We start from the raw sequence: 72089 nt of genomic DNA, 5'->3' as shown, positions 1-72089 counted from the left end.
TAAGCTCGTACCTTGCTCCCGCCCTAGTATTGTCTCAGACACAGCAGTCCACGCCCAGGGGCTCTAATGTCAGTGGAAGACACGCACTCGAGCGTTCCTGTTAAGCGTGCTAACGATAGTATGTTTCTGATTATCACTTGGATATTGACCTCCCATTCGTCACATTCGCATAGACTTCCACACGCTACGACACAGCAGGTTTCTCTCCTTTTTGTCTTGTGTGTGGCCGCGATCCTTTGCTCCCCTTCGACAGTGTACTGCGCACCACAGCATCCAGTAATACTTATACGCCATCGCCCACGCCGACGCCGCCCGTCCTGTCGCCTGCCAATCGTTGTCGGCGTTTCAATTAACTCAGATACGCCGTCACGACTGTCGCCATTGCGATGTCACCTACTCTCCTTGCGCCCATATGCTGGTCTTCTGTCTTCTGTCGCGATATACAGGCCCGCTGCATCCCGCTGCATCCACTGCCCCGCGCGCTGCACACCGCATCGACATCGTATACATGTGTCACGGGTCAAGCTTTGCAACTTGCATCTCCCTTGCATGTGTAGCGCTTTTGCCGCGGTGAGAGGGCGTAGTGCTACGGGCGTTGGGATGACGCCAAATTGTGCTGAACGACAACGACACTGTGTCGCGCGCTTTCGTGCTGTTCGACTGTCCCTAGCCTTCGATCAACCTAGCAGATTACGTCTGCTGCATATAGCCATCGCGTAACATTATTTTCGAACGAAGGCAACATGTAATTTTGATTCATGGTTTGCATTATTACTAGCGATACAGATATACTTCTTACCGGCAAATTTCGTGTTGTCCGTTCGGTCGACTGGTATTCGGCAACCCCGTCGTTGTGCCCATCTGTGGGGTTGAAAATATTCCAAAAACATTTAGGTCTGTGCAGTACACGAGTTTCAGTGGTTCTAGGAAAGTACAATTATGAACGCAGCGCATAACTCCTTGTTCATCTGTAACCGGCATATGTTTTGCAACGCATTGCTCTTTGTTTACCTGTAACCAGCATATGTTTTGCAACGCCCAGTGGCTTGCCCGGCCGAGAGGCGCTAACGTGAACAAGCCCACCATCTGCACCGCATTGCTTACAGGGCCCTCCAAGAGAAATGTATATATACATTTATTTTGTAACGAAAATTTGTTTATACTATAGCCTTTCGCTTTCCATTCCGCATAATTCTGTCCTTTTTTTACATCCAGCTGTTTTTATTGATTTACCTCGAGTTCACTACAGCTGCTCCAATTTTCCATGCACAGGCAGGAATTGCTTTCTGTAGTGCGAAAAATGAGAGCGAAAAGGAGAGAGCAGGACTTAATTTCTTTGGCGACAATAACCGTATTTTATGCACAGCGCAGCGCACATGTCCTCCTGGCACGCGCTCCCGCTCAAAAATGTTGGCTTGATAATGCATGCACATTTTTGCTTGACCACCATTAGAATATGCTTCCTTCCTGCGTGATGTCTGAACTTTGCACATGTTGTATTTGAATGCTTGCAGGCGAACAACGCTCACCAGCATAGCGGTGCGATCACGTTAGCTCAGGTCTCGAAGAGATTTCTAGTCTACCATAACAGATAAAAGACGTTAAACACTTTCTCGGGGGTGTTTCATTCGATTTAAGATGCGTGTTATGTGGTTAAAATGTTTTTTTTTTTCATTTAGAACCAGTATGTATTGAGAAAAATGCTGCACGCGCGTTCTATATACGCGCTTTGCACCAGCCACATCGAACAGATGTTTCGGACCAATCCGAACTGTCTTAAACAAGCGTCACTTCTGGTGGGTGGTTGTGTAGCCCGTTTTTTCAGATTCGTTATTGACGACGCTGATTTCTGCGCACTGTTGAAGTCTTAACTGCTTGAGACTGGAACGTAATGATTTGTGGGTAATATACTCCGTGGGTGTTCTATCAAAAAACTTTTTTTAGGGTTTGCAAGAGTTCGGTCAATTAAGCCTTAAACCACAAGAGATTCAATTCAATTTAATTAACCTTTATTTTCAACACTTTACAATGTTGATGGTCTCCCAGGCAAAAAGCTCTAGGGACAGCTTGACGAGGCCTGGGAGCCGGCGGCAGGCAACTGTGACAGCAGTACAAGAAAAGTCTGTACGATATCCACTATTCGGAAAAAAATAATGAGTCACAATGTATCATAATTTTACAAACCTAAGATGTTAAGGAAAAGTATAAAAAGATATTAAAGGCGTTATACAAAGACAAGCGTTTACATGCACACGATACAAGAAAACCGATAATCGAACGCATGACAGCTACACAAGTTTAACAATTGCTATGTTCATTACACACGCTTCCTTTTTACGCTAGAAACCGCAGACACGTTTCAGTCAATAAACAACTAACGCAAAATTTGGCGTGTTATTACAGGATTACTAAGACTGAACACATTGAACTCATTTAGGAACATTGGCACTGTGTAACTTAATGACAGCAGAAAGTAATTGGTTCGGTGGTGTGGAATCGCCCATTTTTCTGGGACACGTGTTTCAGTATGTAGCGCAAGGTTGCGCGTGAGAGCGTCATTAAATATATTTTATACTTTTCATTAGCAAAATTAATGTGGTAGCACAGGCGGTAACTATAATGAAACGGTGGTAATTACATGATGCTGGCGAAATAGCACTGCTGAAGGATCTAAAAATGGTACATTGCTTAAACCACATATGGATTTTTTTCTAGACGCAGAAGTATACTAACGGTCTGTATAGTAGTCGTCCACCATTCTAGTGTACAATAGATAAGGTGCAATAGGAAGAGGGCATGGTAAACAAATAGTCTAACACTGATCGGAAAGAGATCACGTCAGGATCACTTCAGATTGTTCAAACATTCCGTCCTCAGCGGCAATCCTGATAGAACAGGGCTAACACTGTGGTATTCCAATATCCAAGGCTAGTAGGCCACAATCTTGTGGTAGAATTTTTGCATGCCCATTCGCACGATGGAACGTTCTTGAAGAAATTGACGCTAGGAAGCCACAGCCCCCGGCTGCAATTGCGATCGTCTCCGAATACCAGAAAACGTTTGTGATAGAAAAGCCCGTTTGGTGAAAGTCCTGTATTTTAAGTAAAATGATGCCTCTGAAGTATTGTGAGAGCTTTCCTGACTCGTGAACAGAAGATTCTACTTAAGGGCAATCCTACTGTAGTACTTCTAAAGACACTTTAATCACTATAAATGTATATATTCTGTAAAAAGTTCCTTTTAGTGTTAGAGTCGGCAGACATCAACGGAGAGGAAGAAGCACGAGAGCATTGGGAAAGACGCCTCCTCGCCGTCCGAAAAGCGTACGGTAGACAGACGGCCATCCCCGGCACATTGTATGGGCACATCCAGGACGCAGGAACAGTAGAATTCTGGGTACTATTAGAAGGACATATTGGCTGTACAGGATGACCAACAGCTGAAGGAGCAAAGCGACTAGAAAAGAGCTGAGAGAGAGCCTCGCTATAAGTGTTCAGCCTGCGATCCACAACGCCTGTAAGTGCCTTCTCACCGCCTCATCCGAGCCAGATGTCTGAAGAATGTGGGTATAAGAATGCTGTTTTCTAACTCAGCGCCCAATAGGCACCAGTAATAGACCACCTCCTGTGCAGGATGGTCTCTACGACACTTTGTTCATTAGAATGTTTTGCACAACCACCATCATCAGCTGGGTCACCGCCGCGACGATGACTGCAACTAGCCACATCAGACGTGCTAAGGTCAGACGAATGATGGTCCCCGCAAAGTTGCCAAGCCGTCGCCAACATTCAAGCTTTGTTGTTGTGACCATAGCGCGAGAAGTTCCTGCTCTGCGAATGTCGAGGATTTAGTGGGTGGATACTGTCTAATATGGGCCATATTTTAAACTCAGACGGGCATGACCACCACGAAGATGTTGCGATCACAGAATGAGATGGCACAGAAAACCATCAGCATTAGTTCCACACACCGAAGTTCAGGAAGTCCTCAAGCATTAACTTGGAAGAGACCGATGGCTCAAAACAGGGGATGGTGCTTGCGGTGCACACATGCTGCTCATGGATGACAAGTTTTACTAGTGAGAGGCGAAGGAGGTGTATTCCTGCAAAACTGATACGCATATTCATCGCAAGATCACCTCAAGATGCCCCTACTACCGAAAGGTCGAACCTCATAAATTTCCAGGCGGCTGTTCGTAACCGACTTCGGCTGCTCAGTGATTATTTTGAGGTTTTTAAGTTTTAGGTAACCATACACTATCAATAGAATGGCCATCGGAATCGCAGTGACACTAGCTCTCCTGAAATATTCTAGGTGCAAATTTTGGAGTGGCAGTTTGGCGAATCATGGTACCCAATTCCCACCAGCGGAGGCTACCGAGAGAGGCGAAGACTAAGGTGGCATTAAGCTAACTTCCGCCAAAAAGCACCTGTCCAAATACCTTAAATTGAAGAACGGTCTCACCGGAGTATATTGCAGAGGAATTCAGTCGGAGGCAACTGGATCGAAGAGCGCAGAGGGTGGCCATCTCTTTCTCGTCTTCTCCAGCGCTAATGGTGGCGCTACAGGTGCCTTTACCATTCCTGTCGGGTTTCAAATACTGATGTAGATTGTGTAAATATTTCAAGCGTTAAATATTTTCACCGATAAACGGTCGAAGCACTCAAAACCAGGTTTGATTATACGTGCTGGGCGTGCAAGCCAGCCGGGAGCTCGAGCGAGGAACAAGACGAAACCTCTAGCCCCTCGAGTGCGCAAGGCATGGCAAGTCCCATCTAAAACAGTTCGGCCGCGGTATGGCGCCACTGGATTGATTGGGACTATGGCATTACTCCCCCTCTCCGAACGGCAACGACTCGGTGCCGCAACATTGAGAAGCACGAAGACGAGGGACGGCGCATGTGTCCGGCGGCTGGTGTAGACACGCCTGAAGTGCTAGCGGGCGTGGTAAGGATTCATACGTGCGACATGGACGACTTCGGGGGTCGGCCGTCTAGAGGAGCGAACTGTTCCCTGGGGGAGAACTTCATAGTTCACCTCATTTATTTGGCGGAGTACTTCGTAGGGGCCAAAATATCGGCGCAGAAGCTTTTCGGAGCGCCCATGCATGCGGATTGGGCTCCAAACCCAGACTTGTTCGCCGGGCTGGTAACTACCAGCTCGGTGTCGGTGGTTATAGCGGCGAGCGTCGAGGGCTTGCTGGTGCTGGATGCGCTGTCGGCCGAGTTGGCGGGCGGCCTTGGCGTGACGAACAATTTGGGTCGCACCCATAACAGATAAGGTACAACTAGTCGGAAGCAACATGGCGTCCAGCATGGTTGTGGCTTCGCGACCATGCTATAAACGAAATGGAGTGAAGCGTGTCGTTTCTTGTAGAGCAGTGTTGTAGGCAATTGTGGCGTAAGGGAGTACGGCGTCCCGGCTGCGGTGGTCTGCGTTAACATACGTGGAAATCATGTGGGCGATCCTCTTGTTGAGGTGTTCGGTGAGTCCGTTCGTTTTAGGGTGGTAAGCTGTTGTTTTGCGGTGACTTGTGCCGCTCAGGCGCATAACCTCCTGCGTAAAAGTCGAGGTGAACGCCGTTCCTCTGTCAGTTACAACGATGATGGGCGCACCGTGACGAAGCACAGTATTTTGAGTGAAAAAGTTCGCAATTTCGTCAGCGGTACTACGAGGGAGAGCTTTTGTTTCACAGTACCGGCTGAGGTAGTCGGTGGCGACCACAATGTAGTAGTTGCCCAGCGAGGACTCCGGAAATGGGCTGAGTAAGTCTATGCCGGCTTGGAGGAAGTGGACTTGTGGCGGATCAATAGGCTGCAGTAGTCCGGCTGGCTTAGTCTGCGGCTTCTTGCGACGTTGGCACTCGCGACAAGTTCTGACGTAACACTGGACAATTTCAGAAACCCTGGGCCAGTAGTGCTTTTGGCGTATCCGCACCAAAGTGCGGGAAAACCCCAGGTGCCCAGATGATTGGTCATCATGGCACGCCTGCAGAACTTCGTCGCGCAAGGCCGCAGGTACGACGAGCAGATAGGCAGCTTCCGTCGGGTTGTAGTTTTTCTTATACAGAACGCCATCGCGCGAACAGAATGACGACAGTCCCCGTGAGAAGATTCGCGGGGGCGACGCAGCGCTTTCTTCAAGACACTCAATAAGAGGCCGTAGTTCAATGAAGACCTTTTGGCGCTGAGTGAATACGGACGTGGAGATGGCGCCGAGAAAAATAGAATCGTCGTCGGGATCAGCTCGCTTGACCTCGATAGGAGCACGAGACAGGCAGTCGGCATCAGTTTGCTTCCTACCAGACTTTAAATGATGGTGACATCGAACTCTTGAAGGCGAAGGCTCGAGCGTGCAAGCCGCCCAGAGGGATCTTTGTGGTTCGCCAGCCAACAAAGCGAATGGTTATTACTGACTACACTAAAAGGGCGGCCGTACAAATACGAACGAAATTTTGTGACTGCCTACAAAATTGCCAGGCATTCTTAATCAGTAGTGGAATAGTTCACCTCCGAGCGTGACAAGGTACGGCTTACGTATGCAATGACACGTTCGATACCATCCTTCCACTGCACAAGGACCGCACCGAGGCCGATCTTGCTGACGTGGGAGTGCAGTTCAGTGTCGGCTGACGCATCGAAGTGGCCAAGGAAGCGCGTACTTTGGAGACGAGTGCGGAGGTCTTCGAAAGCCTGTTGTTGCTCCTGGCCCTAGAGGAATGGTTCGGCATCTTTCGTGAGGCGGGTGAGGGGCTCAGCGATCTGAGAGAAGTTCGGCACAAAACGCCGATAATAGACACAGAGACCCAGAAAGCGGCGCACACTTCGCTTATCACTTGGCACAAGAAAAGCAGCGACGGCGGCTGTCTTACCGGGGTCTGGGCTATCTACCTTAGCGCTCACTATGTGGCCCAGAATCTTCATCTCCTGGAAAGTGAAGTGACACTTTTCGGGCTTTAGGGAAAGACCGGCCGAACGAATAGCTGCGAACAAAGCGCGCAGGCGCCTCAGGTGCTCTCCGAGCGTGGCGGAAAAGATGACAATGTTACCCAGGAACACGAGGCAGGACTGCCACTTTAGATCAGCAAGCACGGTGTTCATCATCCGCTGGAAGGTTGCAGGAGCCGAGAACAGGCCTAAAGGAAGCACCCGGAATTCGTCCAGACCATCCGGTGCAATAAAGGCGGCCTTTTACCGGTCGCGTTCGTCCACCTCGATTTGCCAATTGCCACTGCGTAGATATAATGACGAGATTACGTGGCGTGACGTAGCCGGTCCAGGGAGTCATCAATGCGTGTCAGAGGATCAACGTCTTTTTTGGTGACTTTGTTTAGACGTCTGTAAGCAACACAGAACCCTAGGGTTCCATCTTTCTTCGCCACTAGAACAACAGGCGATGCCCACGGGCTCGTCGACGGCAGTATCACGCCGTCTTGGAGCATTTCTTGAACTTGCCGGCGAATGGCACCCCGTTCCTTTGAAGAGATTCGATAAGGAGGTTGGCAAAACGGTCGCTGGTTTGCGTCAACTAAAATGCAGTGCTTTGTGAGCGGAGTCTGCGCAACCTTGGAGGTCGAGGCAAAAAAGTCGCGGAAATATTCGATAATGCTCTCGAGGCGGCGTTTCTGATTATACGGAAGGTTCGGGTTCAGATCGGTTTTTATGGGAGTGGTCGGTGCCTTCACTGATGCCGGGATTTCGGACAGCGCGTGCTGTCCCGCGAATTCGCTAAGTTCTTCGAGACACGCTATAGCTTTTTTGCCAGGCAAACACTGGGGTTACGAACCAAAATTGTTCGCTAAAAGTTCGGTTCGCCCACTGCTCAATTGAATGATTCCGCGAGCTACACAGACTTGCCGACCCAGGAGCAGTGAGATGTTGGTTTCAGCGATGCCACGAGTACTGGGGTTGTTATCACACTCTACGGTAACAAACATGCTGGCTCTTGACGGGATCAACACGTGGTCGTCACGGAGGCATAACTTAGCCCTGCATGGCTCGGTATCGTCGTCGACAGGGCCTTGGGTGGAAAACGACACGATTAGCTCCTGGAGGTTGATAACGGCACCGTACTACTGAAGGGATTCCAAACCGAGTATGATATCTTTGGAGCACTCGGGTAACACAGCAAAGCAACCAGGGAAAGTAACACCGCGGTCTGGATTCGCGAATTGCAGACACCGATCGGAGTTACCACGTGGCCACCAGCTGTCCGGATCTGTGGCCCAGACGAAGGGGTCAGAACCTTCCTCAAGTGCGCAGCTAACCATCTGCTCATTACATAAAAATCGGCGCCGGTAAACACGAGTGCTGTAACGTCGTGGTTGTCGACGGATACCGGAATTTCGGCGGAGACCAGTCGGTCGCAGCGCGTCGTCGAGGTCGTCGGGTCAGGTCGTCGTCGGTCGGAGCGTCACGGCGAATCGTCGGGCCACGGCTCTTGACTCGGTCCAGTAGCGGCAGCCCTACCCCCGGAGGACGCCGTCTTCAGTTTTCCCGACGCGGGGACGTACCTCTGAACTGGCCAGAGGATGACGGATGGCCAGGCGAAGAGAACCGCATTGGGGATGGCGATCGGGACTGGCGCCGCTGCGAGGTCGAAGATTGCACGTTATCAGCCAAGTACTGTTCTATATCGCGTGGTATTTCACCGTAGTGTTGTCGAGGTGCGTCAGGTGCAAACCCTCTTAAACCCATTCGGCGGTAGGGGCAGTGGCGGAGGATGTGGCCGGGCTCCCCGCAGTGGTAACAAAGCGGCCGATTGTTTTGCGTACGCCAAACGCGCGCTTTGCTCACGGGGTATGGACTCCTGCGGCACGGAGGGTACAGTTGCGATTGGCTCCTGCAGGTACGGCACAGGAGAAATGGGGGAAAAGGCTCGCATCGCTGGCCTGGGACTTCGTAGCGCCTCGCTGTACGTCCTTACGGAGGGCGCCGGGTGTGGAACTTGGGGTGGCTGCACAACTCGTCGGATTTCTTCGCGGACCACGTCCGTTACGGCAGCGAGGCTGACCTGTGGAGCTTCAAAGCGAAGTTTCGCCAGTGCCTCGCGCACAAGGCTTCTTACAAGCTCCTCGGCGTGCAGCGACGTAGGCGTGTACTGGGAAGAGGCTGCTGCAGTAGCCTGACGTCTGTAGTGGGCGCCCCGTTCCTGCAGAGAGCGCTCGATACCCGTTGCCTCCTTGGTGAAGTCGGACACTGTTCGTGGCGGGTCGCGGACCAGTCCGACAAACAGATGCTCTTTTACGCTACGCATTAAGTGGCGTACCTTCTTGGCTTCTGGCAAAGCAGGGTCGGCCCGATTGAACAGTCGCGTCATGTCCTCTATGCACATCGCGACACTCTCGTTTGGCTTCTGTGATCTCGAGTGCAGGGCAATTTCAGCTTTCTCTTTTCTTTCACTGCTGGTAAATGTAGCTAGCAGCTCTCGACGAAAAGCCTCCCAGGTGGTAAAGGAAGCTTCGCGGGTCTCAAACCATGTTTTGGCCGAGTCCTGCAGCGCAAAGTAGACGTTGCGCAGCTTGCGCTCGCCGTCCCACTCATTGAAACCCGCCATTCGGTCAAATCTGGCCAACCAGTATTCGACGTTCTGGAACCTGTCCCCGTGGAACGGTGGCGGCGACCGAGGTGCGTGAAGGACGAATTGCGGGGCATTCCCGGAATGCTGAGTTGTCTGGCTAATCGCGGTGATGTCATGGCCCTTACCGGCGCTATCAGTTAAACGAACTACGGTTGTAGGCCTCGCAGACGGCGGCTTGCCTTGTGGACGGGTGTTGAGTCCACGCGTGGAGAACAGGCGTCAGGAGTGTCCTCGTAGTCAGAGTACATGGGACGCTATCCAGCTGCTCCACCAAATTTGTCACCGATAAACGGCGGAAGCACTCAAAACCAGGTTTGATTAGACGTGCTGGGCGTGCAAGCCAGCAGGAAACTCGAGCGAGGAAGACGACGAAAACCTCTAGCCCCTCGATTGCGCAAAGCATGGCAAGTCCTATCTAAAACAGTTCGGCCGCGGTATGGCGCCACTGGATTGATTGGTACTGTGGCCATATGAAACAACAGATAAAGGGAAACGAGGAAAAGGAGGCGAGAACTAGACTTCTAATTTTCATACCATCAGCTAAACGGGACAGGCGCCAGAAAGTGACTTTGGTGCAGCCGTGTTTCGCACGCATGGGGCAGGTCTTGTCAGTGTCGTCTCGCTGCTGAGTGTCACGGTGAGGAAAGGCACATTTTGTGCTCTAGAAAAGACTTGACTCTGTGTGCTTTACAGTGCGTGGTTTCTTTCTGTGGAAGAAGTTTCCGCAGATCACACAGCTGAACAACGATTATGTTAGGCTCACAATAACAAACAGAACATAACGCGCAACTACGCAACGACGAATGTAGCTGATGTCGCCTCAGTTTTCGTCCATTCAGTTTTGATGCAGTCTTCCTTGCGCTCTCAAAAAGAAGTGGAGAGCATTCTAAGACTTCCAATGTGCAGGTGCGTCATCGTGTGTCGTTTCTTGTTAAATGCCTCTCTGCTCCGAGCGATGCGCTTTTAAGCTGTCTGAACATGTCTGTACTCCTGCAATGAATTGATAGTTCAGATAAATTTTAACACTTGCACTAATTCCGCATGAGCGAGTGTAGTAGAAGTTGTCATAGAACTCCGCAAGCCAAGGCAAACCAAGAATGCAAAGAGAAGAGAAGAAGCGGAAAGAAGAAACATAAAAATAAAATGCAAAATCTTGCCGAGAGAGTGAAGAGAAAATAATGAAGTACTAAAGAGGAGATGAAGAAGCGTATCATAGAGAAGCCAAGCAAGCAGAAACAATGCAGAAAAACAGTAAAAAACAAGAGGGTGAAAACAGTAAAGAAGAACGGGGGGGAAATGTAGCGAGATTGAGGTTCATGGTGGCTGTTCAACAGTCCAGTTTTTCTTGACGGCTCATAAGTTCTATAATAATTGAGGACATTGGTATTCGCATGCGATAATGATGATGATGATGATGATGATGCAGTGCAGTTTACAGTCAAGCATAGCTGGCTGTGGGAGCTGTGGTTAACAGATGTAATGTCCACGTTATATTGCTGCTGATACAATTCATATTGATTTTCGTGTTGATCGAGCTGCACTGTAGAGTGACCTCAATAAAGCGAAATGCGCTGACAAGATATGCTTGTGCGCGGAGCGTTGCCTTCGATGGACTTCGATAAACGTTTCTCTCAGAGGTCTGCTTTCTGCATTACAGTTGTTCTCCACTGACCAGTACGAGGTAGTCACTGGTATCAGCGTTCACTTTTTATCTGCATCGCGTAACTGTTTCTTACTGTACGTAAGTGACCGTGCAATTCTAAAACTGGCATAGTTTGAATATCTGGGTTTCCTGGATGGCGTTCAGTTTCGAAAAAGCTTCGAGGCTCTGTGCTGCGGAGACGGCAAGCCAGGAGAGTTCGTGTTATGTCATCTTCGCTCTGGTCTCCTCGTGTCTCGCCCATTATCGAAGTTGCGTCTCTAAAAAAAGTCGTTTAAACATGATATGTGCAAAGTGCTTCTCATGTTTTTTCCTGTTGGTGTGGCGGCAGCCCCTCTGCAGGAACTTTCGCTCCTTTGAACCTTTAAAAAATAATTTTTATACTTCACTTAAAAACGGTGTTATTCATGCAATATTTTTATGCTATCTGTATATCGTACCTATAAAGAAACTGTGATATAATCAATTGTGAGTCAAGCGTCAGTTGCGTTTCAAGCGACATTTATTAGGCGTTTATAAAAAAATATTGAGGTTAAGCATGTAGAAGCGCATCCAAGGAAGTAACGCTAATTGGACTACTAATACTTCTCTTTTAGGGTTATGGTTGTACTGAATCTGACGAGGTAGCAGTGAAATCGACTTCATTCTGCACCAGCCTATTACTGGTAGACGCAGTAAGACTTGCACCATTGAGGTCCACCGTGACAGCGACATGGCGACCTGCAAGTACCGATGCCACAGACCTGGAATAGAAATATCAATGATTTAAAAGCGCCAGAAATGAATTTTTGTCATTTTTGACACGCTGCAGCATCAACTACTCATTGCTTCATTTGCGAACAAATAAGATTTACAACGAAAGAGTAATCCTAAACAAAGTAAACGTCATAGTTGTATAACTGGGTAGCTTTGAAGTCTGCACTCCATATATCAATCAAGTGTAAGGAGCTTTTCTCTATATGAATTGAATGGTTCTTATGTCGCTTAGAGTATGTTCTGTGATGCGGAGATTTTTTATGCCTATGCAAAAAATACAAGGGTAGTTTTTTCTATGTTTTCAACGGAACCATACGAAAAACTGGGAGCGTGGCTTCACAGGTTTACAGGGGAGTAAACAGGATGGCCACGCTCGGCAGACTGTCGGCAGTATAAGTAAAAACCGTTACAGAAACAACGCCATGTGCCCTCATAGTCGTCAACGTACCTGTTTCTTTGAGCCGCCGCGGTAGCTAAGTGGTTATGGTGCTCGGCTCCACACCTAAAAGACGCGGGTGCAAGCCGTGCCACGGCGGTCGCATTCTGATGAAGGCGAAACGAGGGAGGCCCGTGTGCAGTGCGATGTCAGTGTACTCTGAGGAACTCCAAGTGGCCGAAATTACCCGTAACATTCGGCAAAAGCGCCCTTGTTAGCCCGAGTCACTTTAGGCCATGAAACTTTAAACAAAAAAATGACAATTTGTTTCTTCGCACTTGGATCTAGGTGCACACCTCTCGTTATTTGCTCTGCCCCATCCCATGAGAGAAGGTAACATATATAAAGCTAGAAGCGAAATAGAACGAAAGTATTGCTTAAATTCTTCCTTTTCAAAATAAATCTATTCCGCTACTTCTGAATCATATAGTCGACACCGTTGAGCAGGATGCTGAGAATTGTAACATGCTGAGAATTGTACGACAAGCGTTGGCTGATGTCAGAAGCTAGGGTCATCTTGCTAACTGGTATCGGTTTGGTTTGGTTTATAGGGGTTTAACGTCCCAAAGCAACTCAGGCTATGAGAGACGCCGTAGTGAAGGGCTCAGGAAATTTCGACCACCTGGGGTTCTTTAACGTGCACTGACATCGCACAGTACACGGGCCTCTAGAATTTCGCCTCCATCAAAATACGACTGCCGCGGCCGGGATCGAACCCGCGTCTTTAGGGCCAGCAGCCGAGCGCCGTAACCATTCAGCCACCGTGGCGGCTTGCTAACTGGTATCGTAGCAAACTAAGTTTCAAAAGGTAACTTTCACTAATAAAGGAAGGAAACATAAGCTTTGCCTTGGCTAGATGTTTTATCATTCCCGTAAAATGAGCGACACAAAATTATGGACGAGGACACAGAAACAGACGGGACGGGATGAGCCTCCGTACTGTCTACCTCTGTATCTTCTTCCATGTTCGCCTGAGCTAGCGCTATGGCTTACAGACTCAAAAAAAAATTTTCTATTTGTCTGCATCCAGCTAGACGTGCAAGAATAAAATATACATGGCGGTTACTGCATCGCTCCAGTGTTTCAAATCCATGGCAGCGCGAACAGATCAGCTTTGCTGCCCACTGCACGAGAGCACTATGCTATCACTTTGTTTATTTCAGTATCGTATTCATTGCAGTCATACAATGTTTCATTTACATGGACTGTTTACACTTTAGGAGAACAGTGGAAAAATCAACACTATCTATAATACGACACGCCTAAGCAACCAAGCACGAAGAAAGAGGAAATGATGAGCACGTCAATAAGAATGAGTGCCACTCCGGTTCGGACTTGGCCTGGGAATACATTTCTTTCAGGCGCACAATCATTCCATGTGACATAGTCTTTTACAGAAACAAAAGATTCGGAATGTTGGCTCATAACCTGTGTTTTTCATATACTGTGTGGCCCAATCAGAAAGAACATGCCTAAGGGTTCATCCAAAAATTCCGCTTCAGTGAGATATCATACAGAATACAGTCTATGTTTATTTTTATGTCTATTGTAACATATCCCAGAATAGTATTGCCTGTTTTCAATTGATGAAACAATAAATTATTTCTGGAAGATCACAAAGGCGGCAATTATGGGTATACACAAAAAAGGCCCTCTTTCTTTAAACAATTTTTAACTGGTAATGTATCCTTTAATAGGTTATAAAATTATATTTGTACACATCGAGAAGGACATATTATATACTCTTTTGAGTATGTTCAGTACCACGATACCAAAATATTTAGAGTGGTACATAGGCGAACGGAAGATCAAACAAATTCAATCCTTCTATAACCGTGTTCTCGGCACTGAGAACAGGAATTTAGGGGAGAAACGAACAGCCAAATATAACTAACGCATTACCCCACAAATACGAATGATCATAAACCTAAAAGACAAAATGAGGTTTGGTAAAACATAAACTTAATTGACTTGCAAAAATGCACGCCATTTGATGTCTGTAGCATAAAGAAAAAGAAATAAAACGTGAAAATATCTGACATTTAATGCGGGCTAAACCTAGGGTACCCGCGCCTGCAGGACGGAAAAGGTCATAATGCCTTATAGATTAAAAAAAGAAACCCCCCCAACGTATGGGAAACTCTGTGGAAAAGCTGGATTTTTTTAAATTAATTATTTCGAGTATATATTAGATTTCAGTGGGGAGAAAAGGATTACATCTGGTCACTTGACAAAAATTGAGAGACCATGGAAAACTAAAGTCTGAGCATAGTACTTTAGAGTTGGCACGCGGCCTTTACTGTAATGTGCACTATTTTCACGGGCACTCAAAGGGTTGCCAATCTACCTGGGAGTATACGTGTCCACTGCGCTCCAAAATATGCAGAAAATGTTCCCCACATACCAAAGCAGAGACCACAACTCTTAGAAGAATTAAATAGAGCTCCAGTCACTGAACCGAAGCCTTCTGGCAAATGCGGTAAGCGAATAGCCTCGTGGATGCTAGGCTTAAACAGCAATGCCATTTGCATCAGCTAATACCTCAAGTTCGTGGCCCATATTACTGAAACTATTGAAGACTGTAGTGTTATAACACTTATGCAAAGTGGCTGTAAGCGTAGTATGAACAGTAACAAAGGAAAATGGGCAACCCTGTTTCAGAGAGGACTGTATGCGCACTGTATAGGCTCCATACGGACTGGTTGTGAGTGGCAGCCATTTAGAATAAAGCGCGTCAAAGATTTTTTCACAAATGTCTATCCCAGTAGAAAACCTGAACCAAGAATGACGTGATTTAAAATAGAGAAAAGGAATGAATGAGACAGTCGATCGATTGCCACAACAGATCACACCTTGTGTTTAACTGCCAGTCTCTCTCTGTCGTTGTTGAGGACTTGTAAAATCTTTCTCGCGCTGTCCATTGCAGATCGTCGTCACCATCAATTTCCATCCATGCGCATTGCATTCAGAACGCAAGTATATAGCAGTGGCTTCTTAAAATGCCTTAACCGGTCCAAACATTTTATAGCTTTGTGCCACTGAAGTACCCTAGTCAATATTTTGCCGATCCTTGCTTGAAGACAGAGCTTGAAGCCCTAGACCCCAACCGCAAGCCGAATGAATCGTGAAGTGCTAGCGGAGATGCTTCGCATTTAACCAAGTTAGTTAAATTGATTGTAATTTTTCTAGGCCAGTAACCGGTCGTAACTAGCTGTCTCACGTCAAATGGGGGCGCATTGCTAATGCAGATGTGATGCAGCTCTGCGGCTCACCCAATTCTTACCATCCCGGTGTCATTCAAAATTAGCCTAGCTATATGAGTGGAAGCACCCTGTTTCTATCGGGGTGGTTGATAATGAGTAACTGCTTTTCTGCGAAATGTCATTGGTTTACCAGTTCTGCTCTCTTTCTGGACTACTCACTTCCTTTCTCCGCAATCCTCTACTTGCACCTTACTTCGTTCAAAATTATGTAAGATGATTAGGTCCAGGCTCATACCTACATCCCCGCGCATCCCGGATTTCTGTGAGGGCCTCTTGACCTGAGGGCTGCATGGTCTCGCAGAGGATAAAAATATGTTCCATCGTTTCTCGGTACTGCTTACAGCAAGAGTAAATATCATTGCTGGTGTAAAATGTTGACCCGCAACTCACTGTCCTCAAATTCCAAGCATTTATCTCAAGAAGTGAAGTGCTTACTTTGAAATTCATAGAAACGTAATTACCACGTGAGACACAGATACTCTTTCCTCCCAAAATATGCGCCCTGTGTGTGTGCGTGTATGGGTAAGCGGGCATGTGTGTTTGTTTCATTTTGACAGATCTAGTATGTGCATTGCAAGGAGAGTCACAGTTTATTTGCAGAGTATTGCCATGATCGACAAAGCAAAAAGTATGTATTGCACACCTGACAATGTATCGTCTAAGAATACATTGCACCACTGAATACACTAGCACCCGTTCGCGCGCAAAACAAGAAATCATAAATGAGAAGCAATCACATATAGATCAAATAGAGTCTTCATAAGAATGCGCACTGAAACCTGAATTGATACATCAATTAAAAAGCATATATATCGTTACAAAGGTAAGCAGATGAGACCTCAGTCCAAGTTAGCGAGCCGTCTCGTGAAATCCACATAGTTCACTGGACTAGGTTTTCGTTTCGTGCGCAATAAAATTAGAAATTAAATACAAAGCACAGGGCATACATCACAATGCCACCGAAAGCTCGAAGGTATGTGAAGCCCCCGCCCACCAGTATCGCCCTTCAGATGAAGCACCCACAAGTAAAATTTCCTATTCCACTTGCAAGCCTTGGCCCTCCACCCAACCTGTACGCATCGCCTACCCATATACCTTCACTCTTTTGCAACCTCGGCTCCGGAAGCCCGAAGCACTGATTCATACCTGTCAACAACAAGGCTAACCAGGAACTCCTAAGTATAAGCAGCTTAAGCCTGAGCAGGAGCCTAACGAAGAAGCGACGAAAAAATCAAATTTAAAGACTCAATAGGAAAGCGATTAATGTAAAAGTGATATGTGCAACAATTTCAGCTAACGCAGATTTTCCGCAATGTACACTACCATCGCCAACAAATATTCAACGCAAAAGTATTCAGGGTCTTGTTCAGGAGAAAAGGCGGCGTCATCACTGCGGTACCAGGCGTTGTTGAGTTGCAAAACCGCCGATTGGTAAAAAATACTCGCCGTCACACGTGGTGCGGCGGAAGACGAAATGGTTAAAACGGTACATATATTTTGATTACAGGGCTTGGCTTTTTGAGGTTTGACGTCCCAAATTTACTCCGGCTAGGAGGGACGCCGTAGCAGAGGGCTCAGAAGTTTTCGACCGCCTGGGGTTCATTAACGTGCACTGTCATCGCACAGCAAGGGTCTACAGTATTTTGCCTCCATCGAATTGGGACCGCTCGACCAGGATCGAGCCCGCGCTCTTCCGATCAGCAGCTGAGCACAACTGCTGATCCATTGCGGCGGCTTGGCGATTACAAGGTCGCAATTAGACCAACACATCATTACGACGTGCAAGTATATAAAGTGAATGGCTTGCATTGAAAATAAAGTGGCGTAAATAGTGCGGAATTGAGCCGCTGACCCTTTAATTGGGAGTAAAGTCTGCAGCCCCCTAAGTCATGCAGCCATAATATTACGCTTTGGTTAAATAGGGGTTTTAAATGTAGGTCTCGTGGTCTTTCACATAATGTGGTAGCTTTCGACTTGACGCTAATGAGTATATTAGTTATTGGGGAGGCGCCTTGCAAGGGAATATGATGAAGCGAATAGCAAAGCGCGTGCCAGTGAGGGATTAGTGTACGCGATTGACTGTATGCTTCTGTGATTTCAAATTGCTGTATCATGTGATCTGGTAACTACAGTAGAGCACGTGATCGGGTAATATACTGATGAGATGAAGTGCTGTCGCTCGCGAGACCTGTTAGCGCTATTGTGTCATGCCTTTTGAGGCGGAGATTGTGTCTAGAAATTAATTTTTTCTTTCAGTTTCATTTTAACTCGGCTGTAGGTAGTGATGTGCGCGCAGAGATACCCATAAACAAGGTTTTCACAGACCTATGTACGTGTCACGGGTACTTCTTGGCCCCATCTAGGAGGGGTACTGGAGAAGCAACTATCTCCCAGGGCTTTGGCGATAAAGACAGCCCGTATTTGGCCGATGACATATATACCTTGAAAATCAATGTCTCGCGCTCTTAGATAATTAATAAGTTTGAATATTGGCAGGTTAATATTAGCGGAATATTTAAAATGCAGTGAGCACAAGTTATGGATGTATGCAGACTTTGCTTTTCTAGATTTGAGAGAATTTGGTGAGGCCCTTATCTCAGCTGTGTGACACATTCGCTGTAGTCTTACCGTTCGAATATTATAATATGAGAAAAGGTCGCTTTGAAGGCCACTTAGTTACCAAGGAGGTACCAGACCAGCGGCTTTTAATTCCTAGATTCGGATAGCGAATGCACGGCTACAACACCAGAAAAAAAGGCTGAGCTAGTCTTTGCACCTTCTTTTTTAAGGCGTAAGCCTTTCTTGGCTGTTGAGTTGTGTGGACGAAAGCTGGCCGCAAAGTGTCTGCTCGAATTGCGAATAATAAGTTGTATGGTAGTGAAAATCTATTGTGAAGTTGATTAAGCAGCAGTTGATAAGCAACATAAAGTAAGTATAGTAGTGATAGATAGTGATAATGACAGCAACTGATAATGGTAGTGATGGTATTGATACTGACAAAGCTACTGATAGCGATCGTAATAATGATAGCTTCTAACATGAATAATTAATGTGTATAATTAGACGGATAGTGATATTGATGATGACAGTGATAGTGATAGCTGGTGACAGCGATGATAATGATAATGGTGATGTTAGAAGTGGTGATAGTAATCAAGATAGCGATTTACAAAAAGGTCGTGGGTTCGAGTCCCTCAGATGTCGTGGGTTCGAGCCTCTCTCGCAGAAGTAGTGCATTCAAGTTTGCGAAGGTCATAGGTTCGAGCCGTGGAAGGAACAAAACAATGAATAAAATGAGGAAAAAAAGATAAAAGGAAATGGCTTTCGAATTTCCGCTCTTAGGCACACTTAAGTGCAATCCTCTAGCTTTTATTTCTTTCGGCATGTTATCTATTGTATTGTAATGAACATCGAGGGGACTTACAGATACCATTACTACTAAGGTAATTTATAGCATAAATTTTTAAAATTTATTGGACAGAGTGGACCTCCCTAGTTTGTCTTGATATTTCTGTAATAGGCCGAAATTAACATTCAGTAAGCCTCTAGAATAATATTAATTTCAAATAACCACTTTTTTATGCGTCATGGTAGCCTAGTTTCAAGGATTTTTACTGTTAAAACCAATCTTCTCACTTTGCCTGATAAGGTTTTGTCGTAGAGTCACAATAATATTATCCCTGCAGGTTAAGAGAGCGCAATCCCCCAGGACAGTCGCAATCAGAAATGCTGTTACGACAATATCAGTGCAGTACACTCAGAAAACTGAATCTTCGTAAGAGCTAGGTCGCTTAAAGGGGAAAACCAAAATATGTGTAGCATTGGGTGGCGCACGGCAGAATGGAGAGCCTCTCGTGCCTTCGTTTCGGCGTCTCATCACAGCTTCTAGACTTCTGCTTTGATGCAGTGCTTTCCGAGAAAGGAGAGTTTGAATGATCTCCAATACGCACAATTTGCTTCGAAGAGCATGCCTTTTCCTTACGCATTGCGGGCTGGTCCTATCTCAGGCATATTCTGCATTACAAAGTGCACTGATGACAGCCGAGGGCCGAATGACCAAAAAAATACTGTGCTAGCGTGGATGCTGCAGGTTATGAGCTTTGCTACAGCTTCCGAGTTTCTCTTCAGGTTATCTCACAGCGGAGAGAAGGACATGTGCATTTCTTCCTGTTCGAGCAAGTACATGCTACAGATAAGCTAAACGGTTTTCAATTTTTCCATGCCAAGGCAAATCATGCACAAAATCAACCTTTGTTTGACGTCGGTGTTAGAGAGAGGTTGGTCAGATGTTTCTTGGCGATCACAAAGTGAACAAGGAATGGGAAACGCTCAGCGTGCTTGCCCAGAGGTTTACCCCTCCCTTGTTCAATTCTTGATGTGAAGTGTAACATGTGATGAAGAGAAGAATATTTTAGAGTGGAATCGCAGCTGTGGGCCACAACACACATTTGTTTCATCCAGCATGCAGCCTGTGTAGTGGGAGTAATTCCTGCCTCTTCTCTGCTCATCAAAAATGTGATAAAAAGATGCCATCTGCCACGTGGCAATGCTCATGAAGGATTATAGCCAAGAAATTGCCCCACGAGATGTATCTCAATTCAAGAGCTACTGCTATCGTCTTCGTGTAACTAAAAAAATATTGCCAGAGTTCACCGCTCTGTGGACTTGAATTTTGTTGTGCAAAGTTGGGCGCATAAACCAAATAAACTTTAAAACAAAGCAGTGGCAGCATATTCTTGGTGGAGCCGTCATGGACTACGAGATTCCGAACATATCCACTTGTATTTTGTACTTCGCGTTGCACAAACTTTCTTTACTTTTCTAAAGCGTGAAGTGATTCGGTACCTCGTTAAAGGGGGTGTATTACTTCAGATTGCCTTAAGTGGGGATATGAGTTTCAACGAATTCATGGTCACCATCCATGACGAAGCTTTACAGAGCATAAACTTTTTGCCATCTAGGCACCTGGTATTTGATGCGAAATTTCTATTGTGTCACAAGGCTCAAGGAAAGAAAGCCGCCCTTTTTAAGTGGAGAAAGGAATTTTGAAAGTACCATATCCTTCGTTGTCGACGTTTTTATCATTGTATTAAGTTAAATTTGTGGCATAGTTTTCGTTCGATTCATCAATAATTCAAGCTTTCGTATATTACGGGCCGGACATGTAATTCAACGGGCATTGTTGCGGTACAATTTCTGTGGAAAAATACAAAAAAGGACGTACGTCTCCAACACAATCGGGTATTTTTTCTGTAGGTTCAGCAGGACACTCTAAACTTCCTCTTGCCCTGAAAATACAAACAGAGTAGCGATACGCTTGAACATTAACAAAGAATCTCTGGCGCATAGTTCCCCCAACGAGTGTTTGTGTGGTTTATTTATCGCCAACACAACTGCGTTCATCACAGCGGCTAGTTCTTACTGAGTGCAACCATCGCAAGCCATTTGTCGTCACGAGTCTTGAGGCCAATCATTGTAAAATCCACATCCTTCAAAAGGAAATTAAGCACCCTCTCTTGTATGAAAAAAGAAAGCTTAAAGGAGAATATTATGATAGTGGTGAAGACTTCTCTCCTGTAGTCGGTAACGCTCGAAAACAGCTACTTTCTTATGCGAGCGAGATCAAAAACAGAAAAACTCACGTTGCGTTTCAAAACTTTGCACATAGGACCAAAACGTTACTCATTAGACAAGGCATCGCAAACTCTTACACAAACACAATAGCAACCATTCCATCAGAAACGTTCCGTACAGCACACCAAACAAACAATGCACACGCACACTTTCCTTGCCAGCGATTTTACCAATATCCGTAGTTTCATATGATAACGAGGCATCGTTTCTAATCTGGCCTCATAGTGTTCCAGGAACTTACTAATCTTGACGAAAAGATGTTTAAACACTTAAATCTCTCATAGCAAAATTTTGATTTTCGAAATTTGCCTGTTTTTCGCGACGACCGCAAAGATAGGAGGAGAGGAGTACTTATTGCATCCAAAGAGGAACTAACAATACAGCCATCAATCTTTCGTCACAGATCGAAATATATATGGCTCTTATTTACTTATTCACCACAGTAAGTTCTCTTCGGCGTTTGCTCTAAACCTCCCCATACCAGCCGAGATTTTGCCCGTAAGTTTCATGACACACTAGATGAAATCAAAACAAAGCATCCTAATGAGACATTTTACCCTTTGGTGACTTTAGTTTTCCTAGTATCGATTGGCAGAATCTAACCACTTCGCCTAATAGTGATGCTAATCAGTTTCTTGATGTTTGCCTTCACATATCATTCCATCACATACTCAGGTATCAATGATTGCAAAGTAATACATGCATGCTTCGCCATTAAACCGTTTTCCCGCATAACCAATAAAAAGACGATTCAAATACGCGATAAAGAAAACTATGTTGCCATTAACAACGAAAATCGCTTTCTTGTTCCCATTTTTCATTCTAAAAATCGTCAACGAACGATTCACGATAACTGGTGTTTATACAAAACGAAACGTTGTGAGTTAGCAAATTTATTTCTAAAACATTGTCCCAAATAGCTTGCCAATCTATTGTTCACCATTTGTTGAAAACGTCTGGAAAACAAAAAGGAGCTTTTTTTCCATTCAGCGAAATTGTACACAAGTCAGAACAAAGAGAAAAAGTGTTACGCGGCTGAAAAAGAGTACTGAAAAAAATTGGTGAAACCAAACAACACTAGTTAATTGTGGTTTGCCTAAAATGCTGGCCGCTAACCGTCGAAAGTTTTGGCAAGTCATTAACCCGCAATATACCCGCACCATTTCGAATTTGCAACAGGTGCGTAAAAATGAATCAGGTGAACCCATTTCTGACATAGACTTTGCAAATACAATAAATGAAACATTATCATTCGTGTTTACTAAGGAACCGACATCTATTCAACATCATATTCCTTCCCTAATATTCTTCTCAACAGGACACCTACCATTAGTATAAAACATGAAACCTTCATCTACTGCCTGCATCGAAAATATCAATCCTAAAATACTAAAAAATCACAAAGGAAATATCTGTGTCTTCTTTGTGGCTGTTGCTCGCCTAGTCACTCCTTACAGGCCAACTGCCCAGCGATTGGAAACATAGGAAGGTGGTTCCACCCCACAAATCAGGCAACAAAAACTCGCCATTAAATTCCCGTCCCATTTCTTTAATCAGCGTACCCTGAAAAATCATAAAGCATGTCATCTAAAGCCATATCTTGGCATTCATTGATTGTAAAAAAATTTTTTTTCTTCCAGTACAGCATTTATTTCTTAGGGGCTACTCCTATGAGACCCGACTGGCAACTTTCTTACACGATCTTCACATGAACCTTGATGCTAATAACCAGACCGACGTCATATTTTTGAATTTGCCTAAAGCCTTCGACCAGGTACCTCATAACACTTACTTATTAAACTTTCCCGAATAATTTTGCATCCCAAAATTTCGAGGATTGACGGGTTCCTCACTCACCACTCCCAGTGTGTTTCGGTTAACAACAAGAATTCTAATTGCCTCCAATTAACTTTGGACGTCCCTCAAGCACTTGTACACGGCCCGCTACTTTTTTAAAAATACATTAATGACTAGCCAAGAAATGTAACCTATGTGAAGAAGATGGACACTAGCCCAGCCACATTGTCACCGCTCCGAGCGATACACTGCTCAGCCTGACCGACGGCAGACCACCACTGCTGCCCCGGTGCTTCCGTCGTCATCAGCGTCACCAAATAAACCTCTCTTACATTTGGTGGAGGTTCGGTTTGCCGTCCTCGTACGCCCTGGAACTCCGCAGCCGCACGCTACCGACCCACGGTATGCCCGCAGACGCCAACCATAAAGCCCTGCAAGTTGGCCCGGTGATCCTATGTTCCGGTTCCCTCTGCCAGCGGGACCCGACCCTTTTCTGCGGGACTGACGACTGGATTGAGTGACAAATTGTGACAGCGTTGTGTGTGTTATGCCTTTTCCCCTTCTCACTTCCTCCTTTTAGTTCACTAATTCGTCTTCCCCAGTGCAGGGTAGCCAACCGGAACCCCTTTCTAGGTAATCCATCCATCCGTCCGTCCGTCCGTCCATCCATCCATCCATCCATCCATCCATCCATCCATCCACGTACGTACGTACGTACGTACGTACGTACGTACGTACATACATACATACATACATACATACATACATACATGCATACATACATACATACATACATACATACATACATACATACATACATACATACATACATAAATACATCCATCCATCCATCCACCCATCCATCCATCCATCCATCCATTAATCCATCCATCCATCCATCCATCCATCCATCCATCCATTAATCCATCCGTCCGTCCGTCCGTCCGTCCGTCCGTCCGTCCGTCCATCCATCCATCCATCCATCCATCCATCCATCCATTAATCCATCCGTCCGTCCGTCCGTCCGTCCGTCCATCCATCCATCCATTGTGGAAATATGGGGGGACAAAGCCTTTCGCCCCGCCCGCACTCCCACTCCGCGGATGCAGCGTTCCCGCTCGCTAACCGCGGAGGGGTTCGTGCTCGAGGGACAAAGGGAAGGGACGACACAGCGTGAACACTCATATGCTATTTATTACACTTGCAATTAATACACAGAGCGGGCCAGCTAGCTACAAAACATCAACGAGGCATTCCTCGGAAATAGAAGGCTACGTAAGAAGGACTTCCGACTTACCGGCTGGGGCAGGGGCGCGGCTTCGGAGGTATCGGCGGCGAACGTTTGTATGCGCCGATAATGGCCGCCGGGTTCTCCCGTGCGCGCCGCATTCTTGAGGCAAAGCCATTCCCTAGCATTTGCCGGGGAAGGCGACCAGAGCGCGCGTTTGCTGCGCTCGCTTCGCTGCCTGGAACCAGAAGTCCAGCGGCAAGGCACAACGGATCCCCGTGTGCTTGCCGCGGAAGGTGACGAGAGCGTGCGGCTCCAACCGCTCACCACGCTGGCCGGATCCCGAAGGGTTCTCTCCGGTTCCGCAGAATTCCGCGTAACCTACGAGGTGGCGCTCCCGTCGCCGTTCTCTTTCCCCCATGAGGGAGACTTCCCTCCTCGCCCAGCCGGGGCTGTTCGTCCCGACGGCCGACGATGAAGATGGGCCGCATGGAAACGGAGGGGGGAAACAGGTTCTCCACATCCCTCCCTCCTTAAATGTCGGCCTACGGTTGAACCCGTCCATGGATGCCATCGACGAAGGGGCCACGAGCGTTGCGATGATGACTGCAAGACAGCTCGTACAGGCGGGGTGCCGGGGTCATCCGATGAGCAGCAAGGTCACCAGGCACCCGTCCTTGTCCCGCGGCAGGCATCCAAAATTAGCGTGTCGGGAGGGTGTTGTTCGCGCCGACGCGCCTTTGTTGGAAGGTAGAGGGGCTGGCCCCCCCTCTCGTAGCCGCTGCAAACTGCTCGCCGGAGACTCTGCAGCTCGATGACTCATGGCCGCAAGGCAGCAGGCAGAGACCCATACAATGGACAGCAGGCCGGGGCAGCTTCTCTTGAACTCTGCATATCGCTCCTAGGATCTCCAAAAGTTTGCATCAAAAACAATGGAGACCGCGTAAACTCACCATTTGGTAAAATGCGGAGCAATGCAAGTGCCTAACAATCCTATCCGGCACCGCCCAAACGCTCGGTTCATTTGAACGTAGCTGGCTCACTTCGGACGAAGCACATTCGCGGTTCGCTTTCCGGCATGGTGATGTTAAGCTCACTTGAGCTGCGTTAGCGTCTCTGGTTCCGCGAAATTATAAATTCGCTTCGCAGCCCAAAAAATAAGTTCGTTCGAACAAAGTCAGCTTTCTGTTGTTGAGCGAGACCTCTCGGCTCTAGCGAGGTTAAATATAAAACAAGCAAACCCGTTTGCGCGTGCTTGTGCCACGGTACGACTATGTCCTCCCAAAAGCGACAGGCAGCTCCCGAAGAGCCTTAGGCCTACTCGCTCTTACACTTCCGGGTGCCAACAAAGGGCCAAGGACAATAGCTAGAACACAACGCCACGAGGAGATACGTCTCTGCCAAGGTGACCCTAACGCGAACGGCGCCTACCGCTTCTCGCGGTGTCGCAGCGCCCCGGTGCTTTTCCTGTAATCACGACTGCAATCCAAAACAGCTGACTACGGCACCCGGCTCCCAGAGCCAAAGAGACAGAACAGAGAATATTTACAACTATGTACAAGAAAAATCGGGCCACCCTCCAGGCTTCCGCATTCACTCGCTTCTGGCTTGCTGTTCTCCGTGGACGTCTCGGTCTCGCTCTCCATGAGCGGACCTCGTAGGTTCACCTTCCACAGGTGTACCGATGAAGTGCTCATCAAAAGCGTAGCATGCACGGCAATCCTCCCATGCTGCTATTACGCTCATCTCGCTGTCAAGAAAGCATCTTCGCCTTGTTAGCAACTCCGAATTCGGTTCAGGCCTAACGCTGTTCCAAATCCGGGCGGGCATTCCACGAACCGAACTGACTGCCGTCCCTCGTCCCAAGAGCTTGCCACACGTTGGGGCGCCATTGTGGAAATACGGGGGGACAAAGCCTTTCGCCCCGCCCGCACTCCCACTCCGCGGATGCAGCGTTCCCGCTCGCTAACCGCGGAGGGGTTCGTGCTCGAGGGACAAAGGGAAGGGACGACACAGCGTGAACACTCATATGCTATTTATTACACTTGCAATTAATACACAGAGCGGGCCAGCTAGCTACAAAACATCAACGAGGCATTCCTCGGAAATAGAAGGCTACGTAAGAAGGACTTCCGACTTACCGGCTGGGGCAGGGGCGCGGCTTCGGAGGTATCGGCGGCGAACGTTTGTATGCGCCGATAATGGCGGCCGGGTTCTCCCGTGCGCGCCGCATTCTTGAGGCAAAGCCATTCCCTAGCATTTGCCGGGGAAGGCGACCAGAGCGCGCGTTTGCTGCGCTCGCTTCGCTGCCTGGAACCAGAAGTCCAGCGGCAAGGCACAACGGATCCCCGTGTGCTTGCCGCGGAAGGTGACGAGAGCGTGCGGCTCCAACCGCTCACCACGCTGGCCGGATCCCGAAGGGTTCTCTCCGGTTCCGCAGAATTCCGCGTAACCTACGAGGTGGCGCTCCCGTCGCCGTTCTCTTTCCCCCATGAGGGAGACTTCCCTCCTCGCCCAGCCGGGGCTGTTCGTCCCGACGGCCGACGATGAAGATGGGCCGCATGGAAACGGAGGGGGGAAACAGGTTCTCCACACCATCCATCCATGATACAGAAGACTGCCCTACAGTGTACGACCGGGTAAGCGCGTATAACGATTGGGGTGACGCCACCATGCAAGTTGAACAATTACATCTCATATTTGACCGGGGTTGAGATATTCTGGTATCGGTTATCGCTACCAAGAAGGTGACCTCTCCACGCGGGCTACCTTCAAGAGGAACCTCTTCCAAGTGTTCGGCCGTCCTGCTGTCCGAAAGCTGGATGCCGAGCAACGCTTGCGCGAACGATCTCAGCATTCGGGCAAGGTGTTTACCACCTATATCGAAGATGTGGTCAACATGTGCTCGCTCGTCAACGCGCAGATGTTCGAAGGTGACAAAATAAACATATTTTGAAAAAAACCGAGGAAAACGCATTTCAAAAGCTGCTCTCCCGAGATCTCCGCGCCGTTTCAGAAGTTTTCAGTCCCTGCCAGAGCTACGACGAGCTGCGCAATGAAGGCTCCTCACTTGCCAGACCACCGCGCCTGTCGAGTCGTTTGCTGGCCGGTCAGCTGCACCTGACCATTCGGCATTATAGCTACAGCTCAAAGACTTCATACGTGAGGAAGTTATTCGTCAATTCTTCCTTCTGCCACCCCGCTGCGGGCCGTCTCCATGCATGGCGTCCGACCTTTGCCATGCCGTCACCGAACGTGTGGCTGAAGCCCCTCCGCCGGTCCAGGCGGCTATAAGGCCGAGGCCACGTAGCTACTTCTCGAGTTACGCTACGCCTCAAGAGCCTGTGCCTCAGGTCCCTTAAGCGACGAGACCTTTTTTCCTACCGCTAGTACAAATCACAAATCCCTAGCGCACTGGTGACAGTCTCCCTAAGTGTTATTCTTGAGGCTTGTCTGGTCAGGGGGGCCCGATTTCTTGTCGTCGTGTACCAGTATACCCGCTACTACTCCGAGTGGCCCACTACTGCCCTCCTCAAACATAATACTCAGCGACAGCCAAGCCTCCTCAGAGTCGTCGTCCTCGTTAACCTGAACGCTCCGCTTTCTCCGAGCAGGGCTCACCTTCACTGCGTCGCCGCTCACTTCGCATTCATGCAGCTGCGCCCCACTCTTACTTAAGAGGAATACTAAATGCTCCAGTTCCTGATGCAAGTAATGCGCGGGCAGCGAAATGTCAGAAGCCTAATTTCTCTCCCGACAATCCTATAGAAGTTTTATCTTATCTAAGCCGACCACCACTACTTCACCCCTGCTCCAGTTGTCCTCAGCGTTACCTAAGAAACACCTCTTACACCTCTAACATGCGCTTGTTTGCTTACGGTTGTGTTATTTATCGCCTCATTACTGCCCCCCCCCTCTTATCAATCATCACTTCAAAGGGACCTTAATGCTGTTCTGAACTGTCATCACCATTGGCTAACGGAATTTAATCTCAATAAATGTAAGCTCTTATGCTTCCACCTTCGTCGTAATCTTAGTATCTCTTTCTACGTAATCTCTAACGTTCCCATAGAACCAGTTAAGTCATATAAGTATTTAGGAGTGACACTTTCTAGTTATTTGCCCTGGAGCTTGCATTCCACTAACACGATATCATCAGCCAACTGAACAATAGGATTCTGAAAAAGTCATCTGTACCACGCTCTTCAGCATTCCATTAGCCTATAAGTCAAATGTGAGGTCCAAATTAAAATTCGCATTCCTCATTTGGAATCCTCATCAAGCTTACCTTATTAATGCCCTAGAATTCGTTCAAAATCCGCGCTGCCAGGCTCATTAATGCATCGTATTCTTACGACGTCAGCGTTTCCGCCTTAAAACCAGCTTTCGGTTTCTCGCCTTTATCACTCCGTCGTCGCGCTTTCAGTCTATCTTTATACCATAAAATATTTAACAGCCCCATACGCGATGCACGTTATACTGTTCTCCCAGCCCACATACCGCCCCTCAACAGCCATTAGCTTCATGTCGCCCGTCCGCTCTTATGCTCCTTCACTCTTTCTAATTCGTTTTTCCTCGAACAGCTGCAAACTGGAATGGCCTTCGAAATGATATTCAAGTCGTAGTTGTAATCACCTGTTAATCTAAGTTCTTTGAATGTGTAAAAACTATGTTCTGTCTCAACAATGTAACCCAACAATTCCCACCTCTAATGTAATGCATCATCCCTGGGGCCCATAATTTAATAAAATGAACTGAAAAGTGTGAATGGGCTGGACTCATGACCAAGAGAAGGAAGCAAAATTTTTGTTTTCCGTTCCGCCGCTGTGGCACGCTATGCTGAGCGAAGAGAGCAAATGAGATAGATTAATGGACGCTCCTTTAGGAGTGCAAAAACATAAGCTACTGACAATTGAAAACTTTTATAACTTGTATAGTTTAATTAATCTAGTGTATGCAGCTTCCAGGTGAAGCATGTGGGAACTGTTTTGTCGAATACAGCCTCCCAAGCTCTCTAAGCGTCACCACAGCTTACACCACGAAGGGTGGTAACCTTATGATCATGTAATCTACGGCGGTTGTACCTTTCCACCACATAGAACCCTGCTGGAAAGAAGAAAAGCGACATTAGCGAAGGTAAAGCACACAGATCTTTGTTTGGAAGCTGCTGAGAACGCACTGAAGAGTGTGGATAAATCCAGCCGATATGTAAACTAGCACCGTGAACAACATCATACCGCGCTTTCTAGCGCTTCTTTGTTGATTGCATTGTCATGGGTTAAACCGGCGCTTATATTGCAATATTTTATGGCGTCTGAAAAACGTGCATTGTTTTACCTGGAAAAATCATAAATAGGAAACATTGAATCACGTCGAATCATCGTAAAATATTTCGGTCTTTAAGCTAATTCACACGGCAGGAATATTAGGATCTTGGTGCTGCACAGAGATGCGTCACCTAGTCTTGAGAACGTAAGCTCTAGGCTGTTGCGGACAAGGTTGTATAAACATTTTATGGGATTGAACGCGTTATCTACCCCTATCGCGAATCTGCCGTAGAAAAGTAAATTTGTTGATGCGTGAGCGGGGTTTCCTTCGACCGGCTCTGCCGCAAAGGAGCCACGCGAACTCAAACTACTACAGTACTTTGTGAACGCAAACTCTTCCGTGTTATACATGAAAACTCAGAGTAAATGCTCAGATCCGCGGTGGCGGGACGCGGCTTGCATAAGCACAGACAGGCGAGCATATTTCACGCCAGGTAGGTGGAGGAAGGGGGTCGTCGTGGCGCGGCTTGCGGGTTTTTAGAAACATTGGATTGCTATTGTTATACTCGGCCAACCTGACAGTATTGTTACGCTCGGCAAACCTGAAGAAGCACATCAGTTCGATTCACTGTCGCACTGATCGCTATCTGATAGCATCCTGAAATGCTTCATTTTGGCACGCGCGGGCACCCGTAATGTAGTCCGGCCACTTTGAGCCCTTTTATATGCGAAAGGATGAAATGCGATAGCTGTCGGATCGTTATACGTCCGTCAAATTAAACGGTTGCTTGAACTTAGGCTACGTGTTCGTGGATTGTTGTGCATGCAGTGGTTGCAGGAGCAGTATGACTATGCCTCCGGCCTTGTAGAGAGCTGAGTCAACGCAGTGGGCGTCATGCTGTTTCTTGTTTTTAACTGCGCTTTCCGAATGTTTCCCTTTGCCGCGTCGCGCAACTGCATCGAATCGCAGCAGTCTGGCTCCGGTAGAAGCCCGTCGAGACTCCTCTGAGAAATGTTTGGCGCATAACCGTAGAGCTACTGACATTCCCTTGCATTTCAGGAAGGTGCCATTTCGGTCTCATTGGTTGCTATTCTGAGCAGTAGTCGGGATGGCCGGAATTACCACACGATTACAATCTCAACCTATCACTCGAATTGCATATGCTCGTTTGAGATCAAGGTGTGCTGAATCACATTTTTCCCGCAGTAGTTCAGGAAGACTGTAGATGTGAAGCTAGTGGCGCGGCACGACATTACCATTCTTGGCAGATGTAGTCTGTTCACAATTCCTTGAATTGCCAGAAAACGTACTTGGGTTCAGGTGTCCAACGATATATGAGACAGATACAGTGTCATTTCCTTTCCCCAAAAACGAAATAATATTATTACTTGTAGTATTACGCCGCTTGTTCACTGTAAAGAGCCCCAGGTTGTCTACGCGGACGATCTCGAAGGGCATTCGACCAATGTGATGAGGTTGAGGGTGCTCTGCTGCTTTTCATTCACTAGTTTTGATAATGCATTCAATTTATGATTTGATGAACTCGTTACTATAGGCGCGCACTTTCAGAAATCAGTGTTTGCGACCTTCCAAATTGTTCCTCTTATTCAGAATTACTTTCGGATTGATTTAAGTACAATATACGGTGCGGTATTGCTGTCTCAAATGCTATATATATCGCGCTACCTGTGGCTTTCTACTCTTGCTGCTGGTGAGGTACGTCACCGTACTGCAGTCGGTGACGATTGTGCACTTCACTTCGAGAAATAAGTGTTGTCGTCTGCCGACAGACCAGACGACACCCACGAGCTCAAGCCTGCTCGAGTGGCAGCTTTCCTCAGCAGAAGTGTGCGGTCCGACAGATGAAGGAATAGACGAGATGGCAGCCGCCCTCTCCGTCTTATGGAGTAAGATTCCTGCAAGACCTTGCTGACTCGCGTCGGTATGGAGCTCAGGTTCAGCCGTGTTCTCATATAAAGTTCAAGCAACTTTCATTTCAGTGTCTGGGAAGATTGATGTTCTTTTTCTGTCCACTTGAACTCAGTTCCATTTTTCTGAAGTGTATGCAATGGGGTCGTAATCAAGGACTAACATTTCAAAATGGTTCGAATGAAGCCGGTGAGTTCAAGGACTCGATTTATCTCTACTGCGTTTCTTGGCTCAGTGAACTCGCTTATCGATTCAAGTTTCTTTTCCCAGGAGAGACTATGCCCGCCGTAACAACAAGGTATTCTCAGGCACTCGACTCAGCAGCGAACACGAATTTCGATAGGCACAGCAATCGCTCGTTTTCTATATAGCCTTCAGAACGTCCTCAACGTTGATCATATGGTCTGACAATTTTTTCCAGCAAAGATAATGTCATCCAGATAGCAAACAAAAACAGATTTTGAGATCCAGGGGCTCAGAGCCTTCGTGATCAACCTCTCGTAGACTGGCGGGTCATTTGCGAGTTCAAACACCATACACATTGGTTCATATGCCCTACAGGAGTGGTAAAGGCTGCCGTCCTGCAGGTGAGCATTCCTGGAGTGATGTTTAAAATTACCGGTCCGCGATATAGAGCACAGTGATCGGCTTGTTTCCAGAGAGGTTATTGAAAAGGTCATCACTGCCTGGCAGAAGATGCTTTTCTTTCGCAGTTTAGAAGTTTACGCGCCGGTTCTCAAAAAAAAAATCCGGTGGTCTTCAAATCTTTATTTTGCACGAGGAGGAAAGGGCTGCCGTTTTGCGATGCGCTCTAAATAGTTAGCCTGCGTAACTTCAGTCCGTCAGTTATTTTTTTCATCTAGCCGCCGCAGTGGCTCAGTATTTGTGGTGCTCGGCTGCTGACCTGAAAGACGCGGGTTTGGTCCCGGCAGCAGCGGTAGAATTTGGATGGATGCAAAATTCAAGATACCCGTGTACTGTGCGAATAAAGTGCACGTTAAAACGACCAAGGTGTTCGAAATTTCTGCAACCCTTCACTACAGCGTCCCTCATAGACTGAGTCGCATCGGGACGTCCAACTCCCATAAACCATAATGGCTATCTCATTAGCACTATTCGCTCATGATAGCAGCAGATGTTCCTTTCTGTTATATCAGTGCAAAGAAGGTTTTCTATAAACAGTGCAAAACACTTCCTGTGCTTTTTTAACAATGCGCACAGTAGGTCTGTCTCTTAATCCGAAATGCAGGGTCCAGACTTAACATCCTCAGCCATTATTGGTCACAAGGTGTTCGATTTTCCACTAGCAACTGGATGGTCTATATCAGCGCATGCAGCAGTTGAGCTCGCATGTGCCTTCCCTCCTTTCAAACGCATTTTTTTTACTGTAGCTGCACACAGTGACACTAGTTGCATCGCTGGTTGGAGTGACGACAACAGCGATGCAACCTGCAACATGCGTTTAGAAATTTTGACCGTTCCTCGGCACAAAAACTACTTCCTCCTCCGATGTCAATTCGTCAACGGGCCTTAGTATTCCGTCTCTCGCTGTTCGAAGACCTGAGTGCTGCCTGCACGTCTCACGAAGTCCAGATTTGGGAGGTCAATGATGTTAGTGCCAATGATAAATGTCGAGTCCAACAACTAAATCACCAAGAACGATGTAAAAGTGCACGACTGGAAGGTCAATGTCGTCAATGCGGATGCTCAAGTGCAATTCCGTCAACACCGCGGATGAAGGTTCCGGGAGCTACCGCGAGCTCCTTGCCGAGACGCATGGCGTGGCTTAGCCTAATTAGGGTACCGGCATCCGTGCTCAAAAGCGAAACCAACGTTTCACTGTCAACATCCTCTACACCTTTGTGGCATCAGTGCACTTACAAGGAGCGTTACCGTTTTTTAATTGATGTGTCCCGGGCTTGATCTCGCGCTCTACTCATCAAAATCACCTTTGGTGCAACGCAGAGTGCGCCTGGTCTTAGTGCACTGGCTAGTAATGTCTCCTGGCTCTTGACAAAGGTTCGTATCCTGGTCACAGATGTTTGGTTCTCTCGCATACTACCGGTGCCCTGAAGTTGAACTCCGCGTGTGTTTACGAGCTCCTGGCAAGATCGGCATTTCGGGGATTCTCCAGTGTCTTTTTTTTTAATAATAATAATAATAATAATAATAATAATAATAATAATAATAATAATAATAATAATAATAATAATAATAATAATTATATAATAATATATAATATATAATATATAATAATAATATAATTATTATTATTATTATTATTATTATTATTATTATTATTATTATTATTATTATTATTATTATTATTGGTTTTAGAGAAAGGCAATGGCGCAGTATCTGTCTCATATAACGTTGGACACCTGAACCGCGCCGTAAGGGCCGGGATAAAGGAGGGAGTGAAAGAAGAAAGGAAGAAAGGTGCCGTAGTGGAGGGCTCCCGAATAATTTCGACCACCTTGGAATATTTAACGTGCACTGACATCGCACAGCACACGGGCGCCTTAGCGTTTTTCCTCTATAAAAACGCAGCCGCCGCGGTCGGGTTCGAACCCGGGAACTCGGGATCAGTAGTCGAGCGCCCTAACCACTGAGCCACCGCGGCGGGTCCCATCCCTAACATCCCATCCATAACAACCCCAATTTCTTTTTTTTGTGTAGGCAATCTACACAGTGTACAATTTTAATTTCTTTTTGCTCTTCATGCCAAGGGGAACCCTGTAGCGTGTGACTGCAACTATGGCCAGAGTCGTCCACCTCTTCCCTGTTTCGGGAATTAAAGACAATATTAGGACAGGACAATGCCACTCCATCCTTATATTTTTTTAGCCCTAAAAGCTCCTTTAACTTGCACTACGTCAAACAAACAAGCTCTTCCTTAAAGGAAGCACTCGAAAAAATTCAATTCCATATTTGGATCGTTACTGCCCAACGCACTTATCTCAGAAACTTTTCATCAGCGATTCCACATTTCTCCATGAAACTTCCTGAAAATAAAGGGGGAAAGTCTGTTGTGAGAACTCAAGGATGTGCCCATCTCTAGAAACACCGTTAGAGGAGTCCGAAATAGCATTGTCCTTTGCGCGATTAGCATCGACCATTTATAACTTTGCCGTTTGCATTCTCGTCGAAAAGTGCTGCGACGCAACAATCACCAAGAAAAACGACGCAGCGCGGAAGGAAGCGCGCCCACGTGCACCTAAATAAAACGAAAACGGAACTAAGGCCCGGCATAGAGCGCCTGAGCTTGTGTGTGCTGCTGGCTTTTCCACTCTTGCTCCTGACGCCGCGCCAAAGGAAACATGGCGGCGTGCGCCATCGAGTTCTTGAGGATGTCTAAGTTCTTCTCAATGTCGACGGAGAGGGCGTAGCCTTGACCGCCCTGAGTGATGTCCTATCCCCTTCACTCTCGGTCTGGCGGCTTCTCATCGTGAGAAGGCCCCAGGAAGTTCCCGAAAGCGGTTGGCGCGCATCACCAATGGGGTCGCTGCCCAGCACAAGAAGGAGAACATTGTGAAGTTGATGCTGCGTGTATGCGCATCTGCCTTGGTCCGAAGAACTAACCGGCGCGGACGGCGCCTATGAATGAAGAGCGTTAAACACTGTCTCTGAGCCCGGGCCGCCGTTTAAGCTTCTGAGAAGCTCTGAGAAGCACACTCGCTCGACTCCCGGGACAACACCACTAGGCCAGCCAAGGACCAGCGAGGCAGCGAGCGCCAACGAGCGGAACCGCACCGTCTTGTTCCACAGGTCGTCGAACTGTTGCAGTGCCCTGTACAAAAATTGGGTTTTGTTTGCTTTTATTCTGAAGGTTTTCTGCTGAATTGTAATCTCTTTCAAGTGTTACATAGCCCGAGTTGCATTGCATTGTAAATCACTTTGTATGTGCTCCTACGAGTGATTGTGAAATCCCCTGTATCGTCTCTTTGCTGTATAAACTTTGTTTTGTTTGTGAACCTTATGCTCTGACCCATCCTCTGGCTTGCAGTCGGCGAAAGCTGGCCACCAAACGACCACCCCCATTGTCACTTGGTAGCAGGTTTCTGGCTGAGCTTGCCAGGCTGAGTCGAGGGCATCTAATTTGTGACTGAGGCCTCTACCCCCATACGCTGCAAGGGTGTCTGAGGGTGCACGTCTTAAAGTGCGTGGAAAGGTGACAGTCGCCTGTACCACTTTTCTAAACACACACTAAAGTAGGAACTCTGTGATCAAGAGAAACTCTTCACAGAGTTTCTCACAACCTTAAAAAAGTTGCAAGCATATACGGTGTTAACGTGCTGTTCTCCGCCCTAAGCAAGCTATCAAAAGCTTGCCCAATGATGGTTAGTAAGAAAAAGCCGACTTACACTATAAACCACCAACTCGTTTTCACCCGTTGTACTAATAAGGTAGTGTACAGCATTCCGCTCACTTGCAATAGAGTGTACATTGGTCACAAGGGACGGTATTCTAATGAGAGATCTAGGCAGCATTATAATCTGGTGAAAGAATGGAAAAGCGGTCATTTTGCAAATCACTGCCGGGATTGTAAGTGTAAACCCATATTTCGTAAAGATAAAATTTTGAGCATGGAAGGGATCGGCTGGAAAGAGATTATTGAAGCATATCACATCAGAACGCATGTGGTCAGTGTGTCAGCACGGCTTCCTTGTCTCTTCTTGATAATGAAATGGCGTTTTTGGATCATTGCGGTTGTTTTCCACGAGGAGATAGTAGCGCTGTACTTAAGCTTTGGTATTCTCAATAAATTTCAGTTCGAAGTGCCGCATTCGTCCTGTCGTATTTGTGTCTTTTTCGTCCCCGCTTTTTCTAGCTGCTTCGTGTTCTCAAGATGGATCAATACCAACTGGCCCAAACTTCAGTGCTTTCGTATCGACGACGCTGTCGACTGTCTGCAGAGAGCTGAGTTCTTTTCTTGATTGGACCTGCGCTCTGGTTAGTGACAGGTGGAGATAGCGGAGGCCGATCACCAAAAACCTCCTTCGTTACACCCGATGGGCTCTATGAATTTAAAGTCATGCCATTTTTCTTCTGCAACGCTCCTGCCACTTTCGAGCGTATGATGGACAACCTCCTTCGTGGGCTCGAATGGCACACCTGCCTTCTTATCTGGACGACATTGTCATCTTTTCTTCAGATTTTACATCCCATCTTCAACGCCTGGAGACTGTCCTCCACTGCCTGGCCGACGCTGGTCTCCGACTCAACCTGAAGAATTTCCGCTTCGGAGCTCGACAGCTAACCATCTTTGGACACGTCGTCTGAAAGGATGGCGTTCTCCCGGACCCGGCGAAACTGCGCGCTGTCGCGGAATTTCTGACAACAACTTCAATGAAAGAACTTCGCAGTTTTATCGGCGTTTGCTCCTACTTCCGGCGCTTCGTGCGCAATTTCGCAACTGTCATCGCCCCACTCACCAAGCTTCTTTCCCACCCCGATTTGTCGGCCTGGTCGCAAGCCTGTGATGATGCCTTTACCGCGCTACGCCGCCTACATACCTCTCCGCCGATCCTGCGTCAGTTCGACCCTGAGTCGCAAACCAAAATCCACACCGATGCTAGCGGTGTCGGCCTCGAAGCCGTTCTCGCTCAGCGCAGGCCTGGCTTTACCGAATACGTCGTCGCTTACGCCAGCCGGACGGTCACAAAAGCTGAAGCGAATTATTACGTCACAGAGAAGGAGCGCTTAGCGATCCTTTTAGCAATTGCAAAATTTCGCCCTTACTTGTACGGGCGTCCTTTCGACGTTGTCACCGATCACCACGCACTCTGCTGGCTGTCGTCTTTGAAAGATCCCTCTGACGCGCCAGCCAGCCAGAGGAGGAGGAGGAGGAGGAACAACTTTATTTACGTCATGGCCTAATGGCATCATGACCTAATGGCGCCGTGACGGGGGCCCAGGCGGCAACTCAGCGGAGGATCTGAGGCCTTTGTCGCTCAAGAGCCGCCTGGGCCGTCCAGCAGGTCTCGGCGGCTCTTGAGCGACAAAGGCCTCAGATCCTCCGCTGAGTTGCCGCCTGAGGCCCCGTCACGGCGCCATTAGGTCATGATGCCATTAGGCCATGACGTAAATAAAGTTGTTTCTCCTCCTCCTCCTCTGGCCGGCTGGCGCGTTGGGATTTGCGTCTCTAAGAGTACGACATTCGCGTTGTCTACCGATCCGGACGTAAGCATGCTGATACTGATGCTCTCTTCCGCTCCCCTTTGCCGCCGGATGCCACTTCTACTGTCTCCGCCCTGGAACCTTCGTCGATCGAGATCACCGATATGACGGCTGAGCAGCGTCGGGACCCGTGGATCGCTGCCCTTTTATATCTTTTCTCGAACCCATCGTCACGCCCTTCTCCTGCTAGCGCCCTCCGCCGTCAATCCCACCATTTTGCCATTATAGAGGACCTTCTTTAACACCGCAATTACCTGCCGGATGGACGCAAATGGCTGCTCTTCATCCCGACTTATATGCTTTCCGCCATTTCCTCTCATTTCAACGATGATCTCCAATGCGCCAACGCCGGCGTCTTGAAGACATTCACCCGCCTTCGCAGTCGGTACTACAGGCGCGGGATGTATCGTTACGTTCGCCGATACGACCAGTCATGGCGCGAGTGTCAGTACCGAAAACAACCACCTCGCCGCCACGAAGCTCCTTTGCAGCCGCTGCCTTGCCCTGTCCGACCATTCGAGCCTGTTGGTATCGACCTGTGCTGTCCTCTTCCCACCGCATCAACCGGCAATCGCTGGATCATTGTCGCCGCTGATCTCTTTACCCGCTACGCCGAAACGTCACCCTTACCTTCCGCTACAGTCCCAGACGTGACCTCCTTTATCCTTCGTCATATCATTCTCCGCCATGGTGCTCCAAACGAGTTGCTGAGTGATAGAGGCTGTGTCTTCCCCTCTGAAGTTGTGCGTACTCTTCTTCAGGAAAGCAAAATCGTTCACCGCACCACGTCCGCGTACCATCCACCAACGAACGGTATGGTTGAACGCTTTAACCACACCTTGGGCGACAAGCTGACCAGGTATGTTGCTTCGGACCATGGTAACTGGAACCGCATTCTACCCTTCGTGACCTTTGCTTATAAACAAGGTTTCAGAATCACTTTTAAATAAGGCAAGAAAGAAGAAAATTGATGACAAGATCGCACAAGCTCTAATTCTTTACAGTCAAATCCAGGACGTTTTTATCTTCTTGTAAATATTCATAAAGAACACAATACCTGAAGTCCGGTTGTCTCTAGAATTGAAACGGTTATAGAAAACATGTCGAGTTATGTCGACAGCCTCATCAGGGATATCACTCCTATGCTAAAGACACCACGCATTGTTTATTAAAATTCTAGACATTCATTCCAGATGATTCTCATCTAGTGACCCTGTACGTAGCTTCACTCTACACCAACATACCGTATGCTAACGGCATCACAGCAGTCGTCTATACTTATGAGCGCTTAGAATTCAAACAGCCGGTCGACGACAAGCTTGCAGAGAAGTTAAACTGATACATGAGTTAAACAACTTTTAGTTTTATGGGCAGCACTACGTGCGAACAAGTGGAGCGTCAATGGGAAGGAAAATTGGACCAAATTACGCTAATATATCCATGGCTGCGCTTAATATAGAATTTAACAACGGTTCTCCTTGTAAACCAATATTTTACAGAAGATTCATGGATGACATATTTATGGTCTGGAGGCATGGTGACAAAAAACTAAGTTTATTTCCGACTTCAACAGCCCTCAACCTAAGATAACGTTTTCTCCGTCACAAACACCTCGACAATGGATTTTCTTGATATTCAGGGGCCATTACGAAAAACAAACGTGACACAACAGCTTACAGCAAACCCACAGACCGGCACCAGTGTTTCCACTACCAGAGCAGTCACACTCGACGTTGTAAAACCTCCATCGTTTACAGTCAGTCCCTACGTTTCCGCAGGAATTGCTCTAAATAAGGCGACCTTGAATCAAGCTGCGAGAGACTTCATGGGGACGTATCATGGGAGAGACACCCGTTATCAGTCATCCACGATTCAATCAAGAAAGCTTCAAATCATGAGCAGCGTGAACTCATAAATTGCAAAAAGCAGCCACGCCCGGGCTATCGAGTCAATCTGGTCTTTACAGATTCGGCATCAATACCCACTGTTACAGTTCATAAAAAACACCACAACATCCTTCTAAAGAGTCAAAGGATAAAAGAAGTTATCCCTCCTCCCCCACGTGTTGTGTATAGGCGTGCAAGGAACTTTCGTGACATGATAACGTCCTCTACAATCCGCAAGCGTAGCTTCAGAGGATCCTAGCCATGCAACAAAACTGGGTGCAAAGTCTGTCCGATGATGACTACGAGTTGCAAAAGCAAAGCACCCACCTTATCATTTCAGGTAAAAGGTAACTTCTCATAGGACAGCGATAATGTTGTCTATCTACTGTAATGTGGCAGCTGTACAGCTCAGTACGTGGAAAAAACGTTCTTCTCTTAAGAATTCGTATGAGCAACCACACACCACATGCGCGGACATTGCCAAATCTCCCCGCTTTCAAAACACACCAACAGCCATGGGTATCCATAAGCTAACTTGGCAGATATTGTACTCCCATCGGGGTTCAAAACACATTATAACCGCAAGAGCTGCGATTCGTACCTGACTCACAAACTTAACACAGTTTCGAGCCGCATCAACGAAACAGCAGGCCGGCTATCATGTTTACACGCTTATTAGACTAACAAATAACTATCCGATACATGTAGGAAGTAGAGACTTTCAGAACGGGCGGCAGAATGCATAGCAAGCATAGCTGCCGACGTCCTGTATTCCTTTTTTCGATGTCGCTAGTACTGTGACGCATTTACTGTTAGTGTTATTGTCTTAACCCCTTCTTTATTTAACCACAGCGCTGCCCAAGTGGTTGAGCATCCGCCTCGCACGCGGGAGGTGCGGGGTTCGATCCCCAGTGCCGCCGGGTACCCAATGGTGACACAATGGGTACAAGCTTTCCCATTGACTGATGATCGGCTTATCTGGGGTGAAATGGTTGAAAATGTAATCAAAACTACTTTATGCCATGGCATTGTTTGGCCAGAGATGCCCTTGCGCCATAAAATGTTTTATTCATTGTCATCCCTTCTTTATTTTGATATTATATTGTCACATATTGTATTATTTTGTCCCGCGTTTACGGTTAGTTTAGTTTTTCCACCCATTTTTGCCCCCTTTTTATTGTCATTTTTGCTGTTATGTCCCTCTTCCCTTCATGCATTGATGAACTGCCGCGCTATTCTGCGAAAAAGGACGCGCAGTGACCATTAAACTTCTTTTTACCCTGAACAGTCTTGCAGTTTCATTTGTCTTGCAGCTGCGGCACATTCCACTTGTGGCTCACTGCAGTTTGTTTCTTGTGTTGGATTTGTTGTTAGCCTTGTCTCTCTTTTTCTCTGCCTGCACGCGCGCGCGCGTGTGCGTGTGCGTGTGTGTAAGCGAACCTTGAGAGAGTTCATAGCATTCCCCTAGATTGGACAGCCGTCGCCGTATCTCAGTTGGTAGTGCACCGGACGCAATATTTGGAGTTAGCGGGTTCAGATGCCACCAGCGGCATGGTTGTTTTTTCTGCTGCTTTGTAAGTGGTTTTCATTAGGCAACAGATTAATCAATGTATTATTCTCCCACTAATGAGCACTACAAATTAAAAAAACAATCCCCTATGCACCTTATTTTCGGTGACTGCTGGCTTCCTTCATATGTTTGTCCCTTATCTTGTCGGCTAATACCTTAACGAAGGACTCGGTTCTGGCAGTCTTCAAGCCATAGGCAGCATAAGAGGGCTCTCGCACAGTTCCTGCCCTCGCCGTTAGATGATGTTCCACGTCACACTCGTGGTAATACAGGACGTGCTACGTCCGCCGCTATGGACGAGGGTGGCGCCGGTGAAAACTCTCAAGATTCGCTTACACGCAATAACAATAAATGCGCACGAGAGCAGCAGATTCGACAGCCGTCGCCGTAGCAGAGTTGGTAGAGCACCGGACGCGATATTCAGAGGTCGAGGGTTCTGATCCCACCGGCGGCATGGTTGTTTTTTTCTGCTCTTTAAAGAGGTTCTCTTTAAGAGACAGATTATTCGAAGTATTATTCTCCCACTAATGAGTACTACAAATTAAAAAAACATTCCCCTTTGCACCTTGGTTTTGGTGACTGTTGGCTTCCTTCATATGTTTGTCACACGAGCCCCCATTTCCCTTGTGTGTGCGGTTTCGGTGACTGTCGGCTTCCTTCATACGTTTGTCACACGAGCCCCCCTTTCCCGTGCGTTCGTGTGTGTCTGCGTGTGCGCGCGCGCGTGTGCGTGTGTAACGGAGTACCGGTGAGATGCTACCAGTACGGGGCAGAAACGTGCGTGGAGGCTAAAGAAGGGTTCAGCTTAATAACAACGCAGCGAGGCATGAAAAGAAAAATGATAGGTGTAACGTTTAGAGACCGGAAGCGGGCAGAGTGAGTGAGCAAACAAACGCAGGTTAATGACATCCTAGTCGAAATCAAGAAGAAATGGGCTTGGGTAGGGCATGTAATGCGAGGGCAAGATAAGATCTGGTCCTTAAGGGTGACGGAGTGGATTCCAAGAGAAAATAAGCGTAGCAGGGGGCGGAAGAAGGTTAGGTGGGCGGATGAGATTAAGACGTTTGCTGGCAAAGGGTGCATGCTGCTGCCAAAGGACAGGGTTAATTAATTGGAGAGACATGAGAGAGGCTTTAGCACTGCAGTGGGAGTTGTAAGGGTAATGATGATGATGATGTTATAATGGAGTGCTCACCAGTCGTGAGTTCGGATTCCACCGGCGGAATGGTTGTTTTTTTCTGCTTTTTGATAAGTTATTTTTTAAGCTACAGATTAACGGAATTATGATTCTCCAATTGATTCGCACTGCAAATTAAAAAAAGAAACATTGCCCCCTATGCACAATATATATAATTCATTTTCACTGTGCAAACTTTCACTGGCCCGTTGAGCAACCCTGACTGCTTCCATACACACACACACACACACACACACACACACACACACACACACACACACACACACACACACACACACACACACACACACACACACACACACACACACACACACACACACACACACACACACACACACACATATATATATATATATATATATATATATATATATATACATACATACATACACACACACACACACACACACACACATATATATATATATATATATATATATATATATATATATATATATATATATATATATATATATATATATATATATATATATATATATATATTGGTCGGTGACCGTTGATATAAAAATTAGTCGAGGAAGGTTGCACAGGGAGAGCAATCTGGGTTTCACAAGCGCACCTATGGCAGCAATGTGAGGGCGGTGGCTTATCGCTTAACCTCTGTACCACTGAGCCTGGAATCGTACAAGGACTCTCATGAATCTATCGCTGCAAATTATAGAATGAACATGTCCGCGTATATGATCATTAATACATTATCGGTATCTGAATAGCTTCCTTTCGCGAACAATCGATCCTGATACCGGAACAAGAGTGAAAACCCAATTTCCAGCGCACCTAATTTGCATATCTCCCAAGCAACTCTACTGTCAATTGTTAATTTACGTTTTTCTGTCCAGGAATCAATAAATGATTCAATTTCTCAAAATCTAAAGTGCGTGTTGAAAATGCCACTAACAAAAACTTACATTCTTTCTCGTTGATGCATGCATGAAATGAATTGTAGGAAATGTCAGCTTAATCTAGCATGGCTCATAAATGGTGGTAGGCGCACAGGGATTTTCTGCACAGCAGCCTTCTTAATCAGCCATTTTTATTACATATACATGTGCTCGGCATCTTTCAGTTCTTTTAGTGTGCACCGACCTGTGTGACCAGTGTAGTCTGTTGGGAGAAAAAAAGCTGGATGCGATTTTTCTCGCGGACAAGAGGGCCTCAGTAAAAGCACATATCTGTCCTAGAGACAAATATAATAGATGGAAACAGAAGGAAAATACGATAAGTTTCGAGCTTCCGTCGAAAAGAGGGGACGAAAGTTCAGTTATATTTTCTGCTAGGCAACTTGGTTCATTTGGCTTTGGAACGCATATAGCACGACAGAAAATACGCCAGAAGATGAAAACTCAGGAAACGTCACTCATTACGTCACAACAAGAGTGCTGTGTCCGGCGCATGTCATGCGTTCCGGTCTCACATTGGCGCAGTTTTAACTGAAAATAGTACCGCGCTTATCTCCTTTGTGAGCTCAGTTCAAGTCTGCAACAGTGGTTAAAAAAGCAGGGAAATTACATGCTCAAGCTTTCCCACAAAAAACCTAACATGAATCTAGTAATTAAAAAATTAACCATGGAAACATCAATTTCATAAAGATTATGAAAAACTTCAGTTGCAAAGAACTGCTTCCTTTCATGTATATCCAGCCTCAAAGGAGTGGTGCGTAACAAGTAAACTGTTTTAAAAAATCTTCTTAACACTCCTTAGTGTGTAGCTCAGCTCAAAAGGCTTCGAAAATAAAAAGGCTACTTACCACGGCAGAATAATGTGAAGGCAAAGTAGAAACAAAACGAAAGGCTCCCTATGAGCCAGCATATTGAATCTTGAGGACCGTCTGTTATTTCTTTAAATGTCACTGGAAAAAAAAACATGCAGCAAAACCGATTCCTCCTAAATTACGGTAATCCGGAAGCAATACATGCATCTCTGCAGCCTTTATTGCGTTTCCTTAGAAAAGCCGCCAGAATTACTAGTGTCCACGCAGCTCGCCATTCGTATTAGTCAGCCGCTAATAAATAACATTTCTAGCTGCAATATATATGAAGCGATGGCGATGGTCCCGCAATGTTTTGCGGCGGATACTGATGATCCGATAGTTGATTCCGAGCTTTAGGAACGTGCTTGAGTGCTTCCTAGACTTCTGACGTTAGTGCTAGAATGCAAAACGGCAGACATATCACGCGAAGCCATAAAGAAGAGATGGTGGATGTGAAAGCTGTCGAGTCACGTTTGAAATCTTCCACATGCTACAGATGAAAGCGTAGGGAAGAAGAGAACCGGGAGCATTCACATCAGCTGTAATTTATAACACGTGTACAATGCCCGAACCTCAGGAAACCTCACGTTGTAATTCAAGGTGCCATTTCTATTTCGCCTGCGACCTGCAGAAATAATCCTGAATTGCGTTTAAAAAAACAGTGAATACGTTACCCTTCACGACGGTTTCAGACCCACCTTGCAATGACCAAACGGACTTCCACGCAGTATTTATACATGGTGAAGTGCGAAGGAAAAAACGATGACAATACGTGCGCTTTCGCACAGAACAGCATAAGTTTCGTTTGCTGCCTACCCTCGCTGCTGCAGTGATCACGTCTTCAAAAAAAACCTCATGCATTACTAGGACGAACAATTCTTTATTTTTCATGTTATGGCGGCACCAATATATTTAGATGAGGGCGCACAAAAACTTTAAGTAAAACATAAACTGCGGCCTGCAGCACTAGTTGCGCTGTGTATTTCTCCACGGGAACCGAGAACGCATTACTCAGGAGACAATTCCTAGCACATACGTCTGGTTGACACATCCGAACATTGCAGAATCGCGGTGCGAGCGGCAAGAGTCCTGCTTCCAGTTGCGTTGAGAAGAGCGCGTGACAGCCGCCGCTGCGGCTCATTGTTTATGGCGCTCGGTTGTTGACACAAAAGACGCGGGGTCGATTTCTGCCGCGGCAGCCAGATATTGATGGAGGCGAAATTTTATAGGGCCGTGTACTGTGCGATGTGAGTGGACGTTAAAGAACCTCCCGATGGTAGAAATTTGCGGAGCCCTTGACTACGGCGTCCCTGATAGCCTGAGTCGCTTTGAGACGTTAAACCCCAATTAACCAGAGCGCGTGACAGAAAGCGTCCCCTTCTACCATCAGGCGGTCCCGTTCGTGACAGAGCGCAAGTCTAAAAATTGGCAGTGCAAACATTTCTTTGGCAGCGACTTTTCATATGCAGCTCGTACGCGAAATGCGTTGTGGTACTCTGTAGAAAAACTAAGAAGCCCCAGTTCTTTACCACTACCGATAATAAACATTGGTGCTTACAAGACTACACTACAGAGCCATATCGATGGCAGTTTGGGTGCCAATGTGAGAAAACTGCACGATTGCTTGTGCAAGCAACGTGATCGCATAAAGATCTTTTTGGTTTCTTATTTGCCCTACCATCTGGTTTAGGCTATCCAGGGCCGGCGTCTCAGGTTGTTTCCGAAGCCACGTCTTCTGCTGTAGAGAATTAGCTAATTTCTTCCGCTGTAAGGCAGGCAATACTGGCTGGAGGAGATAACTAGGTCGACATAAGTGACGCTATTTCGCCATTCTGGCTCATTTTTACACTCTTCCGAAAGCAGACTGAAACGCAGTGCGCCTTTTGCAAAGAGGGGAAAAATTCGAATATGCTTCGCCGTTTCGCCCTTTCACAGTTTCGCCCTTTCGAGGAGATTGCAAAGTGTCACAGTACGAAATTTCGCACTTGTCATCACGTCATGAAGAAAGAAAGAAATAATTCAATCCCCGTCCATACAGGCATCTTCACCGACGTAGGGACTGCAGGAAAGGAGTCGCGCTCAGTTGTGTATTGCGGGGAAATTTCTCTATATCCAATTTTGTAAGAAAATATTAAGTGATGTTCCCTTCATTAGTAAACGTGAGCTGTAATTTGCCACGGCACGTGGCGCACTCCTTCTTTGCCGGTTTTTCTCTTGCTGCTATAGAATCTCCTTGTTGCATTGTGTCTGTGAATATTTTGACCTTTGCACTTAGTAGCTAGCAGTATTAGATTGCTAGCTGCCCGCTAGTAAAAATCGCATGCGTTTTTAAAAATACAAAACTGATCTTCGGCACGCTCTGAGCAGCGCCAACGAGAACACGTCAATCCGAAGGGCACATGTGAAGCCAGCTGCTTTGTCTGGCCTTGGTTAAAACCGTGGCCAGTAGCGGGCACTGTAACTCCGACTGCATAGAGTAGGCCAAGCCGCACGTTCAGCAGGAAGTGAAGTGTATCTTTGGAAGCCACTGAACAAGCCCCCAAAACGCCCGCTTTTCTTAAGATTCGAGCGATGGTGAAGAATTGTTGGGCCAAACCGCCGAGGATAATCGCTTCCGAAATAAGGAAAAAAAAAACCACATGCCTATCATTTACGAAGAGCTAAATCTGTGTAATTGCTTTAGTGCAACAGGTAGTAAGTTAGCTATAGCAAATTATTTTTTATGATTCTACTGACTAACAGGTAATTTCTGTTTTCTGGTCTTCGCCACCACTGGTATATCTGTCCCCTTCAAATATAGCTTTGCACACTCTTCCAATATTTTAACATGAACGCGATAACGTCGACTGCGCGGCGCTTTCGTGCCGGAAGGAGGAGAGGAGAAACCATGCGAGGCAAGAGCATGCAAGACTTGGTGGTGTTGGAATAAGCGTCGTCACCTAGGCTGTACTCATTAGTGCGAAGCAACCCCTGCCCCTCCTCGGCTGTTATGCATTGGAGCCCCAAGAAGCTGCGAGAAATTGTTTTTATCCGCTGCATATACCGTCGGTGACTGAAAAGAGCGCGCATTTCATAACCAGCTAGCATGCCAAAGAAACCAGTTGTGATCGTTACTTAAGAAAAACTGATTAAAGAGGACCCTCGAAGTTGCAGCGTTAGTGTCTTTCCAGCAAATGATCTAGAGACGCACTCGCAAATGCAACCGGGGCATAGAGCAGTGGTTGGAACGCAACGCGTTTGCACCAGTCCGGAGCCGCATACACGCAGCCGATAGGACTCGAAACAAGCGTTCTCAGAACTCGGTTTTAAAAGCAGCATCGCAGGAGTTGCTTCGCACAAAACAGAACCGCCAAGCAGACGCCCTCGCTACAGCAGCATGATCGGCGCGCATGCTCGTTCCGTCTCTCGATTTCTCCTCTGCTTCGCCTCGGCACCGCTGTACCGGGGAGTCGACACCCGCCCGTTCATTATAAAAATTTGAAGGCTGTTAATCAAACAGTATATTTCAGACAGAGATTTGAGAATTTGTGCCGGGCTTTTCAGAACACCTGGTGTTCAAATTGGATTGTGCATTTCGCGGGAAGAACAGTGTTTCGTCATGTATTTTGTTTCTGTCGCAAATCTAGCTCATCACCACAGGAAAACAGGTGCGTCAGTGATATATTATTGCTGTAAAAGCGCAAGACTGTCCAAAGATAGAGGCAGCGCCCAATCATATTGCCACCCATTTCGTCCTCATCTGACGCGCTCCTGCCGTGCTCATGGCGATCGGCTGCTGACCCAAAAGACGGAAGCTCGGTCGTGGCTGCTGCGGTCGCTTTTCGATGGAGGCAAAATGGAAGAGCCTCGTGTACTATGCGACATCAGTCCACGTTAAAAACTGTAGTGGTCTAAATTATCTGCAGTTCTCCACTGCGGCGTCCCTCATAGCCTGAGTAGCTTTGGGACGTTAAACACGCAAGCAATGGGAGAAACTAACTGCTCGCATCTTTTCGCCACGTAGTTATTTTGCTTTACGCTTCTTCAATCCATGGACATGTGCGATGGTTTCTCCACTTCCCCCCGAACATACCGAGTGGTCCCCTTAAAGAACGAGGTGTCAACCGACCTTGAGTGCCTTCTTCTCGCGCACTTCATTGCAGCAACTGAACCATTGTACGAAACACGTGTGTCTGCCTCGTATATCTTGGACTTTTTAGAAACCAAGCGCTGCTTGTGAATTATCCCTCTTACATTTCCGGGATATATTGCCACACCGACATCGCCAGTGTTTCAGTGAGCTTGGGACAGGCAGGCGGTGGGAGCACCTTACGGCCCTCATCTTTTCTTCATGCAGGTAACCGGCAAATTGTCGTCGTGTTATGCTAAAAATTCTTTTTATAAAGCATTTTTCCTGCTGCCGAGCACACGAAGCACGTGTTGCATTGCTTCTGTCAATGTTTGTATGTTGTCAGTGTTACTACCGTTAGCCGGCGACATTAAAGCGAATCGTTGTTCGCCTGTGCACTCTAAGAGCTGGCTGGTGCTCTAAAAAGGTTTAAGGGCCGACAGTATGAGATCCTCGGGAAGTAAAAAAACTCATCTACTCCACCTAAGCGCACCATGAAGAATCTTTGACTTAAAAGTTAGGCTGCATAAGATTTTACACGACTGTTTCCCTTAAGCAGCAGTGATGACCCAGATTGAGGCCATCGCCTCCACCGTAAAGAATTCCTCGTGGCCGAAGTGTCGTCGCTGACTGTCCGTGCTGTCGACGCAGCGTCAGAACAACCTTATGTTCTGTGGGAACAAAGACGCTAAGAGTGCATCATGGAGCAGGTTTGAACAACTAGTAATCGGCCTCTCTAAAGAAATTAGAAATAGCTATACAACCACGAGGCATTGAGCATGCACACAGGCTAGGCACCACTGAATTTCACAAGACACGGCCACCAATTCAAAGATTCACTTATTTCAAAGTCAAAGAACAGATACTATCTCTAGCCGAGAAGTTGCAAACCATCAATTGCGCAGTTCACGGGCACCTTTCGCTTAGTGTTCCTGCAGCAGTTTGTTATCTCATTGAATTTGGAAAAGATCGCGAGATTAAGTTCAAACTTCGCTTGGACAAACTGATCTCTGCCAAGAAAACATACGTGTTATATCCAGTCTAACACTCTAAAATGATGCATATTTTAACAATCAGTTTTGAGAGTTTCAACACACAATTAATGGTCATGCTCTTTAGCTCTGTTTGCTATAACATACGCAGTGTTATTCCAAAGCAACATTCTGTGCATAATCTCACGTGTTCGAGTTCATGCAATATTCTTCTGTCATCTGAATCATGCCTCCAATAATCATTCATTGATTCCTAGATCTTGCAGTAGTTAACAAACATCGGCATCTTTCGCAGAGACACAGATGATAACTCCCACGGAGGCGGTGTGTCAATCGCTGTCAATCGTCTTCTGCAATTTACTCTAGTTAACCTACATCCCCATTTAAAATTGAATTGGCTCTTTGGGAAAGGAAATGGGGCAGTATCTGTCTCACATATCGATGGACACCTGGACCGCGCCGTAATAGAAGAGAGAAATGAGGGACTGAGAGAAGAAAGGAAGAGGTGCCGTAGTTGAAGGCTCCAGAAAAAATTCGACCACTAGGAATTATTTCCCAACCCTCCAGTACGGTACCGCTTTCTTCCTTTCTTGTCTCAGTCCCTCCTTTATTCCTGTCCTTACAGCGCGGTTAAGGTGTCCGCTGATATGTCAGACAGATACTGAGCTATTTCCTTTCCCAAACTGCCAATTCAGTATAAATGGGGTTGATAGGTTAACTAGTGTAAAACGCAGAAAACGATTATTCGACTTTTTGGTAATATGTCACAACCGCCCACTCTCGTCATCGCCCGCCGGACACCGACGCTGTTTTGTACATTATTTTCAAGAAGCACTGAACACTCTTGCAAAAACATAACAAAACAATCAAGCTCTTCTTTTTAGGGATTTCAACGTGCTCTCCATTCACTTGGTGGACCATTCTGCCACTTTTCAAAAAACAGCGCCGCTAGCAATTTGTAAACATGTGCAGCACTTTCAGATTTACACAGCCTATCATAAACCCAAGACGCACCTCCAATCATTCTTCAAACATTCTTGACCTTATTTTAATTCCCAACCAGAAAGCACCTCCACTGTTACATATCTGCAAGGACTCAGTGATCCCGCAATCATTCATACTACATTCACCTGTAATGTTCTCAAAAGGAAAAAAATGTGAAAAGAAACTTAAGGTTTAATACCGGGGTGATTACTGTAGCGTAACTAATGAATTACCAAGTTTCTATGATAGTTTGGAATCGAGTTACCAGTCGCGCTCAACCGAATCGAACAGTATCCTCTTAAAATCCAAGATGCAGCGGGTAATTATACGTTTTATTTCAAATAATAAAATAACCGAGAGCATGAAATGATCCTGATATATTGCGAACTGAGAACGGCTAAATAATAAGATGAAGCACCTTTTCCGCTGCGCCACAAACAGGTCTAAACTGTCCTGGGACAAACACTACTCTGCAGGTAGCCACTGAAATGCACCAGAATTGAAAGGAAAGGAAAACTTTTACGCTACTACCTTTTCTTTGACGTTGCATAACACCCCAAGGCCTTTTACAAATGTATTCGCACTATTGTATCCAACGTTATACCCCTTTTTGATCCTGGTGGCTTGCCTATGCCTGATACTGGAGACGCCGATGTGCTGTACAATGCATTTTGTTCTATTTTCACCCATGAGCTAGAATATCCCCAAGCAACTTCTCACAATCATGCTCGATAACAAACATAATTTTAAACGTCACTGGTGTCGTCAATTTAATAGCGTAATTAAAAATTCATCATCAGTTGAGGACTACGAAGCTAATGCTAAAGTTTTAAACCCCGCCGCGGTGGCTCAGTGGTTAGGGCGCTCGACTACTGATCCGGAGTTCCCGGGTTCGAACCCGACCGCGGCGGCTGCGTTTTTATGGAGGAAAAACGCTAAGGCGCCCGTGTGCTGTGCGATGTCAGTGCACGTTAAAGATCCCCAGGTGGTCGAAATTATTCCGGAGCCCTCCACTACGGCACCTATTCTTCCTTTCTTCTTTCACTCCCTTCTTTATCCCTTCCCTTACGGCGCGGTTCAGGTGTCCAAAGATATATGAGACAGATACTGCGCCATTTCCTTTCCCCCAAAACCAATTATTATTATTAAAGAACGATATGCACATATGCAGCCTAATTATATCGCATTTATTTCAGCAGTCACTAACTGCGGGTTATTTTCCATCAGGCTGGCGGAATGAAAATAATTCCTTAATTCAAGAAAGGCAACACATCCCTATTTAGTTGTAGAGTAATTTACATCACTTTCATCTGTTAAAAATAACTAAAAATTGTTATATTCTAGACTGCAGCTAAATTTTTGCATATGCTATTTACTTCTATCTTTCCCAACATGGACATAAAAAAGGACATAAATGTGATACTAAGCTCACACTTTTCCTTTATCTCTTGGATTCTTTAATATGTAGAACGTTCCTGTTGACATCCTATAATTTTATTATGAAAACGGATTCGATGACGGCCGCACTGCCGTCACGACCACGTGATATTAGGTGGAGGTGCCTGGATCGAGGTTTTGAAGAACTTAACGCACATCGCCAAAAATGTGACTACGCTGAAAAAAGCAGGCGTGCCGTTTAAGTAGAAAACGCCGCCGGCAGAAGCTCAGCTTTGTAGCGTCATATAGTCCTTCCCCGCTTTGAGCAAGTTGCCGATAACGAAATTCTTGACAATGGGAGCATCATAGGCCTAGACAGCTTCGTCGTTCGGATTATTGACCGTAGGAAAACATCGCGTGCGCTGTCCGTTGCATATCAAATGGCGAACCTAACTGCATATTTCGACGAACGAGAAGGAGGGCCCCACCGTCATCAGGGCGACATCAAAATTGCTCCTGTAGCAGTACGGCCACCCGTTAAAAGTTTGGAGAGGTCTCTAAGCATTCCGCTGGCATGCAAATTTTAATCCTCCCAAGTCCACCGCACTCGATGAAGCCTTCGTCTTGAAAAGATAGATTTCACCGTAGCCTCAAACCGTCGATGGCAGCAGTACGATACAGACTGGCTGCCACGAGCCGCCGTCGACAAGCCGCCAAAAGACGACCACGACGCTTTCCTGAGATTGTTAAGCGCCAGCGATATTGCACGACGGCAGCGCTCAAGATTAAGTTGAAGCACCGTAACCAGTACGTGGACGACAAACTAGCTTCACGACCACAATATTCAAGCGCAAAATACCGTCGTTCTCGTCGTTCTCAAGAACTCCCTAAAAAAAATTCTGCACAATTTTCACGAAGAACCGACAGCTGGGCACATAGAGTCCTTCCACGCACTAAGATGCATTCAGAACACATAATGTGCCGGAACTGCTCGCCGACGTCATGTTGCCAAGACGGAAAACAAGACATTAGATGTCACACTGTCCTATATCGCCTTCGCCTACTCCACAGCAGTACACGCTCCCACAAAGAGAACACGTTTTCGTCTTTTTTATTGCAAGGAGGGAAAACCGCCGCGTTCGACACCATGCTCCCAACGCCCCCGACAAAAACAACCTCGAGGTCACCGCCTTCCTTTAGAGTGGAGAAGCCTGACGTCTGGGACGCCTACGGATAGAAGACCCGCAACGTAACGACACCCGAATCTACAACCTACGATAGGTGAGTGAGCTTGATGTCGACAGAAGTCGACCGAGGGGGCTTAATGGCTAACTGTTAGTGTTATTTCGCGCCATGTAAAATAATTGGACGAATAGGTGAACAGGACTACAAACCTGTCACAGCGTTTTCCAGTGTCCTTCTTCTTCTTGTCCGTTGTAGTTTGCGCTCTTTTACATAAATGTATCTGTACCACCTCGCCGAACTAAACATTCTGCTTAGGACTACGAAGTCATTCTATATGCTGCGAAAGCATCAGGGAGAGGCAGTGAACGCTGCGTGGCGCTGTTGTGCCACCACTAATTACGGTTCACATTTTCTTCGTGTACCTTGGTTTCCTTAATACGCCAGTTGAGGTACAGTAGTGTTTGTATATTGAATCTTTGTTTTCGTTCCTTTTAAGCTTGGCGTCACAGAATATTTTAAGAGGGTAAACGCAAAGCTTTCCAGTGTACATTTTTTTCCGCTTTGTCATTTTTTGTGGCGATAGCTGCCACGAGACTCATCTAGAGTGTTCACAGGTCATCGAATCGAATTTTGTAGGTTCTTTCGGCGCATCATCTTGAGAAGTTCCTCGTGAGCTTCAAACTAAGCAAGGCTTTTAGGGCATTGATGCTCTTATTCGATGACCACCAGGCAACCTTGCTCCTGTTGCCGCTGCCGAGTTCTATTATTTGTTGGTCAAGTCCGATAAATAAACAGTTTTTTAGAACCATCTAGCTATTTGTGCTTAATGCCGTAACCACAACGTTACATAATGGTTAACACAGTGTCGCATGAGAACAGGGCATTGTGTATTATAACAACACGATCAGTTAAAAAATATAGCCAAATTGTAATTTTCTCTTGAAAGATATATTAAGTCCATTCGTTGTAACCGTGTGGAAAAGAGTAAAATGGCAGAGTTGTAGCATTTGCAATGAGATTTGTAAGCGGCTTACTTTCTCAAGCGGCGTTTACAACGAAAAGTGGTAACTGGCAATACATAGGTAGATGCATACAGTAGAGTCGTCAGGATGTCTCTCTCAGAAAGAGTGATCTGGGGTGTTTGGACGAAATCAATGCTAACGCTTGATTTGAAATAGCCTCTGTTTGAGCGGGCGCCGCCAGATTGGTGACTCTAACGTCATTTTTTTTTCGCCTTGCCTCGGCGAAGATGTGATGGGCAGTGACCGCAAGGAATGGCGCAACAGGACATAAAAAAAAATTGGAGATCACGCGTCTCGACGCGCGCTGCCCGCGAGTACAGCAGGAGCAAATTTAGCATAAAGAATTCACTTTCGCCACCATTCTGCCATTTCATAAATTTTTTTTCATACATATAACACCTGCTTTCGGCATCTGTATCCTTCAGGCGAAAAGTATTAAAGGGGAAATTTGAAAGCTTTCAATTTTTTGAAGCAGTATTATAAGATTGTCCAGTCAAAAATCCCATCCTTCCGGGTGCTTAGTTAATCGCTTGAAGTCGTGACATCAAATCAGCACAGCTTCATTCCACACAAGTTTGAAACTCTCTGTCATACCGTTTTTTCGTCATTCTTCAAAGACGACTTGCTAAATTTGACTACTCAGCAAATAAGACCTTAAACAGCTTAAAGCCCTAATTTTGGCAAAACCAGCAAGTAAAAATCTGCACGGACCGCAGCCGTACTCACGCCACTATAAAAGGCGCATGCACCGATTTTGAAAACGAGATTTCGCGTTAATGTCGCACGGCAGGCTTGAAATACTTCTCGGCATGGCGTCGCACAATTTAGTCGTTTTATGCAGTGCCCACATTTGTGCGCATCGCGCTTTGTACACGAGAACCTGTGTGTGCTAATGTTGTGTGGCCGCCATGCTGGAAGTATACAAATAATTCAAACACACTCCTGTAATTATCGACACGTTCTGTGAGTTCGATTGGGGAAAAAATCCTCAGCAGGCGAATACTACATTCTTTAAGGTAAAACCGTCAGCACAGGTGAGAAATACAAGATTTGTGCCAAAAGCAAGCGCGTGCGCCGCATGCAAAAAAATAAACAATGTGTCGAAGGAATGCTGATAAGGTAAGGTAAGCAAACTTTATTGGACCTTTTAAGCAATTCGTGGCTGCAGGAACCGCGTCATCCTCGTCTCAGGCGGTCCCGGGTCCTGTCCTCGCAAGGTCGGGACCCTATTCCAGGGCTCCGCTGAGCCGCGCTGCCTCACAAGCGTGCTGCACCAGGGTCCTGTGGACTGTGAGCTCGCTGCTGACGAGCCGGCTATCCCATTGCTCCGCACTAGGGTGTTAAGGGTGTTCGTGTTGGTGAAATGTTCTGTTTTGCTCACACTCCCACGTGATGTGGTAGAGTGTCGGCTACGCGCCGCACCAAGGGCATGTGGCTCTGTACTGTGTTGGAAACATCTTGTTCAGTAGGTGTAGGTTGGCAAAAATACCCGTCTGCAGCATGCGCCAGCCGGTCACCTCCTCCTTTGTTAGCGCCCTGTGTGGCGGTGGGTACCTATATCTCATGCCTCTGTATAGGCCCAGGTGCTCCGCGTACCCCCCGTCGCAGGCCTGGGTGTAGAAGTCGTCTGGTTGCCCCGCTCGGAAACTCAACTCGCGAGCGAGGCCGTCCGCCTTCTCATTCCCTTTAATGCCTGCGTGCCCGGGTATCCATATCAGGTTGCGTATGTGTTTTCTATTCAAGCATTTTACCTTTCTGAGTATGTTTAGGGCCACGCTACCTATGCTCCCTCTAATGTAGTTTCTGCATGCCTCCTTCGAGTCAGTAAGTATATTTACGGGTTTATTTTCAGTGGACCCATTAGCTACCGCCAAGGCTATGGCGATCTCCTCAGCCTCTGTTGCGTCCGCAACCCCGGCTGCTGCGCATATAACCAGGTCTCCCTTGTGATTGACCACCACCGCTGCGGCCGTGCGTTTCCTCACGGTTAGGTACAGTGACGCATCCGTATAGACTATGCTTTCCAGTTGGGCCAGTCCCCGTTACACATACTCGGCTCATAAAATATTTGTGCGGCGCATTAAAGTTCCTGTGCGCGCGAACTTTCCAGCAGCAGATGGCAACAAGCATTGTCTCTGCTTTTTTCCCCGAGTCACAGCAGCGGTTGCGCCGGCGATTCCAGCTGATGGCAAGTAAAGATAAAAGTTTAAGAAATTGAATTCTGTGCTGCGGGGCATCCTTTCATTTAGACTGTTTCAATCCTGGTGTTACCGGTAGATAAAGTACGTGCAGGCCAAGGCGCGCCGCTGGATACCCCTACACAGCCGTTCTGCTAAATGCGCCGGTAGTTCACCCACATTAGACGAAGAACCACGTTATCCAACGAACATACGACCACAGAGCTGGTTTTATGGTTCAATAAAACTTGTTGCTGGGCTAGCTGGCGACACATACTTGAATAAAAAGATAGCGCAAAAAGCGCGATGATCTCGTTTTTTTTGCAGGGTACAAGGTATCCGGGGACTGCTGGTCCCAGTAGGGCCCCGCACAAGGTTTCAGTTCTTCATTTGAGACATAGCCCAAGAAGCCCTATATATTGGCGCAATGTTCGAAGCACGCTGGTAAGAATGGGTCATATATAATGCAAATGTTGACATCGTGGTCCCAATGCCGGCAATGCCTCTCTATGCTATCTCCAATGATAGCCTGCTTGTTTTCTCGCTCCGCCGTATTGGCAATGTCACTCAATGGCACCTCAAACGATGGACCTACTTCTGCGCTCTTTGCCCCATAGTGCCTATGGCATTCCATCACACTTCCAACGATGATCTTATTTGCCCGCTGCTTGCCACGTATTTGCAATGCTACTCCATGACACACCCAACGGCAGCCCTCCGATTCGCGATGCCAATTTTTATCAAAAGTTCACAGTTTTAGTTTTTCTGCTTGTGTCATCGTTTGTACTAAGCTGTTCTCCTCAATGTCCCGCTTCGCAACGAAGCTTGGTATAGCTAAGCTCTACATTGTGAAGAATACTGTTTATTTCCACAAACAAGGAGATAAAATGGTTTTGGGGGATACAAGGGGGAAAAGCTGCTCAGAGGTAGCTTGACTGGCCCCATGTACCGTTACAGTGGCTGCAGCAGGACATATGCAGACATCGAGATACCACCCTGCCAACGCGGAAAGGACGGACGCCCAGTATACATTATGACGATGTGCGCCGACGAAAGTGAGCACAGTGCGTACATGCACGCGCAGCACAATGGGATAAGTGTTTTCGTGTCTTTATTTATTCCATTAAATGCGCTTTCAATCTTTGTGCTGCTCAACACAGTTGACACAACGAACACGTTTGTAAACGTGGGTTTGAGACCCTGAGCTTAGACGCACACTTGCCGCCGTGCGAGAAACTGCAGCGCGCAAGAAACAATGTCATCTTCCATCAGCAGGCTGCAGCTTTCGTGATAAAGCGCCAGGCCACATAGCCTCCTATATTTTACATGCCTAGTCATCGGCGCCAAGGACAATGGATGTCGACCGTCGCCCTTTTCATCGAGGCTGCGAGTGTCGCTTCTCGGTGATCGGCAAGAGTAGGCTTGCAGCAATAAATAAGACGCTTGCATAATAGACAAGAAGTTCGTGGCGGAAAGGTTGAAATGCGCGAACCAGCAGTAGTGGTACTCAGCTGCTTAGTGGTCGTTAACCGATGAAACTGCAGTGAGCGTAGGTTCTATGAGCACGTGTACGGTATTCTACAAACCTAACGCAATCAGCTTTTGAAGCGAGAGCTACACTAGGCTACCAGTCGAGCATTTCGTGGTCCATGGGAGAGGCCAGTTGTACACATGCGCCGTTACCATGGCAACCGAAGAAGAGCAAAGTGCGGCGTGCGCTTCGCCGTCACCGCGCGCCCGCTCCACCGCCAAAGCCGAGCGTGACTTCCCGCGAATGAGCAGTTTTGCGCTTGTGCCGATAACAAGGTAACCAGAGAGACGCCGCAGCTGCGCCGCGTTCTTCGTCGTCGCCTCGCCGGACGCCACTCTATCACCCGAACCCCGCTTCGCATGCGCAGAATTGCGTATAAAAGGCGAAGATGTAGTGGGCATCTGTATCGCAACGTTTGACATGCATGCGGAGAAGGAGAGTCCAGCCGCTGCTAAACGGCGGTATAGACAAGAGAAGACTAACTCTTCCTATCCGGAGGTTGTCGCCTGGCAGTTGACGAACAAAATAAGAACGCTGGATTCTCTGTGTACGTGAAACAAGGTGTCTCCGCTCTCAGACATCTTCATTCGATCGCGGTGAATAATGGTGAAGCCTGCTTTTTTCGGCTTCTGGAAAGCGGCAGGCATTATCATCCAAGGAGTCTACGTGACACCGGAAACATCTGTCAAGCAGATGATTGATGTGGTTGCCACGTGTATGCCAGCCTACGGCATGGTTTCATAGTTGTGTGTGACTTTGGGTAAATTCAACAATAAACATAACTCTCCTAGTCAGTGTACGAAAGAAAAGTGCGACCTCAGTTTAGATTTGGGCTCTCTCGTCCAGACTACACAACGGGGAACTCGTATAGAGCTTGTATACTAAAGAGGCTCGACGAAATAAAAATACTGTATCGACAAAATTCAGACCGCTGCATGCTACTTCACATATCATCGGCGCGTGCTCGTCTCTCCAAGCAAAATGAATAAAGGAAGAATATACCCACAGTCTGTCATTGCTAAACATACAGTGACCGCAACAAGCTCACCCAGGGAAACGTACCTCTCAATACGTATATCTTGGCACAGCCGAGTTAAGCCGTTACCAATTTGTTTTAGTTGAAACGCATTGCTTTAGCCCTAGAGCTACTTTGACACTCTTTGCTATAATCAGTTCTAAGCGCTTACGGTCGGAGATGGCGAGTTTGAGATACGGGGCAACAAAAACTTAGCTGCGGTTTAACTACTGCTGAGGCTGGTTAGAGAGCGAAAGCTATGGTGTGTCGGGCATCTAAGCGCTGCTTGGCATCTCTAACGATGAGTGCGTTCCGCACATGATAGGCAGCGCGTTCACCCTACCACCCTTGCAGCTAAATTAATGGTTGATTGAGCGAGGTTGGTCACCTAATAAATGCTGCGGCCTATTGCTGCTGTGCCGTGTGTCTGCCACAATGTTGTAAGCGCTAATACCTCAAAACGCAATTGAGGCGTCCACCGTTACAGAGGGAAAGTTATGCGCTCTTCATTTCCATAAAATGTTTATAAAAGTACTCAACGCCAACGCCATTGCACATAATGAACGCAAGCGGCCTATATCTTCAGTGGTGCGTTTCTACAGCAGTGTTGTCAATGCCAACGCATGCAGCGCACATCTGTTACTACCGCCAAGTAGCTTAGAGCCCGACTGAGTTGTCCACTTTGCTTTGCGGCTAGTTCTGCGCATTTTTTTGCTTTCGAAGCTCCCAGTCTTCGTGTCGGTTTCGGCGCAGTTTCAGACGCCACGCAGTAAAGGTCGCTGAAGGCCAAGTGTGCGCGATCGACCAAACTGGCGGAACACGCCATAGTAAAACTAATGCTTTAAAACGCTCTTGCTGATTACAAAAGCCTGTAGTAGCCTAAACACATTTGCCTCCTTTATGCGAGCCTGCTTGTTTGCGACGCGGCAAATAAGCCTGTCAACGTGTTGTGCGCCTTGTTGTATGCTTGCCAACGCTTGGGCATTACTCCATGTGGACTGCGCGTGTAGATCCAGTATGCGCATGCCGTTGACCCGCGGGACAGCTTGTCTAGATACCCTAAAACTGATGTTCGGTTTTTCTTTGCTTTTCTGCGCTTGCGCTGTCATTGTCAGGAGTTCCGATTTTTCAGCCGAACACCGAAGTCCCTTGTCCTGCAAGTATATACTGTGGGTACCATCGGCTCCAGGGCTTCTTCTATATAGCCATCGCTTCCCTGGTTCATCCAGAGCGTGACATCGTGTGCACAGGTACCGTGGTGAAGTCCCCCTATCTCCACCAGTTTACTCGATAAGCCGATAATAGCTATGTTGAAAAGGATCGGTGAGTGCACTGATCTCTGTGGGGTGGCATGGGCTCCGAGTCGAATCTTTTGCTATGTACAATTTCTAATTTTGATTAAGGCAGAGTATCGCCACCGGCAGTACGCATACTGTCGAACGGTAAAAATGAGAATCCAATTTTTATGACTTGGGCGCCTGCGCACCAAACTATTCAGGGTAATGAGGGAGCTCATAAGGGCTGAATTTCCGGCCGATTTCCGCGACTCCCTCCGAGGATGGATACAGGCCATAGAACAAGCGGGCATACTCTTTTAGAGATATCACAGAGTTCTACATAGTTAGCAGACCGGAATATCTATGACCATACAGGTAAATCAGCAAAAAGGAGGAAGAAGAATAACGTAAAGGCAGTCGGGCAGATTTCCGAACACAACCACTCTTAGTAGGTTCCTGCCGGGCTTCAACGACGGCAAATGCAGGGCTTGTTGGGAAGGGGCGGCCCTAGTCGACATGATAATTTTACATGGCCGTGCTGGTAAGTGCGCGGGCTGTTCACCAACATCAGGAGAAAAGGCACATTAGCGGAGCAATCTACCACCACAAGGATGATTTTAGAGAGAATATAAATGTTCATTCTTATTTAAATAAGAAATATTGCGATGATTCCTTTTTTGCAGGTTGGAAAGTAACGAGGGTCTAGTGGTCACAGTGGTGTCCCACAGAAGGTTTCAGGTTTGTACTTGAGAAATGACCCAGGCCGCTCTATACCTTGGCGTAATGTTGGAAGCGCGCTGGTAAGAAGAGCCCGTACATAGTGCCAGCGCTCACATCGTCGTCCCAGTGCAGAAATATCCCTGTATGCTTCCTACAATGTTCGCCGCACTTGTTTGTTCTCTTCCCTATATTAGCAATGTCACTCAATGGCACCTCCAACGATGGCCTTACTTGCGCACTCTTTCCCCCATAATGCCTATGCAACTCCATCACATATCCAGCGGGGACCCTGTTTGTCCACTGCTTGCTGCGCGTTTGCAATGCCACTCCATAACACATCCAACGCTGACCCTGAAATTCGAGATGCTGATTGTCGTCAGAAATTCGAAGTTTTAGTTTTTACTCTTTTTTCATTATTTGCAATAACCTGTGCTCTTTCTTGTCCCCTCACCACACAGATGTTTAGCATAGCTATGCTTTACTATCTGCAGAATATATACAGATGTCGACAATACATGGAGAGGATTTATGCAAAAATTATGCGCCCATAAGTTCTTCAGAGAGGGGGAGCGTGCATGGCCGCCGTTAGTGTTGGCTTTACATCGGAGTGTAAATCACCTGAGGCGAAACAAATAGTCGCTCCTATGTGAAACCCCCGAGACAGCTTTAGGCATAGCCATTTCATGCAATAGCTTACGCCGTAGTTGCCATAGAGAGCTAAAAGCAATGATTTTAGCTATAAATCATATTAGAGGGAGAACGCTTTAAATCACACTGATTCAGCAATATATGAATCCATTTTTATTTCACTTGCGACCTCCAAAAGAACTTTGATTTATGTTTAAGGAAGCGAGGATGCGTGATTTCTCACTGCGTTTTCAGAAACACCCTGCCAACGGTGAAACGACGGCTGCCTAACATACTGTATGACGATGTGTGCCAAAGAAAGCGGGGACAGTGCGAGCAGGCACGCGCAGAACAATTACATAAGTGTTGTCGTGTCTATCTTTATTCCGCTTAATGCGCTCTCAATATTTGTGTTCATAACACAAACGACGCAAAGAACACTTTCCTAAAGACCAGTTCGAGACGCTGAGCTGAGACGCACACTCGCCTCACACGTCTCAACATTGCGGAACCCCAGTGCGAGCACATCTAGTGTTGCTAAAAATCGTGTTCAGGAAGGCGCAAAAGAAACAATGTACATTTCCATCAGCAGGTTGCGGATTTCGTAAGGAAGCGCCAGGCTACAATAAGGCAGTGATAATCTCTCTTTAGTGCCGTGCGTTCGGAACTCGCCTAGGTGACTCAGTGGTTAGAGCACTCGGCTACTAAGCCGGAGCACCCGGGTTCGACCTCAGCCGCGGTGGCCGTACTTCGATGGAGGCGAAACGCAAAATGCTGTGCTGTGCTGTGGGATATCAGTGCACGTTAAAGAGCCCCAGTTGGTACTAACTATTCCAGAGTCCTCCACTACGGTACCTATTCCTTTTTTCTAAATTTTCTCTCTCCTTTATTCCTTCCCTTACAGCGCAGTTCAGGTATCCACCGAGTTGCACGTGAGACAGAAACTGCGCCATTTTTCCTCAAAAACCAATTTTCATTGTTTCATTTTTCACGTGCGCTTAAGAACCCTAAACAATCATTGGCTCGTATCATACTATAGCACAAGCTTACGCGGTGGCTCAGTGATTATGGTTCTCGGCTACTGCCCTTAAATGCGCGGCTTCAATCCCAGCCGCGGCAGTTGCAATTCGATGGAGGCAAAATGCTAGAGGCCCGTGAAGTGTGCAATCTCAGTACACGTTAAAGATTCCCAGGTGCTCGAAATTTCCGCACCTGTTCAATACGGCGTCATTCATGGCCTGAGTTTCTTTGGCTGTTAAGCCCTCATAAACCAAACCATACTATAGGCAACATGCAGTACCAAGGCGGCACCCCCGGAGCGCAGCATTCAGCGCCAACAACACCGGGAAAGGCAATCTTGGGGCGGCCGGGTTTGTTTACAAGCAGCTGTTGGAAAGTTGATAAAGGCGCTTCATACGTCGCAGTGAACGTTTCAACGCCACTGAGTGTCCTTTCAACTTTTATAGACAACCAATCTTGCTTCGAGAGGATTCTGGTGTGGGCTAGTGGTGCACACTTTCTACGACACAGATTGATACAGCGCAACAAAACGAGGTCGAGAAGAAACACCAAAATACAAGACGGGCGCTGGTCCTGTGTTTTCGTGTTTCTTCTCGTCCTCGCTCCGTGGCGCTGTGTCAATTTGTGTCCTAGAAACCAATCTTGCCTCGAGATACAGCTTGGTTAAAATGGATATGTACGAAGCGTTCAAGAACTGAACGGCAAGGGCGGCACGGCAAAGCGCCTGTTCCAACGAAATAAGCATGCGTGCACAATTCAACTGAACAGTATTTTATTCACGCTACTCCATGTCTGTAGCCTCAGTAGAATGACCAGTGTGACGATTACCTCAGAAGATACTCAAAGCGGAAGCGAAGTTAAACCGACACCAATTGCTTCTTGTTGTGGTGTACAGCATACAGATTTCTCGTAATTTCGTCCTGTAATTTCACATCAAGCCTTATTTGACTTTGCTTCTCACAACTTGTGACAACGCAGCGAAGGTCAGAGGAAAAGAAAGTGGAGCTGTCGACACGATTGTATTGATTGCAATCTCTGAATGGAAGCAGCATGCTTTGTTAAAAGGCTCGTACGGGCGCCTTGCACCAACGTGGCGCAAGCGTGGGGAAGCCGGTAGGTGAGCAAGCGCTCAGCGATGGAGCCCTCAGTGATAGAGCGTTCAACACAGAGCTCTCTGAAGATGTGATGAGCGTGCATTAACCATCCAACAAGCACCAACCTGCCGCTAGGCACTTTATAATCTTATATGCTATGACTCAGCCGTATGCCGATTCTATCTGCTGCATTTTCTTTTTGCATGATGTTACCTGTTTATTTTATTGTATTGATTTGTTTAATACATGCTGCAGCCTCTTGTGAGGTCCAAGAAAGACGGCTATGTATCGGCAAGGGTATTTCTGAAAGATCCAGAACAGAATCAAGAGTATTATGTATAAGAAGAAGTTAGTGTTTCTAAACTAAAGCTACAAAATGATTCCAATCGGATATTGTCTGCTTAAAAACGGATACTTAAACAGTCAGATTTTGCTAAATATGGTGTTAATGAGTAAAACATGAAACCGAGTATGGCGGGTAGATAAAGGAGTCAAGTACTGATCAGGGTACAAAGGTAGCGCCAGGTTAAGAAAAGGATAAATCAAATCAATACGGTCCTTATGCCGTACTTATTCCGTCAAATCTAAGTAGTCTAATCGCCAGCTTCAGACCTGCAGCCTGAAAATTCACCATGTAAACCTGATAGCTGATAAAATTGAATGGCGCAACAGAACGAACATGGGAAGATACAGAGACAGAAAGAGCTCCTCAAAGTTTAATGGCGCAAGGGAACCAATACCGGAAGCTAATCTTCCTGTGTTGGTTTCGTCACGCCATTTAACTTTATGATGAACCAAATAGCCCAACAGCTAGTATTTCTGAAAGCTGAATTTAGAGCACATCGCTCCAGAGTTATTGAGCCCTTCACACCTGTGCGCTAACGCAAGACAAGGAGAAATTATTTGACCACCAGGAAAGCGACGAATAAGTGCAATTCAGATCTGTCGCCAGCACGTTGGTTCTTCTTCTTCTTCTTCTTCTCCTCAAGTAATATGGCACATACCCACGTGGGGGGGATTTGCCAAGGTATAGAGTAGAATGCCAATGAAGCATTTGCGCGGGGAAGGAAACGTCAGAAGACTGAATCAAGATAAAAAAAAATGGAAAAATAAAATGAATTCGAGAGGTATGAGTAATCCGGAATAGAATCAATCTAGCCTTTTTTGGACATGCGAAAGAATTTTGTATATAGCTAACAAGATAATCGATTAGTTGCACTTATGTAATCGTGAAGGTAGCCGCATACACTGCTTAACGGGAATCCCTTGGCACTCGCACCGAACGATAGAAGAACTGTAAGAGACAGAGGCAGTCCTAGTCTCGAAAGAGGAACCTCCAGATATTGCTTTCTCTGAAGCGCGAACCGCCGGCAAGAGAGGAGAAAATGATCGATTGATTCAACTTGCCCACATGATACACAAAGGTTTGTCGCAGCGAACCCGCACCTGCATAAGTACAAGTTTAAGTGAGGGATTCTACATCGAAGGAGCGTCATGGACACTTCACAAAGCCTTGACTTACCCCACCGTTTATTGCATGGGTACTTTAGGTGTTTAAAGTCCACGGTATTGAGCAACAGATCACTCAAAGTGGCTGAAATATGTTGGAACCGCTGGAAACGTGAAGCTGCTAACAGAATGAGGTGAGGGACGGGATATATTACAGGTGCGCTGAGAGCTGATCTTGCCAATAAATCAGCCACCTCGTTAAAATAGACGCCTGAATGCCCAGGTACCTAGACCAAACGGATCTCGCGCACTGTGCTCGGAACAAAAAACCTAAGTGAACGAGTCAAGAAAGATTTTTCCGAATTTTGGAGAGAGACAATAACTGAAAGGCAGTCTGTAAGAATAAGAACCCGTGCGACATGTCTGGGAATTTTGAGAAGAGCCAAACCAATGGCCAAAAACTCTGCGAAGAATATAGGAGTATAATCAGGGATACGAACGAAGTAGCTCCAAGCTAGATCCTGCGAATATATGCCAATCGCCGCCTTCTCACAGCTGCCGGAGGCATCAGTGGAGAGAACAGTATGATGTGGAAAATTCTGTAGCTGTTCAGAAAGAAGACCATTTAGGGTATGTGCGGGCATATGCTTCGCATGGGACGGGAAAATAAAGTCGTAATAGACGACGGGATCAGCCTGCGTGTCAGCAACTCGTTGCAAGGAGATCAGATCAACCTGAAGCGGAGCTAACAGATTCTGCGTGAACCTAACTTGCGGAAGCTGATAACGTGGCCAGTGATTAGTCAAAAAAGGTGTGGTTGGGATACAAAAATTGGAATACTAACGCCCGGGGCCGGGTCAAAAGACTTGAGGAAAGTACGCACTGTTAGAAGTTGGAAGCGGGAATAGAGGTTGGGGATACGGGCTTCCAGATAAAGGACAGCGTTGGAAGCTGATTTTGGGAGCCCGAGGCATAGCCGTAGGCACGCCTTTCCAGTAAGACTAATGGCTGCAGCTTGTAGTTCGCGCTACCAGAGAACAAGGGGCAACCAAATTCCAGAATCGGTCTCATATAAGCCTTATAGAGCAACAGTAGCGTGTCACGACGGATGCCAAACTTTTTTTGCCAACTCGGGTCAAACGGCCCAGTGCACGTTCCCCTTTAATAACATTATTCTTAATATGATGTCGCCAGTCCAAATTTTGGTCATAAGTAACACCTAGGTATTTAACCGACTCCACCTGCGGAATTGGAGTGGAGCGGTAGGCTAGCGAGATGTACATAGGAGCGTCGGGTGGAAATACCAGCACGCCACATTTGCTGACATTAAGTGATAAATTGATTTGGTCCAACCAGACTTCAAGAGCATTCAGATATGCCTGCAAATACCCGTAGAGCACACGAATATCCTTTGCTGATGCGAAAAAAGCTATATCATCTGCGTATAGATAAACTGTAACGTTAGGATGAATCGGGATGTCCCGAAATAATATGTTGAAAAGCAGCGGAGAAAGAACAGAGCCTTGCGGCACACCTCTTGATTGACTATAGGTATTAGAACAAAAAGATCCGTCTGTACAGAAGAAAAATCTATCTTTTAGAAATTCACAAATCCAGGCGTAGAGGTAATGCGGTGGTTATAGTTGAGCAAGCTTGTTAATGAGGACTGTGTGCTCCACGCTGTCATAGGCCTTCGCAACGTCAAGCGTCACCAAGGCCGAAACTTCTCTCTGGCGCATTGAGAGTCGTATTCGGCTCTCGAGATCCACATGCGCGGACCATAGGGAACAACCGCGACGGAAGCCAATCTGTGCGGGGCTGAGGCCGCTAATATGATGAACATGCTTTGTGAGGCGACTGTGTACTACGCTTTCTATTAGCTTTACTAAATTTGTGGTTAAAGCAATCGGCCGAATATTGTCTAATTGAAATCCATTGTCTGCATTTTTTAAAAGTAAAATTATTTTCGCAATTTTCCAACTGTGAGGAATCCAAGAGGTTTCCAATGACGCATTTACAATATCTAGAAGGTGAGGCTGAAAGTCGTGCGCTAAAATCTTTAACATGCCCACAGTAATCCCGTCAGATCCCGGAGCAGCAGAGTGCATCGAGGAAACAATTTGCAGGAGCTCCAACACGTCGACCTCATGATAGTCCGAGCTGGGGGTGAGAGTGTGCAAAGGTTCTGCCAGCCCCTGCGCGATGCCAGCCCCTGCGCGATGCGTTCAAGGTTTTGCTTAGCCTCCTGCGGAGACAATACCATTGACCTTATGCGATTGGAGGCCGGAGAGCTGTTATTCTGCGCCATGAATCTATAGAGAGCCTTCTTATTCTGGGGTTTTGAGAGATACTTGTTTAAATTTTCATTATAATCCTCCTTTGCCTTTTTAACAGTTCTTTTGAAACATGCAGAGAAGAACTTATAATTTAACCAATTAGCTGAGCTCTGATTATAGTAAAGGCTTTTCCAGGCTGATTTTCTACGACAATAAGCTTTCTCACACTCCTCCGTCCACCAAGGAGACGGCTGTCTGGCAGGAGCAGCAGTGCACACTGAGAATACAGAGCTCTCAGCAGCATCTTGCAGAAAGGTAATTGTCCGCTGAGCTCTTTGTGCTCGACCTGAGCTAACTATGGAGGGGAGTGAGGCAGATATCAATTTTTTGTACATAATGTGGTTTACAAATTTCATGGTTGCACCACCTTTTCTGATAGGCGAGGATATAATAGAAAATGTTATTGGAAAGTGGTCACTAGATGTACCTGAGTCTTCAGTTGACCATGCAGATACGCCAACCCCACGAGATGCTAATGTTAAATCTATGATTGAACGGGATCCTCCTCGCATAAAGGTTACTGCTCCAGAATTACAGCAGCGCACTGCATTCATTGACATCCAGGACCACAGAAGCTGGCCGCAGGAGTCAGAGCGACTATCCCAGACACTGTGGTGAGAATTAAAATTTCCTGCGATGACTGCGCTGTTTGCGTCGCTCAGTAAGGTATCCAAACAGTCTGTCCTGTGAACACCGATTGGGAAGTAGACGTTAGCAATAGTGACTTTGGCGCACTGTGGAAGGGAGATTTCCACCGCCAACAACTCACAGTCAGGGCGCATAACTGTCTGCGAGATTGATGACCGGTGACCTATTTTCGTAGAGATCATAGTTATTAACCCAGCACCCCTGCCATTAACGCGATCTACCCTGAAAACACGAAATTTTTTAAATGTGAATGATTTAGGTGGAGAGAGCCACGTTTCTTGTAAAATCACAATATCTGGATTATGTTTATGAAGAAGTAATTCAAGATCCGGTAAAGAAAAAAGTACGGAGCGACAATTCCACTGCATAACTTTTAGACCCGCCATGATTATCGACTGGTTAAAGAGGCATCAACAGCCTCCTTCAGCACATCAGTCTGGGGAATTAATTTGGGGGTCCTTTCTTTGCTTTGACTTGCGGAACAGCTGACTTCGAGGGTGAGGAAGAAGCTCGACGCTTCTGGGAAGTGGTGAGCATTCCAACGTCCATGCTACAAGTATCGACGTGAGCGACACTGTCAGGAACGCTGTTGGCAGGCGGTACTTGGGGCACGGTACGAGGCGACATGGAATGATTCTTACTAGCAGCACTTGGGAGTGATGCCGGCGTAGCCGCCGAAACATGTGATTCAGTAGGCAGAGATTGGCCAGCAACAAGTTGAGACAGAGCCTCGGTGAAACTGCCCAGCATTCGCTCGACCACCACAGAAAGAGCCTGTTCTACTGAGGACACTATTGAAGTAGTCAAACGACGATATATCAGCAACAGAGCTTCGCGCACGGCTGGCATATGTATTATCCCTTCGATCCAGAAGTGCATAAGCATCTGCTCTCGAACATCATTTCGCTTGAATGATATCGAGCAGGCTTTGTTCGTCGGCTCGTTTCGAGCAGTTGACATCAACAGCTGAGTGGTTGCCCTTGCATAGGCAACACTGGGGCTGATCAGACGCGCAGCTGTCATCTGAATGCCCTTCTGCACAAACCCGGCAGCGGGTCGCCGACTTACACGCTTTACCACTGTGACCGAAACGCCAACAGTTGTTGCACTGAAGAGGACGGGGCTGCAGAGGGTCCACACGATACACTATCGGCCAAACCTTGAGTTCAGAAGGACAGGAGGAACAAGCAAACGTAGTGATAACTGACTCTATCGCAACACGCACACCATTGAATTTTCTACTGCACCGGTAGACAGAAAGAACCCCCACACCTGCATCCTGAAACTCCTTCAGTATATCCTGCGGGGAAGATGCTGGGTCCACGCCACGAACAATACCTTTGGAACATGCGAGCTGTTCCGGGATGAAGGCTTTAACCGCTAATGACTTAAAAATTTTGCACTGGAGCAGGTCTGTGACACAATGTCAGCGGACCTACAAACAATGCCTCTCCGGCCGAACGGTCGCACCTCAGAGATCTGGAGGTAGTGGGTAGTGAGAGATCTTAGCTCCTGCTGAAGGACCTTGGGGCTTTTCATCTTGATCGTTCCCTCACCGATCGGCACGAGAGCCACAGGGATGATGTCAATTCCATTTTTACGAAAATTTTCTAGCGGCAAGCTTTGGGTGGGCAAGCTGGCAAACCAGGTTGCCGACCCTCCACCCGGGGAGGTCAGCGACATACCTGAGCCAAACGCACCCTCAAATGCACATTAACCTGGCCTACAGACCTAACCTGAGACCTGGCCAGATATCCACACAGAACGGCCTCACCAGAAATGACCACGTAGGCACCACCAGGACACTACAGTTGAGCTCGAAGCCAAGCACCAGCAAGAACACGTCAGCACCGTCCAACCGTTCGTTCGTGAGAGCGCTCGCCGATCTTCTTCTTCTTCACGGCTTCTTCGTCGTTGTGCATGACCGCGCGCACCCACTTCGCACATCGCTACTACGGCTACTTCCCCCCTCCCCCACCACACCCTATGCCTGGTTACTGAACCGATGAATCCTAACAGCTTCAGCAATACGCATTCTTTTTGTTACGAACGCTCTAATGCGAGTGTAGTGTCATGAACTCAACGCAGACGCACACTGCTGTATTGTTACTACGCTACTGAAAATAATCTGTATAGGGTTTAACAGGTTCAGGAAACCTGGACAATGAAACAGTACCAATATTCTAAATTATTCTTGGGTCAGGATTGACCGCGCCTCACTATTAATCGGTGTCCCAGATTCAATCGAGGACCCGAGATTATTCAGAGCCTCGGGGTATTTCGAAGCACCTATATCCGAGGGGAACGGCCGGCTTCTCTTGGGACTCATCTAAGTCATAACCAGCTTTGTCAATCAGCATTTAACACTTTACAACACGTATTCCACATTTAAGCGTGTTTGTAGAATGTAATACAGACTTTCGCGCGTTAGTACATGTTTAATTCGAGTTTATTTGGTAACACCATGATGCCGTTGTGCTGACGTGATACTGCGAAGATCCAGTCGCAAGCCTCAGACAGACTACGTCCTACACACGCATAGAAGATGTGCATTTGCATGCCGGAGACATGATGTCTATGTCGCAAGTAAATACACAGGGGACAAAAAAAGAACCTTACAGCTGGAAAGCGGACACAGCGGCTGGTATGGGGGCCCGAGAGGCAGGGTTTCGAGAAGGGTACCATAATGCGACTTGCTCAGGGTTGCCAGACTGCGCGCTATATCCAGATTTATTGCTATTGCTAGACTCCTCAAAAGCAACTGCTGCAGCATCTATTTTTTCCCTTGATATCTGCCTCGGATGCAGGAGGTGCAGGGTTGAATCTAGAGTGCTGTTGGCTACCCACTGGTGATAAAATGGGCACAGGCTTTCCACTGCATAGGTGCTCTGTAGTGAAATGCTTCGAAAACTGCTCTGTGACCCCACATTGTGTTAGAAAAAGCGTTTTTTGGTCCCACCTGCCCTTGCGCATTAAAATCCAACATCATAATCTTTCCTCCCCGACCCTCCAATGAACACTGCTTCCCCATAGCTCGAACACCTCTGCTTGCCCACATCATTCTGTATACCCATAGCCGTTTCCGAGGCCAGAAGTGTCTCGAAGCAAGACAGTGTCTGAACGTAACCAACCCCTTTTCTCTGTGAACGCCGCTGCTTATTTTCATGCCCCTCCCACTGCCTTGCACACCGCACTTCTTCCCACCCAACAGTTTTCGCTGTACCACTCTGGCGGCAAAGCCATCCGGCTGTCAACAGTAATGCTAGTTGCAGCAGTCGTCACTTGTTAAATGTGAAATCGCATTGATAATCGCACGTGATAAGCACAGGCTATTGCCATGGCCGTTCGTGTGCGATCATATTATTACTGAAAAAAATTCGTTACCTACCCACCTAGGCATCTTTTAAGGGCAAGCAGTGAACACAACTTACTGAGCAGAAAATGCTATCCCGCAAATGTGGGTGCCACATGTGAAATCTGGCGGTTCCGGGGTTCATCTCAGGTGCATGCAATGGCATTCGTGAGCAGTTTTTGAAATCAGCGGGTTCTGCGCTTACTCATGCTTCTTATCTCTAGTTAGGCAGTGCTCCATTCTTAATATCGGAGAGCCACAAATGATACTAAAGGTATGTGGCGGCAGCGTGTGCGACAACCGTGGCTAGTTCGCTTGACGCGCGAATAAATCGAGTGCAGAACTACCTAGCCGAGAAAAACATGTGCACATAATGTGTTTCTTTCAAAAAATGCATGCAAGCATCACAGTCTAGGTGCACGCTTGGGACACGCACCGGCATATTTTCCCTGTGGTAGCCACATGGGCGGAGAGCCATTTTCAGCACAATGTGCTGGCTGTTGTGGCCATGGAAATCACCTAGGCTTTTAGGTAACGTGCTTATTTCAATAATCAAATTGTTGCACAGGAACTTCACAAACGTACTGCCGCTATAGTTGGATAGTATCGCTTGTGTCTTTGGGCAGAGGCAACACTAAGAGACATTGTTCGAGCATACCATTTCAAATAACAATAACAATAATTGGTGCCTGGTGAAAGGGAATGGCACAGTCTCTGTCTCATGTATCGCTGGACACCTGAACCGCTCCGTAAGGAAGGGGATAAAGGAGGGAGTGAAAGAAGAAAGGAAGAAATATGTGCCGTAGTGGAGGGCTCCGGAGTAATTTCGACCACCCGGGGATCCTTAACGTGCACTGACATCACACAGCACACGGGCGCCTTAGCGTTTTGCCATTGCAAAAATGTCTAAAAATTTGTAATCTGAAATAACAAGAAAATTGATAAACACGCTGCCACCTATTGCAGAAGTCGTGTATAAATATTGTACTCCTCATCTGAAGAAATAATTAGTTTTACCAA

The 72089-nt window shown here is 46.9% G+C and overlaps 1 long non-coding RNA gene across 1 annotated transcript; it reads right to left on the bottom strand.

Annotated features, from left to right (window-relative positions):
• Positions 1–11723: 11723 nt before the first annotated feature.
• LOC144123147 (uncharacterized) lies at positions 11724–44908 on the bottom strand. The gene is made up of 4 exons (XR_013313025.1): positions 44830–44908; positions 44153–44254; positions 20919–20982; positions 11724–11982 (listed from the first exon to the last, which is right to left on the bottom strand). It is a non-coding gene; the product is annotated as an uncharacterized LOC144123147 (long non-coding RNA).
• Between the last annotated feature and the right edge of the window lie 27181 nt (positions 44909–72089).

Source organism: Amblyomma americanum, chromosome 3 (genome assembly GCF_052857255.1).
Source record: "Amblyomma americanum isolate KBUSLIRL-KWMA chromosome 3, ASM5285725v1, whole genome shotgun sequence".
In the NCBI taxonomy this organism is placed as follows: Eukaryota; Metazoa; Arthropoda; class Arachnida; order Ixodida; family Ixodidae; genus Amblyomma; species Amblyomma americanum.
Note: the sequence above shows the minus strand (reverse complement) of the source record. Positions and strands in the feature narration are given on the sequence as shown.